This window comes from Rhinolophus sinicus, linkage group LG03 (assembly GCF_036562045.2).
Source record: "Rhinolophus sinicus isolate RSC01 linkage group LG03, ASM3656204v1, whole genome shotgun sequence".
NCBI lineage: Eukaryota > Metazoa > Chordata > Mammalia > Chiroptera > Rhinolophidae > Rhinolophus > Rhinolophus sinicus.
In genome coordinates this window covers 84,791,247-84,863,335 of record NC_133753.1, presented here as the reverse complement: position 1 = coordinate 84,863,335, position 72,089 = coordinate 84,791,247, and the positions used below count along the sequence as shown (strand labels likewise).

General features: G+C 37.3%; 1 pseudogene; it reads right to left on the bottom strand.

Annotated features, from left to right (window-relative positions):
• Positions 1–31,265: 31,265 nt before the first annotated feature.
• Positions 31,266–42,380, bottom strand: LOC141570456 (general transcription factor IIH subunit 3 pseudogene; annotated as a pseudogene).
• Positions 42,381–72,089: the final 29,709 nt, after the last annotated feature.

Genomic DNA, 72,089 nt, shown 5'->3' with positions numbered 1-72,089 from the left:
TAATTAAGTTACTATTTTTAAAAATCAAAATTAATGCAAAACCCCACAATGAGAAAAATATCTAAATTTTAAATAAAGACAGGATCAGACAGAGCTGGGATTAGGGCAATGTAATGTAAACTGAGTAATGTAAATTGAGCACCTGTTGTGTTGGATCTTGTGTTTATGATTCATATTTATAGCAGAGATTTCAGTAAATTTTATTTCTATAGGGTAAGAAACTTATCTATACAATTAACTCTCCAGGAATAATTCTTTGGCTTGACATGACTTTAAGATGTTTACTAGTGTACCAGAAGTAACATTCACTGAGTTTCCTATAGTTCTGCCCTTAGATGATTGAAGGTATTTCAGACTTAGCTAGTCATTTCTTAGCATATATAATGTACTTTTCCTCAAATTATTTTTTCAGTGAGAACTCACTGTATAATAGCTTTGTACAAAATAATTTCTTCTGAAAGGAAAGAACAAGAGGTATTAAAAAATTGAAAGGCATTTTGAAAGGGACACATGTGACTGAGCAGTATATGTTGAAATGGTCTTCAGGGAGTTGATGTTTTGTCTGTCTCTTTGGAGCTTTTAAATGGACAGGACAAAATAGGCTCCAATCCTGTGTCTCTGAGGTAAACATATATAATAGCTTTTGAATAGCAGAGGCTTCTAATCTATAAAGAGAAATCAATATGGTGCTCCTTTAGAGGCTTCCTTCCAATGCAAAGAAAAGAACCTTAAATTGCCAGCATTTTCATTTAGAAGGAAGATGGGTGGAGAAAAAAGTCATGACAGATGAAAATTCACATTTCAAGGGTAGTCTTTAGATGCATTTTTTTTTGGTCAGAACTGTATGAAAAATTTCCTCAGTCACATGGAGGTGTCTTCTTCCCCACTCCTTAGCAGAAAATTTGCAAGCTAATTTATTCAGGTTATTCTTTTCTGAACAGAACTCAAAAACACCATTTTTCATGGGCCATGTTTATAAGACAAGAGAATAAGTAAAAAGTGAAAATTACTGCAACTACCCCTTTGCAAATAACAACAAAGAATTTTTGATTAGAAAGTTGCTTAAATCCCTTTCCTACAATAAAATGAAACTCTAGATCTATTTTAATGGTATTTTTCACAACTCACTATTCCCGTGATAATCTAATCAGGAATTTCAGCCTGCCAGTTTAGTAACTGAAAGGTTGTTTCCATTAATTAGTTTTACAACTGGATGGCTTGACTCTCTTGCTGCCATATGAAAACTAGCAGAGATGAATATGTTGTGCTTAACAAAATAAATAACTGCTGAATTTGAAAAATGGAGTCAATTTGTCTTCTCTCTTTTCGGTGGCAGATGCAAGATGACAGCTAAATGAGTGATCAATTCATTTAAGAGGAAAATGTATATCAATATTGCCAACCACTGCCATTGAATGCCCACACATAATTTGATATGCTGACATATTCTTGTAGGCAAGTGATGTAAAAGCCACTGAAATTATGGTACTCTTGATCTATGGTGAGGAACTTTGAGCCCTTGATCATTCATTTATCTAGTACTGCAGGGATTTACAAATTATTTCTTGGGGAAAGTTTGGGCCTTGCTCTTAGGCACTTTCTCACCCACTTTCTATTCAGAATCACTTCCGCGGCAGGATCCCCAACTGTCCTCAGGCCAGTTAAAGCCCCAGGGAAGACTTCACTTCCAGGTCCTGTCAGTCACTGTGAATACAAATTCTCTCCTGCTCAACTTTCATTTACCTGTACACATTTATTGAAAGCCTTTGTTGTGCCAGGATCTATGCTGGGGACTAAGACTATGTGAGCGAACAAATGAATGTCAAAATTTCATTTGAGAGAAATAAAATTTATGAGAAGACATAAAGACTCTATATTCTTCAATAATAATGGTTCCAAGCCTCTTTTTGAGCCACAGATCCCTCTGAGAATCTGATAAATCTACATAGGCAATGTTCCCTGAAAAATTCAGATATGCATAAACTTAACTGAATTTTACATTCTTTTTTATTAAATTTATTGGGGTGACATTGGTTAATAACATTATATAAGTTTCAGGTATACATCTTTATAATACATCTGTATACTCCATTGTATGCTCACCACCTCAAATCTAGTCTCCTTCTATCACCATATATTTGAGCCCCTTTCCCCTCTTTGTCCTCTTCCCACCATCCCCTTTCTCTCTGGTAACCACCATTCTGTTGTCTGTACCTATGAGTTTGCATTTTTTACTTTGTTTGTTCATTCATTGCTTTTCGTTTTATATCATATGGTTTCAATTTCTATATGACTTATTTCACTTAGCATAATGCCCTAAAGATCAATCTATGTGGTCACAAATGACAACATTTCATCTTTTTATGGCTGAGTAGTATTCTATTTTATATATATGTACCAAAACTTTTTATCTAATAATCGGTCAAAGGACACTTAGGTTGTTTTTATGTCTTAGCTATTGTGAATAATGGGGCAATGAACACAGAGGCACATATATCTTTATGAATAAATGTTCTCAAATTTTTAGGGTAGATAACCAGAAGAGGGATTGCTGGGTCAAATGGTACCTCTATTCTTAATTTTTTTTGAGGAAGCACCATACTGTTTTCCTTAGAGGCTGCACCAAAATATATACCCTTCAGCAATGTGTGAGGGTTCCCTTTTCTCCACATCCTCTTCAACACTTGTTAATTCTTGGTTTATTGATAATAGCCATATTAACAGGTGTGAGGTGGTATCTCGTTGTGATCTTGATTTGCATTTCACTAGCATATAGCTAGTGAAGTTGAACATTTTTTTCATATATCTGTTGGCTATCTGCCTGTCTTCTTGGGACAAGTGTCTGTTCAATCCTCTGCCCGTTTTTTAATTAGATTGTTTTTGTTGTTGAGTAATATGAGTTCTTTCTGTATTCTGGATATTAACCCCTTATTGGAGGTGTTTTTGCAAATATTTTCTCCCATTCGTTTTTTGTTTTGTTGATGGTTTCTTTTATTGTGCAGAAGTCTTTTAGTTTGATATGGTCCCTTTCATTTATTTTTGCTTTTACTTCCCTTAGCTTTGCAGTCAAGTTCACAAAAACCCCTCTGAGACCAAGATTGGTAAGTTTAGTATCTATGCTTTCTTCTATTTATTTTATTATTTCAGTCTTATATTCAATTTTTTATCCATTTTGAGTTATTTTTTTGTCTATGGTGTCAAATAGCAGTCTAATTTTATTCTTTTGTATGTGACTTCTCAATTTTTCCAACACCATTTACCGAAGAGGCTTTTTTTCTTCATTGTATGTTTTTGGCTCCTTTGTTGAAAATTACTCGCCTATATATGTGCGGGTTTATTTCTGGGCTCTCAATTATAAAACAGAAAGCAACAAATGGACAAATGAAACACAAAAATGAACTCATGGACACAGACAATAGTATGGTGGTTACCAGAGGGGAAAGAGGGTGAGGGGAAGATGAAGATGGTAAAGGGGGGTCAGATATATGATGGAAGGGGACTCAACTTTGTGTGGTGAGCACACAGTGCAATATACAGATGATGTATTATAAAACTGTACACCTAAAACTTATATAATGTTATTTACTAGTGTTACTCCAATAAATTTAATTTAAAAAATAAAAAATATTTCAGTTTGTGTGTATGTAAGAGAAGAGAGGAGTAGATTGATATGGTAGGAATATCATAGGATTTGAACTTAGAAGACCTAAGTTTAAGACTCTATCTCCCACCTAGCTCAGTTAACCTTGGACTACTCTGAGCTCAGTTATTTCTTCTGTAAAATGAAAATATTAGCACCTCCATTACAGAGTATGACCATCAAATTGGGTGATGGTCATACTTGGAACTGCTTTGTCAACTGAAAAGCATTCTACTAATGCACAGAGAAGAAGGCCATGTAAAAACGGGGCAGAGATTAGAGTGATGCTGCCACAAGCTAAAGAACACCATGAGCCCTCCAAAGAAGCAAGTGTGGATTCTTCTCCAGAGCCTTTTCCTCTAGAGTGTGGCCCTGGAATACATTGATTTTGGGCTTCTGGTATCCGGAACTGTGAGAGAATAAATATCTGTTGTTTATTTATTTTATTTTTATCCTTTAAAAATTAGTTTTTATCCCTTTAAAAATGTGTAAAAAACAACATAATTATAAGACATTTACACCCCTCACAAAGTGATAGTCCCACCAAGTTGACTACCCATCTGACATCGCACATAGTTTTTATAATACCACTGTGTTTCCTATACTGTACTTTACATCCTGTAGCTATATACATTTAATTATAGTTGACATTCAGTATTATTTTATATTAGTTTCAGGTGTACAGTGCAGTGCTTAGGCATTTATATAATCTATGAAGTGATCCCCCCGATAAGTCCAGTGCCCATCTGATACCAAACATAGTCTTTACAACATTATTGACTATAGTTCCCATACTGTATTTCGCATCCCTGTGACTATTCTGTGACTACCAATTTGTTTTTCCTAATCCCTTCACTTTTCTCACTCATCCCTCAACCCTCCTCCCATCTTAAATGACTGTTGTTTAAAGTCTCCTGATTTGTGGCAATTTGTTACAGAAGTCCTGGGAAATGAACACAAAGTTTAGTCAGAGAGGCTTTGGGAGGTATAGCAGGCCATCCCTGAAGAGCAGGCTGCTTTGGGGTCTGACTCCTTATTTCTATCAGTTTATACTTTTCCTCTATTTTTGGATTCAGAATTTTCTACATGATTTCCATAGGAGCAGGAGCTGGTATTCTTGTGTTGCTTTTGTGCTTGGGGATAAGCACACAATAAGAAAGAGGCCACATGCACAGTTATGTGGGGTTCATCTGTGAGTCAGAAATCACTTGAATTGTGGAGGAATTGAAAGAAACACAGGTATGAGAACTAACCAGTTGTGGGGAAGGTTATTGCTTAACTGTAAATAAGGCTCATTTGTCATTGGGAGTCTCATTTGCACACAAAGAATTGATATGATAAAGCCCACCCACAATGTGTTATAATCATGTTTGCACTGCTGATTTGCTTAGTAAATTGTTTTGTAGAGATGCTACTAAATTCAGCCCCTGACTGGTTAATTTATGAGAGTCTAATTTAGTTGATTCTAAATTATTGACAATTTATTGTACATAAGTGCAAATCATATATTTATTTTATGCTTGCACTCAACTTTATTGGAGGTTATAGAAACAGAATAAATTAAGAGAAAAATAGCTTGGGACAAATAATTACATGCTTAGTAGATATACTGGTATATGGCTACCCTAAGTGAGTCGTTTTTGCTGACCTGAAATTTTTTTTAATCCTTCTCTATCTTTACTGGAAATACATACCTCTAGTTACTAATTGGAATGCTTCTATCTTAATGTTGAATGATCCTATTTTATATGTGTTCCACATTGCCAGTGATTACTTTCCTTTAAAAAGCAGACATAATCTTAAGTAAACAGAAGTAATCAGAACATCCCTGGAAGAATCCAGACTTCCTTCTTTCCATCTCACTGTGGTGTTCTATGAACAGCTATAAACGTTTAGGGGCTACCTCTCACATGCAAGTCTTCCCTTGGTTTCATTTGAGACACTAAGTCCTTTCAACTGTAGGAAGAGGAAATTCTGAAGCTTTTTCCATGTTTTGATGTCTCTTTACAAGGACAAAAGTCCAGTTGAGTTTGTAATGGCATTATTGTTATTATTATTATCATTATTATTATTGCTATTACCTTTAAAATATACTATGATGATTCTTCTTTGTTCCTTATAGTAAGGTAATTTTTGTCATCTTTCTTGTTAATTTTATTCTTATTTTATTTTTTTGCTCTTGGTATTCCATTTGCTTTTCTGACACGTGAAGACCTTTTTAGTTTGGTTCTCCTGGTACTGTTGCTGAATTTAAAACTGAGCTCTATGAATTAAGATTATTATTCATAGAGTGAATAACAGGTAGATGATACATAGAAGATAGATAGATAGATAAAAATGTGTAGAGGTACATCCTCTTTTTTTGATGGTGTATGGTCTTTTTTCCACTGCCAAATTAGGTAATATAGTCTCTATTATGAGAGTTATTCATCAGCCACACTGTTCACTTTATTGATTTAATATATTTATTTGGTAAGACAAAGAAGATAGAATGAAGTACTACCTCACTGAATGTGTTGTAGAAACCATGTGTTCAGCTATAGCATGTGGGTCAAGGTCTGTTAATCAACCTGGAAAATATTAATTAAGCCTCAGGCTTCTCACTTTTCTAAATCAACAATATAAGGTGAGGTTCAGATATGCAGAGAAGGTCTGTTGTTGGTGAGATATTGTGAGACAAATGCCTTATAGCATTTGAAATCAGGATCACCAGAGACCCAGGGAGGGACATAGTAGATTAAAGACTGGCATTAGCTGTGGGAGAATTAGAAAATTTGATTTCTATAGATTTTTGGAAACAAGTTTTTAAGTAGTTGTGAAAGAAATTTGTGCTCACTTTTACAGCTGCATTTCAAATGTAAGAGTTCTTTAAAGACCTTATAAAGCAATGAGACACTTGAGTACCTTAACGAGAATGTGTTTTTGCAGAGCAGCCTACGAGATTACTTACCCTTAATAAGCAATTCTACAGACTGTAGGAATATGGGAGGTAAGGGAGTGACTCTTGCTGGACGCTTGCTTAAGCCTTCTAACTTGGGTGGATGGTTGGCAGTTGTCTCAGGTTCTGCTGAGGTTGTGTGGGTGGCAGATTGATCAGAGCTGGGAGAATATCCCAGGTTGCACTGTAGATTCTCTTCAAAGGAGCAAGTCAGGGTAGCTTAATATCTATATTTATATCCAGACACGCCAGACGCCTTATGTGGATTCTATTAGCTTAGCTGTGGTATTGCTTGTTCTGCTTCCCCAGTCATCATTGGTTTACATGAGTGGTTCTCAAAGTATGGCTTCCAGATCAGGAGCATGAGCATATTATGGGAATTTGTTAAAAGTGCTCATTCTTGGGCCCTACCTCATATGTACTGAATCCAAAACTTGGGTTTGCCCAATCAGTATTTTAACAGGCCCTTTAGGTGATTTTGATTCATGCTAGGGTTTGAGAATCATGAATCTGTACTATTGTCTCTGCTTCATTTGCTTTGGAGGCCTACTTAAATCTTTCCCTTTTCTTAGACGCTTCCCACATTTATAATACAGTATTGAACAAAATAGCTAGTGCAGAAGAAGTGCTTGATAAATAATTGTCTAGGAATGCTCAAAAATCCTGTAGAGTTTTGAAGAAAAAGGAGAATGTCTTCTTTCTACTCTCTAGCATTCTCCCAGCCATGCTACTTCTGCTTGCATCTGCCCACTATTGTTCTAGTGTGTTGTGTCATAGAAAATTACAGGTGTTCCACAAATATCAGTAAAACATAGAACCTGCCCTCAGGGAGCCACAAGTGGAGTGTGGCAGCCCCATAAAAGCAATTATATCACTGTGCCGGTAATGTGTTTATGATGATCATTCTTCCAAAATTTCTTAAGACAGTTTCTCTTTACATCCTTTTCCTCAGAACTGCCCATGTTTCGCTCTGATCACATGTTCCCAATTTTAGTTGAGAAAATACAGTGACTCTGGCCATAAAGAAGCTAATGATAGAAGGGAAGTGGGTATATAGAGAAAGACACATGTTAATAGTATCAAATCCTTAAACTGAAGACGAGACACTCAAATCATTCAGATGTTTTGGCTTGGTTGGGGATGGGGGCAGTAGGTTTATAGATTGGAGGGCAGTGAGATCTTTCCAATTTAATAACAACTACTTAAAATAAAGTGAGGTGTGGTGGGGTAGTAAACAGTGTGGTTTTAAATCCCAACTCTACCATATATTTGCTGTATAAACTTCCAGTTATTTAATTTTCCTGAACTACCTATAAAATGAAACCATTAACGTTTAGGTCAGACTGTGAATTTTCCAGTTTTACCTTTTTGATCATCCACAAAACTGAGATTTCACATGATTCAAACTAATATTTACTTCACAGAATTGTCATGAGGACTTCGTGACGTCAATACATAGAGTGCCCGGTATATAGTGGGTGCTCAATAAATATTCGATGCAGTCTCCTTATGTGCAAGTGACTGATACACAGTGTTCAGTAGATGTTTGTGAATAAAACAATCACAGGAGGCAACCATTTTCACCATATGAGGACAGTCTTTAATATTCTCACCTATCAGCTATTTCCATGCCAAGTAACTTTCTGCATCCTGATTATTGAATTATTTTTCAGAATATTCATAGTTGAGAAGGGGGAGGGGTCTGTTTTCTTTTAAATGCTATATTTACTACTTTTGTGAGCATTAAAAAAGTAATACCTTCAATGCATAGTTTCATTATTTAAAGTATTCATAATTTAGTGTTGGTACTTATCTTGAAATGGATTTTGAATTGCATATAACACTTACTCCTATTGTGCTTTGGTTTAAGCATGGAGAAAAACAGCTTACAGCAGCCTTTAGTACATTAAAAAACATTATTCATGTTTTCGTTTAGGCTCTCCTGAACATCACATAGATTGCGAAATGACTGGAGAATGGCTCTAACCCCTCAGTAAGTTATTTTTCCACTCTGAGGCATCTCTGATATGCTGGGGACTGTCAAATCTATGTATGTGGCATACAGTCCACATTGAATTTTCATCCCTAAATACCAGCTAATAATGAAGAATAGTCAGTTTTCAAGGAGCAGGCAAGAAGCTGTGATAATGCTCTATAGAAAACAATGTTAAAATTTGTGGCTAGCTGCATATTTAAAAAACAACAACAAAAAGAGAACTGGACATATTACAGGTTTTTGTTCACTAAGAAAATATACATTGTGGCATGATTATCCTTGGGTGTCAGCATTGACCAGGGGTGCAGGAAAAGCTTGCTTCCATCTGGAATCTTTATCGCGGAGTCAGGGTTGTGTTAGATTTTCCACAGCTCAGAAACAACATCCAGTTCTAGGTTAAAAGATCACATAACTTCAGAGAGTTGCCAGCAAAAATCATTTAGAGTGTGTCATGCCTGCCATTTGCTTAGGCAGTGGTTCATTAATACTGGTTCTATTTTTTCATATCTTTATCAGATGGCATAAAAATGTTGTTGTAAAAGGAGGAAGATGTGTAGAGTCCTCACGCCTATCTCTCTTCTGATTCATCTTTATTCCCCAGATGGAAGTTGCAAAACAGTATCTGTGATTGAGAAGCATGGCATTTTGGAATTTTGCAGTATTTTTTTTTTTTCTTTTGAAAGTTTTGTTTTGCTTCCAACCAGAAGAAGATAGAAGGTTCAGGTATGGTAGAATGAGGGTAAAACCAGGTAGCCTCACTGATTCCAATTGATTTCCCTGGTAAAATAAGGAGGTTTGGATTATATTATGGGTATATAAATAAATATTTTATAAAGTTCTTGCTGGGTCCAACAGTTCATATTAAAATCTAACTCCATTTTATCATAAGGGAAAAAGAAACATTGCACTTTTCAGCTTTCTTGCTGTGACTCTGAAGACATCACAACTTCTTTTAGCAGCTGAGGATGCCCTCAGAATAAAAACAAACACTTAGAACTTGAATCTAACCAAAGAAAATAGAGTAGAAAGAGCACTAAATTTTATGTTCCCTTATTGTTCTCCATACCTGACACATAAAAACGTACCTGTTAAATTTTTGTTGAATAACTCAAATGGGAAGTCAGAAAGTCTGGGTTCTCCTGCTGGAACAAAGTAGTTGTGTGCTTTGCCAGGTCACTAGAGGTGCATGGGCTCTGTGGTAAGGAGGCTGGCCCAGGTGACCACTAAGATTTTCTTAGCTTTAAACTTCTTTGATGCTGGATTCCAAAACAGATTGCTTTCTGAAAGCACGATTTCCACTTTTCATAGACTCTCATGTCTTGAGTATTTATGAAATGGAAAATAGTTATGTTTTGGTATGAATGTTTACAGTGGTTGCAATAAAAGCAGGAAAGGGTTAATTAGATCAATCAGCTCTCACCCAGAATGTCACAGGATAGGAACACCAGTACTTCAGTTTGTTTCCTTGTTGAGGAGCAGAGCTGGTGCAGAGGAGTGAGACAGGAAGGTAGGAGGGAGAAGGGGTAGAATGCAGTACTGTTTAGCTTTGGGTAGTGCTGTTGAGAAGCTAAGCAGTACGAAGGCAGGCCCTGGGCCCTGGGTGGGAGGAGAGGTTGGAGAGATGCACTGGATGCCTCTGTTGGCTTTGGCAGGATTGCAATTAGTCAAAGGCGTAGTGCTGGGTGCCACATATACACGTGGCTGGTTGCTCTTTCCTGTGGGTCTGTGGCCGCTAATTCTTAGCAATCAAGGTTTCGCAGTCTCTACTTTCTGGATTTAATCCCAACTCTTTGGGTGCTTTTTTTAACCTTGTTGTGCTTGAATAGATTCATCTTTAAATTGGGGTTAATAATGGGGATTACATGACAATACATGCAAAATCCTTAGATGAGTGTGCAATAAATGTCAGCTATTAATATTAATAAACAACAAAATATTAACTGTTACAATTTTTATTACTAGTGCTACTACCACCCACTCAGAAGAGACAGGACAGCTAACTACTTAAATGGGAAACAAGCGGAGTGTTGAGAAGATAATTCCTGCTATGATTACCAAAAACTCCCAAAACAACTCTCCCCCTAAAAAACATCTTTCCTCTCACGTGACTTTAATATTCTCTTGGGAAAAGCACTGCCCTTTCTGTGGTTGCTGTGGTACCCTTTTAAGATGGAAATACTTACTGGAGGCAGCATATTAAGTCACTAAGATCTTATAATGAAATAATATCTAGATTATCTCTGTGATGAGAGAGAGAGAGGAGGGAGATTTTAATGGTAGAATCAACTGGATTGACTGATAGATTAGATGTGGGTATGAGAGTCAAGGATGTCTAAGATTTTTATCCTGAGGAAGTGAAATAATATAATTGTTGAGATAGAAAACTGTTGGAAACAGGTGCTTGGGGAAAAGGCCAAGAGTTTGCCTTTAGACAGGTTAAATTTTAGGTCCTGGGCAGACATCCAATGGAGATTTTGAGGTAGAGGGTAGAACATATGACTGTGGAGTTCAAGGGAGAGGTCTGTGCTGGAGACATAAATTTGGGAGTCATTGCTTCTTGTGGATGGTATTTGAAGCCATGACACTGGATGAGATCACCAACAGAGTGAGTGTTGATAGCAAAAAGAAGAAGCCTAAGAAGTCTACGGCATTCTATTGTTCAACAGTTGAGATTTAGAAGAAACAAGCCAGGAATGTGTGAGTCCTGGAGCCAAGTGGAGAAAATGTCTCTCAGAAGGAGTAATCAACTGTGTCTAACTCTGATAGTTCAGGAAAGATGAGAACTGAGAATGGCTGATTGGATTTAGCAAAATGGAGGTCATGGGGGAAATGGTGATGGGGATAAAAGTATGATTTGGAGTGAGTCTAAGAGAGAATTGGAGGAGATGAATTGGAAACAGCAAGTATACACAACTCTTTAGAGGTATTTTTGTGCAAAGGGTAGAAGAGCAATGGTAGCTAGAGGAGGAAGTGGTATAAGAGATGGGGGGAAAGTTTCTCTGTAAGATAAAGAAATAATGGTATGTTTGTGTAAAAATGGAAACAAAATAGTGGAGAAGAAAGAACTGGGGCGAGAAGAAAGAATTCCTAAAGAAATGTCCCTGAGTATGTAAGAGGGGATGGGACCTAGTGTACAAGTGGAAGATTGGCTTTGATACGAGGAAAGACAGTCCATTCATAAAGGTGACAGAAGGAAAGGTAGAGCTAGAAGCAATGGTTGGGTAGATGTGACAGAATTTTGTAGAAGTTTTCTTCTGGTTGCTTCTATTTTCTGAATAGGAACAAAGTTTATCTTATCTTAATCTGATGAGGCAGAGAAGAAGGGGTATATAATCATCTAGAAGAGTTGCAGAGTGACTATTCTGGAAAAATGCAATAGGGTTCCTGGGTGAAGCTATGTACTCATTTGAGGTTATTGATTTTGAGCTTAAAAAGAGACCATTCAGTAATTTGAACATTTTATGTAGTTTATACATATTTAGTTTTTAATACTCAGGTGCAGGTGAGCAGTGGATGGAAAGTTAGATACAAGCAGGGTTGGAGTTTGCCAGAAAGGTAAAACAAAGTGACAGAAGGCTGGGAAAGCTAAGAGTGTATACACCATAGTGATTATAATGCTGAACCTTGGAATATAAACGACATATTGGGAAGTGAGGATATGAAAAGAGCAAGGGACAGAGAAAGGTGGAAGAGCAATGGATTGTACATCCTGGTGGGACTCTCATCAACAAACTGCTATTGAATAGCTACTTGGGATAGATAGCTGCTCTGCTGGTACTACTGGCACAGAAATAAACATCACGGCACATAGAATTTTAAGATGACATGAGCAGTGAGATGATATAATACTGGAGGTGCCAAGAAAATGTTAAGAGATGTTATCTGTTTTACTTTTAGAAGCTTAATTGAATTATGGTAGCAATGTGTATGACATTCGCTCAAAAGATGGTGTTAAGCCAATGAATGCTAGCACCATGCAACAGGCAGGACAAAGAAAATGGCAGAAGCATGGTTGTTTGAGGAGCACAAGACCATTTTGAAGTGGTATTTGAAATTTGAGAATGTTGTGAAAGTACAGCGACAATGGAGGCATGAGTATGCAACAGAACCTCCAACATGCCTTACAATTGCATGAATTCATGGTACGTTTGAGACGCATGGTTCTGTGTGTGATGTGCACAAGGGAAAATCTGGGAGGCCTTGCACAGCAACAAGTTGAGCAGTAGTTCGCCATAATCAGAAGTGTTTGGACGCTGACGGTAACCACTTTGAGCACCTCTTGTAATTGCAGAAGTCACACGTGACTTGTATTCATCTTTTGTTATCGGTATGTATTATTACAATTTTAATACAATTTTTCCTTTCTTAAATGTGTATACTCTTTTTGGCACCCCTGTATGTATAAGGTAAGAGGATAGGACAGAGAAGGGAATAACCAAAGTCAGAAATAAGAACAAATTCCAAAAACATAAGACTGTATTTGATACCAACAACTTCAATGATATTAGAATTCTGTTTGCAGTATCATGGTAATCGGAATAAAAGATGTCCTTCATCTCAACCGAGCTAATAACTCAAACTCACAAATAACTGTGTAGTGTTACTGTACATCAGGTGTTGTGCTAGGCTCTGTGGTGAACTTTATAACCTGCCCTTTACATGGTGTTTTTTTGTTTGTTTGTTTGATTTTTTGTTTGTTTGTTTGTTTGACGTTATCCCGTCTGAGAACAAACTACTTTGGCAAGATATTATATTATCCTAGAGCTGTTACAGCTTTTGGACACCATTTGCATACGAGGAAATAGTTCTAGAGGAGTAAAGCCATTTACAGCCTTACTTCCTGACTTTTATAGGTAAATAAAAGTTTATGTCACACACTTTAGTTCTGAACTGTTCTGAAATCAGTCACTATCTGAAGTCATTTTTTTTTTTTTAATATAATAGTCCCCTGTATACTTTTAGGGCATGAAAAATCTGAACAAGAATATATTTCACAATGGGAGATTAGCTGTGACTAATGTTAGGTCTCTTAAATCTGCTTTTGATCCCACAGACATGAGTTCAGCCAGTCCTGGTGGGGGGAACATTTCTCTCAATCCTAACCCATTTAGCTGCTGTTACGGCACTTTCATTCTCCTCTAGGCATGGGTGGAAATGACACTAAAGTTTACTTTTTCTTTTTTTTTAAAAAAACAAATGTGAAATAGTTGTGGATAAGCTCTCAAGTCTAATATTCTTTGAAGTAGAAAATACATTTTCCCTTCTAGAAGATGTTATAAAGAGATTAAATAAATTCAAAAAGTGTGTGTCTTCTCATAAAAAAATTCTATTTAGTTTCTGAAAGAAATGTATGCATTTGTATTATGCACTATAGAAAAATAGTTGGTACACCTAGCTCTGGATGGATATTTGATCATTCTTTTCCCAGCTACATAAAACTGTAAATTAGTGTCAGGCAGATGGTGTCTCATTATCTTCAACAGAGAACATTGAATGCAGCCTGTGAGCCTCTGAATAGTCTGTTTTTGTATCTAAGTGAAAAACTTTTGAGCTCAACCTTTTTCTCCTTCTGTTTTGCACAGACACATTACTAGGCTATATTAACTCTGAAAATCAAATTGATTCCTATCTCTATACTTGAAAAATGCTCACTATGTGAATCTCTTTCACACTGTGGATTTGAAGTCACAATTAACATTATAGGTATGAGAATTTGAAATATGGAGTCAATAATGAATATATCTATAACAGACACAGGCAAATTAATTATTAGAAGCTTATTCAGGTGAGCATTATATGGGGGTTTTGATGTCAGGAGTTAGGTCCATTAAGACTGGGGCCCATGCCTTACTTTTTACCTGATTTCTTATTCCCCATCCACCTTTGCACAGACAGCACCTAGCACCACGTTCACCTAGAAAGAATTTCCTTAAATTTGTTGAATGATTGAAAATAATTTGTTTTAGTTAAATTGATATTACATTTGCACTTTTGATGCATTAGATTCTTATGGCTGATCTCCTAGTGCATCATGAAACATGCTTATGCTTAAATTTATGATGGCTGCACATCTTAAAATTTCTAAGAAAATTCCATTTTGATGTAGTCTTTTAATAAAAGTGTGAATTACAAGCATTTCTAAGTATAGTTTTGATTTCATAATTCAGTAAGCCTTTACTTATGAATACATGAGCAAAATAGAATAATTCCTGATATGCTCCAGTGCTAATGGAGGACCCAGAATATGGAAGATTTACAATATTCAGATCAATAGCTTTGGGTATGTTCTACACTCTAGTAGTTGCTCAAACTACCATAACAAAATACTATAGGCTGGGTGGCTTAATAACAGAAATTTATTTCTCATACTTCTGGAGGCTGGGAAGTACAAGATCAAGGTGCTGGTCAATTCAGTTCTTAGTAAGAACTCTCTTCCTGTCTTTCAGATGGCTGCCTTTTCTCCATGTCCTCACATTTTCTTGATGATAAGTGAACAGACACACACGCACACACACACACACAGAGAGAGAGAGAGAGAGAGAGAGAGAGAGAGAGAGAGAGAGAGAGAGAAAACTAAACCTATCATGAAGGCCCTACCCTCATGACTTTTTCCAAGCCTAATTATCTCCCAAAGGCTCCATCTTTAAATATCATCACACTGCGGGCTAGTACTTCATCATATGAATTTTTTTATGGGGTGGGGAGGGGGATGTGTGTGTATGTGTGTGTGTGTGTGTGTGTGTGTGTGTGCAAATATTCAGTCCATAACACATGCAGAGCTCATTTCTTGTTCATTACTGCTTATCTACAACCACTATCCCCACTCTGTTAAGTCTGCTTCTTTTGCCTCTGACATTCCCGCTGACCCAAAAGGTGAGCTAAAAGAAACAAACAAAAATTATTGGTGAGTAAGGAAAATGAAATAAAAGCATAATGGTGAAACAAATTAAGTTAGTCCACTATTGGGAGTAGAACCAATGAAGCGGTCAGAATATTATTATTGTAACCACTGGGAAAAAGTTAAAGAAAAATCCAAAAGCATATGAGCCTTAGTGAGACAAAGAATGACATTTGGTGCCCTGAAGTGGTATTTTGATGCTTGCCAAGGGACTCCTGGAGCGGCCTGGCTGATGACATCGAGCAGACACCAGCCCCGGGGGTGGATGGTCATGGATACCTACAGAGTTTCTCTGGGAATATATCAGAGATGTGTCGGTTCTGGGGGCTAAGAGGTGTCTGCCCCTGAAGGATTCCAAGTCCATGTCTCTTTCTGGTTATTCACTAGTTACAGTAGCCACGATACCCCAGTATCTGTTTTGTTTAAATGGTCCAGGCAAATGAACCCAGAGAAGCGTCTTCTGAAAGCCCTCTGGTCACGTCACTCTGTTGGGATGTGGAGACAGCTCATTACTTAAGAATTTTTGCCCTGGCTCTCTGGTGATGTCATGGACTTTGAGATCCTGGAGTGTGGGTGCAGGGAAGTACAGCCTCATTCAGTGGGAAAATAGTCAGTGTCACTTTATTATTATAATACAGTTAGTATAGCAATGTTTCCACTAGCTAAAACCTCTAGATCTTTGTCAGCCTTAATAGTCCCTCTAGACTAAAAAGGACACCAGAATACCATTTCTAATGTAATCTGTCAATCAAGATTTGAGTTTTCTTTCTGGAAAACATCATTTGTGCAAGTTGTGGTACCAGAGATGGGTCAACAATAGGAAAAGGATCAAAGAATTAAGTTAGTTGAGATTCTTCCTAGAGCTAGTCTTTTTCTACTTGAGCAGTCTGTTTCTGGACTTTAATGTCTGCGGTGGTGGTTAGAAAAAGCTACTGATGATTTAGCGACTGTGCTATTATCCACACTAATAATTACCTCCATTAATGGGAGAGTCTTTGGATCAGGAATCATGTATTATTCACCAACGTACCTTAAGCATCTAGCATTTTAATGATTGGAATAATTATGAGTGAACTAAACTTTTTTAAAAACAGAGGCAAGATGGGTATTAAGAAGAAAAGCTAACTGTATTCATAATATATTCCTCACTCAGAAGAATGAAAAACAAAACAAAACAGAAAAACAATCCTTTCATAACTGGGATCAGTGGCATGCAAGGTTCACACCAAAGGTTCAGTGAGAAGGTTCTTTCCCCCTCTCATTTCCTTTCAGTTTGCTGGAATGGAATGATTCTAATAATAGTTACAGATACCATATGTTGCATGCTTATTAGAGTTTAAGAACTGTGATATACACTTCATATTACACTAAAGATAATACTAGCAATAGCTAATATTTATTGAGCACCTCCTTTGTTCCTCGCACTAACTGCTGTATATGTAGTAATTACTTAAACTGTATCAGTCCATATTGCAGATGAGGAAACTAAGGCACAGAGGGGAGGGCATGTACCCAAGATCACTCAGCTTATAGCTGTGGGGACAGATATTAAACTTTGGCCCAAATACTGGCTCTTAACTTTTCTTCACTGCTATCTCCTGTTGCTATGCTACCTCCAAGGCTCTACTGCCCTTTTGGTGCTTTTGGACAAATTTGTTAGGTTGGTGCAAAAGTAATTGTGGTTTAAACAGTTAAAAATAATTGCAAAAACTGCAATTACTTTTGCACCAACCTAATAGAAAAAAGTGCATCTTCTTCAATAATGACCAAAAAAATCACAAACCTAAAGCCATTCTTTAGCAGTTATGCAAATTGAATTAATTAACATAAAGTAATCGATGTTTTGAATGCTTAATCAAACTTTGGAAAAATAGCCACTGGGATAGAAAAATCTGTTTCAAAACACACATCTTACTTCCATAGAAATTAAATTACTTATGGCAGCTTGAATGCTTACTTTCTCCAATATCTCCTCTTCTATAGAAATAGTTCCTAGACTTGTATGACATCTCTTTTGTGACATTTTAGGCCCTAAGGAGTTTATACATTTTAATTTTTAAGAAGACATTTTCTCCACTGGTGACTATTATTGGAAAAGTTAAATATGTCCTTAGAGCTATAAAAAGTATTTGCATGTGTCTGATAAATTATTGCTGAAAGTATATTGTCTTATATACATATATACCAGGGGTGCCAAAAAAATGTATACAAGTGGACACTTTGGTCAATGTTGTTCAAGCAGTAGTTTGCTGTACTCAGAAGTGTCTAGATTTTGATGGTAACCACTTTGAGCATCTCTTGTAATTGCAGAAGTCAAACGTGACTTGTGTTCATCTTTTGTTATCGGTATATATTGAGTATTACAATTTTAATACAGTTTTTTCCTTTCTTAAAATGTGTATACCTTTTTTGGCACCCTCTGCATTTGATTTTCGAATATATAATAGCTTTCAAAGAAAAATCTGACCATACTATCCATGCTGTTATACAACTTTTTAAAAATAATTGTGGTAAGAACACTTAACATAAGATCTACCTTCTTAACAAATTTATAGGTGTATAATACAGTATTGTTCACAATAGGCACAACATTGAGTAGCAGCTTTCTAGAATTTAATCATCTTGCATAATTGAAACTTTGTGCTTGTTTAATAGCAATTCCCTATTTCCCCTCCCCTCAGTCCCTGGCAACCACCATTCTACTCTCTGCTTCGATGTATGTGATCATTTTGGATGCCTCATATATGTGGGACCATGCACTATTTGTCCTTCTATGACTGGTTTAAAAGATGTATGACATTACTAATCACCAGGGACATGTAATATTTTAAGGAGAGCTATAACTGACTTTTCAAAATCAACTTAAAGTTATTGATATCACAACACTATCATATTTCTTACTATGGTCATCAGTCAATATAAACTGTAATTTTTTTTTTTACAAAGTTGTAGTTATTCACATTCATCATAATTTTCAAATTGTATATGTCATCTGGAGGAGTACTTCTCAAACTGTAGTGTGCATTTGCATTTCTTGGAGATTGCATTAAAATGCAGATTCTAATTCGATAAGCCTGGTGGGGCCTGCAGTTCTGCAATTCGAAGAATCTCCCAGGTGACTATTTTAGTTGTTGTTGCTAATCCATGGGCTACACTTTCAGTAGCATATACCTAGAGCAATGAAAAGGCCACAATAGTCTTCATAGCCTTTTAAACACGATATTGTTATAGTCAAAACAGGAAAAAATTGCTTTTGAAATTTAGTTTTGGATCATAGGTGGGCTGGTAGTGAGATTTATGGGTGAAATAAACCTTCCTCTTTTTTTCTGGGAATTCAGTGTTGGAGAAGTTGATATCAGAGTCCGGAAACTGCAGTCAGTTCAACATTAATTATATAATTTTAGTAAGCGGTATTGCTTCAGGTTTCTTCAAAGAATTTCTTAATTCTTTCAAGGGCAACACGTGATATAAGTGTTATGTTGACTAAATTTTGGTTCCTGCACATTTCGCATATAGCATTAAATAATATCTTTTGTAACAGGAGGCTACAGTATTTTAACAGGAGTTAATTTTTGCACTGCCACAGTTTCCATAACAAAAATGAATCAATTACCATATTAAATGAATGATTACATAGTAATCTCTAACTTATGTCTAAATAATACTACTTTGTGTATTATTAATGGGGAAATAAAGATTTGTTGTTCCATAGTGATTGACACCATCCTGAAAGTATTCATAGATTTAGGTTATCGGACTAATACTATTCTGATACAGTAAACAAATAGTACATTCATATTATAATCTCCATTACACAGCATCACATTTAAGCTGTGCACTAACACCAATAGTGGACTTCTGGGCTCACATTTTCAGATACTTACCTCTCAATACACTAGTCAAAAATGTAATTCCTTGTGTAAAAGCACAGGTTATTTTAGATATTTGATCGACAAGTTCTTTTGATTATCAAACTTGTGTGTCCCTTTTGTCAGGGAATGGTTGCAATATAGTGATTTTGTTAGAACAAGATACAGTGCTGCCATCTGCTAGAAAATTATCATAATAAATAGACAAATAATCTGTTTTTGGAATCAATAAATTATGATAAAAATCTGACAGTGGTTCAAAATGCTAAAGCTGTCTGTGATGTGAGTGTTGCCTCTTGAATATGGAGACTTGTGTAGTGCCGAAGTGCACAACCCTCCATGGCCTCCCTCAGCATGTGTCTTCCAGGACTGTGTCCTCAGGGTGTCCTATATTGAGACTGCAGCTACACTGGTGTCATTGTGTCTGAGATTTCCACTCTCCAAGTAACCCCAAGAAGTCAGTTTAGAGAACTAAGTAGGACACTTGAAGTAAAATGTCATCACCACAGGCAGCAGGGATAAGGTCCACTTGGTTTCTGTATGGAGGACTTTTAGAGAGAGAGTTGATGTTTGCAGGTCTTTCATAAGTGGAATTCGTAGGTCAGGTCTTCAGCAGAAAGAAGGGGAATATGTGAATGTCTTTGCAGTTAATAGCCAACTTGGAGGTAGCAGACAAGGAGCCCTGTGTTTCAAGTTCCATAGACTTACCAATCACAGGAGTGGATCTTACCTCCAACCAGTACTCCGTACAAAGGAGGTGAGATATCGGGTTCTTCCTTGACCAAGGATGACAACCGCTAAACAATTAGGTTACATTCTGTCTTAATTTCCATGGAACCTTAACTCGCAATTCAGGTACATAATACGAGTGTTATGTTTGGAAGGGACCTGTGGAATCACCTAACTCAACCTTCTCTCCAGTACAGGAATCTCCTTTCTAGCTTCCTTGATCACCTACCTTCCAGCTGAGAGTTTCCAGGGCTGCTCAGTGATGAAGCCCATTTCATTTCAGCCCGTTTCAAGAACCCCGGTATAATTACTAGAAATCTTCTCCATGTTAGATTCTCTTAATTATCAGTTAATTAATTACTAGTTTCCTTGTAACTTCATTTATTAAAATTATTTTTTTCTGGAACAGCACAGAATTTTATCTTCAAACATATTTGTCAAAATGAATTTAAAGTCTACATAGTGCTATAAAGAAATGTATAGAGGCAGAATGTAGTATTACAGAATTGGAAGAAATTACATAATAATTTATATTTGATTTTCTTCCTTTATACCTTCCCCCACAGATGTTTAAGTATAATATTCTCCTTGTGTATTTTAAATATCAAAAGAAAATGTCTTCTAGCATGTAAGATAAGAGCTGAATTGCTATCAAAATACCACTGAAAATAAATGCTCTATACAATGTACTGGTTGTATAGAAATGTTCAAGTCCATTTAGTTTAATTAGCAGTAAAGTCAATTAATATGCACTGAATGTATTGGATGCCCATGGAATAATTAAGCTCATTTTCTTTGGGGACTCCATGTTGCAGATTTCTTTTCCAATTTGCCATGCTCTGTCTGAGTTTGATATTCCCCTTCCTCTTTCTGTTTCGTTTTATGGTTTCACTTGAGATTGATAAAGCTTCAGTCAGAATTTAAATTGTAAGGAGTCTTGTGTGGGAACTCTAACTCTATCCTTTCTTCTTCCCTTTTAGCCAGGCACATTTTTTTTCTTCGTGAAGAATTTGGGCTTAGCTTGAATAAATCATGATCCTTGTAGTTCTATCAGCATGCTAACAAGAGCAGAATGAGGGTGCATCCCAGCTTCAGGGTCCATGACAAGCTGCATATGGGTGGCCATGCTGCTGAGGACCGCTGTGTGCTGGACAGGGGTCTGATAATTGAGGGCAACCATTCCCCTCAATTATCCTTGGTGGAGAGGATTATTGGCAGAGAGTGTAAAAAAGGAACAATACATCCTACTCAGGGCCAGTGTCAACATGGCCTTGTCAGGCCAGTGAATGTGCTTAGAGCACACTCTTTCCAGAGGGCACACAGAGATAGCAAGGCCTGAATGTTACTCAAAGCTTTCCTCAAAAAGTTTTAGCTATCTCTCAAGTACATAATCTCGAATAATTCTCATGAGATATTTAGTAGGAAAGTTGGGATCACAGTGAAAGTAGATACTCATGGTTCTACTTTTTCTTTGATACTTCCTCCTTTCAGTGCTCTGTGCCTGTATACAGAAGCAAAATCAACAAATATTAAGTGAATGTCTATGGAGGATTTTTGCAGGGAGATGATCAAACTAAGAGAAAATCCCTACCTTTTAGTGATTTATAATTGAATTGAAGGAGGAAGGATGTGAGAATCATGTGTAAAAAATTATTCAGTCTCAATATTTTTTATTTTATTTATTTATTTATTTATTTATATTTTTTTATTGGGGACTATTGGGGAACAGTGTGTTTTTCAGGGCCCATTAACTCCAATGTCTTGTCCTTCAATCTAGTTGTGGAGGGCGCAGCTCAGCTCCAAGTCCAGTTGCTCTTTTCTGTCTTAGCTGCAGGGGACACAGCCCACCATCCCATGCAGGAATTGAACCAGCAACCTTGTTGAGAGCTGGTACTCTAACCAACTGAGCCCTCCTGCTGCCACTGCCGAAGCTCAGTGGCAGCTTGTTGTCTTCAATCTAGTTGTGGAGGGCACAGCTCACTGGCCCATGTGGGAATCGAACCGATAAACCTGTTGTTCGAAGCTAGTGCTCTAACCAACTCAGCCATCCTGCCACCCCTCAGTATTTATTTATTTATTTATTTTTTGATAAAGCTTTTTGGGGGTGGGATTACACCAAAGAACATTTTATGTGCTTTGCAATACATTTCAAACAGTCCCAATTTTAAACACTACGTCCCATTAAAACTCTATAAAGTATCTAAATGTTCTGATGATGACAGTTGCTTTTTTTTTAACCTCTAAATTTTATTTTTCAGATGATCTTTTTCTCCTGAAACTGATGCCAAAATCTAGTCAGATCATGTGTTCTCATTTATAGTTCGAAAATTTTGGTCACCGTTAGTTCTAGTTTTAGCTTTAGTTCTACCAACTTTAGTGTGACCCTGGAAAATCCTCTTTAGTTCTGTATTTATTTCTATATTTTTTAATCTGTAAAATAAACTGCTTGATTTGGTTTATCCCTGAAGTACTTTGGGTTTAAAATGCAATGATTCTGATATTTAGGTGTCGGTTAAACCCTTTTGATCTTAGAGGTTTCTTCATGGTGCCTATCCCTGATGCTGCCAAATCTTGGACATGCATCTTTTTCTTTAAAATATGTTGTTGCTGTTGTTGTTGTTTTTAACTAGAAAAGTAATTTATGTTAGTCATAGAAAAATAAGAAAATACAAATGAGTGAAAAAGCCTCCAGTGCCTGAATAACCGAATAATCGTATATGCTTCCCCTTCCACCTATGCCCCATCCCAGTTCAGCCCAGGTAAGAGTCACTGTAATTGTGATATGACAGCACACCCAGGGGGTTATCACCACACTCTTATCTTCCTGGGGTCTGCCTATTGCCTGACCAGTGAGGGATCCCTTTCTAGAATCACATCCCTAAGGACCTACTTCCTAGGACCATTTCTTTTGGTTTCATTAATTTTCTCTATTGTTTTTCTGTTTTCTAATTCATTGATTTGTGCTTTCATCTTTCTTACATCTTTCCTTCTGCTTCTTTTGGGTTTAATTAGCTCTTCTTTTCATGTGAAAAGCTTTTAGACCTTTCTTCTTTTCTGATATAAGCACTGACTTTTCCCTCTAAAGAATTTGTTACATGCATCCCGCAAATTTTGATATGTTGTATTTTTAACATTTTCACAGTTCAAAATATATTCTAGTTTTTCTTGTGGTTTCTTCTCTGATCCATGACTTATTTATAAATATGTTGTTTAATATCCAAATATATGGAGATTTCAGCAATTTTTTGCTATTAGAATTTCTAATTTAATTCTGTTGTGGTAAGAAAAATCCTTTGTATGTTTCAACCTTTTTCTATTTATCAAGATATTATGGTAAAGAACATTGTTTATCTTTGTGAAAGATTTGTGTGCCCTTAAAGAGAATGTTAATCTACTGTGTTGGGGTGTAGTTTTATATAAATGTCAATAAAGCCAAGTTAGTTTATAGTGGAATTCAAGTCTTTTACATCCTTATTCATTTGCTGTCTACTTATTCTCCTGTAATTGAGAAATGAGTACTGAAAGCCCCAATTATAATTTTGGAATTATCTCTTTCTCCTTCCTATACTACCCATTTTTGCTTCATGCATTTTAAAGCTATGTTATTAGATACATAAGCATTTAGGACTGTTCTTTCCTGTTAAGGAATTGAGCTCCTTATCATCATGAAAGGCATCTCTTTATCCCTGGTAATATTTTATTTTCTGAAATCTGCTTTTACTGTGATATTAGTATAGACATGCCACTTTTCTTATGACTAATTGTTGTGTATTACATCTTTTCCATCATTTTAATTTTAACCTATCAGTTTTTAATATTTGAAATGGGTTTCTTGTACATATCATATAGTTGGGGCTTCATTTTCTTTCCAATCTGACAATTTTTACATTTTGATTGTGCTTAAACCTTTTATATTTAGTATAATTAGAGATATGGCTGTATCTACAACTACCACTTTGCTACTTGTTTTCTATTTGTCTCTTCTTCTCTTTGTTCCTGTTTTCTTTTTTATTATTTCCTTTGGATTACTTTGGTATTGAAAAATTCCATTTATTTTTCATACCAGTTTCTTAGCTATTTCTATTCCTCTCGGTATTACAATATATATTTTTCATATATCACAATCTACTTTCAATACTGTTATAACACTTCACCTGTACTGTAAAACCATTACAAAAATATACTTCAATTTGTTCCCTCCCATCTTTGGTACTATTATAGTTATACATCGTACTTTTACATTGGCTATAAACCACACAATCCACTGTTGTTATTTTTGCTTTAAAATGTCAGTGATCTTTTAAAGAGATTTAAATATGAGGTAAATTATGTTTTTGTTTATTTACATGTTTACCATTGGCGATCTTTATTCCTTTTGTGAGTGACACTTTCCTCTGGAATCATTTTCCTTCAGCTTAAAGAAATTTCTTTCACATTTTTTTTTTTTTTTTTTGCAGGGCAGATCCTAGGGATAAATTCTCTCCACTTTTATTTTTCTGAAAAAAATGCTTTATTTGCCTTTCGTTTTGTTTGATATTTTTTTTTCTAGCTGGAGAATTCTAGGTGACGCTTTTGTCTTTTTCTTTTAGTAGTATAATGTAAGACCATTATCTTTTTGTTTGAACAGTTTTTGATGAGGATGTTATCATTTCAATACTTGTTCCTTTACACATAATGTGTTTTTTTTTCCTCCTAGCTGTTTTTATGATTTTATCAATGGGTGTTTTGCCATTTGATTTTGTTGTGCCCTGGCTTTTTTTTTTTTTTGTACTTCTTTCGATTGGCATTTATTGAGCTTGGATCTGTGGATTTATATATTTTTTCATGAAATTTCAAAGAGGCGATTGTTTATTTAAATAATTTTTTTCTCTTCACTGTTCCTCTTCTTTTGTACACTATTACATATGTTAGAGTGCCTGATATTGTTCCACAGATCACTGATTTTTTTTCTTTTATGTTCATATTGTATAGTTTCTATGGTGATGTCCTCAAATCTGCTGATCTTTTCTTTTGCAGTACCTAATATGATGTTAATTTTATCTAGTGTATTTTAAGTTTGAAATACATTTTTTATCTATAAAAGTTTGGTTTGGTTCTTTTTTTATGTGTATCTTCCATTTCTCTCCCCAGCATGCTCATATTTTCTCTCCCTTCTTGATATATGAAGCAGTTTTAACCTCCTTGTCCACTAGTTCTGTCATCTCTGTGTCTGAGTCTGTTTGTATTGATTGATATTTCCTCTTTTTATTATGTTAAAGTTTCCTGCTTTTTGTAGTCCTGGCAATTTTTTTATTGGATTCTGAACATTGTAAATTGTACATTCCTAGCGTTGAACTTTGTTTTTCTTTTAATACTATTGGATTTTATTTAGGTGTTCAGTAAAGTTACTTTGTATCAATTGGGACGTTTTAGGTATACTCTTAATTTTGTTAGACCTTTAATCTATAGCTAATGTCACTCCACTACTTCGTCAATACACTTTTGAAGATTTTACTTGATGCTTGATTTATTATAAAATCTTTTTACTCTGGCTAATGGGAACACAAACTATTCCCAGCCCTGTGGGCTTAGGAAATTGTTCTGACTACTCCCTTCCACGGGCTTTTCTCTACTGTGTAGTTATCTCAGCCACAGAGTCAAAAGGACCCCTCTGCAGATTTCTAGAGCTCTCTTTTTGTGCAGCTCCCTCCTCTTCTGTATTCTACCCTACCAATTCTAGCTGTCTTGATCTTCCTGGGCTCTCATCTCTGTCTCCTCCGTTTAGCAAGACAGCCCAGCTCTGTTTTAACTCCCTACTCCTATCCCCCTCATTGTAGCCTGGTAACGGCCTCCCAGGACATACACTTTAGGAATAGTAGGGCTCATCTTGCTTGTTTCTCTTCTTTCATGGATCACAGTCCTGTCTTGCATTTTGTCTGCAAATTGTCATTTTATATATGTGGTTGGATTTCCTAAGTTGTTTAAGGTCAGAAAGTAAATCTGAGTAAATCTGATTCATGTTAGTGCATCTTGACTACTAGCAAAATCTGTATTTTTAAAGAAATATATAGTTTCTGTTTAAATTTTTTAAAAATTTAATTTAATAATTTTGTGTTATTTTTAAATTAAAATTTATTGGGGTGACAATAGTCAACAAAACTACATAGGTTTTAAGTGTACAATTCTGTAATACATCCTCTATATATTGCATTATGTGTTCACTGCCCAGAGTCAGTTCTATTTCCATCTCCATATATTTGATCCCTTTTACCCTCATCTACCACTCGCCTCCTGCCTTGTTCTCTGGTAACCACTAAACTGTTGTCTGTGTCTATGAGTTTTTGTTCCTTTATTTGTATTTTTCCTTTGTTACCTTCAGTTTTATATCCTACCTATGAGTGAAGTCATATGGTTCTCGACTTTTTCTGTCTGACTTATTTTACTTAGCATAATAATGTCAAGATCTATCTATGTTGTCCCAAATAACAGTATTTCATCTTTTCTTATGGCAGAGTAGTATTTCATTGTGTATATATGCCACATCTTTTTTTATCTAATCATCTATTGAAGGACACTTTGGTTGTTTCCATGTCTTGGTCACTATAAATAAAGCTGCAATGAACATTGGCGCACACATGTCTTTATGGATAAATGTTTTCAGATATTTTTTGGTAGATATCCCGGGGAGGGATTGCTGGGTCATATGGTGGATGAATATCTCTGATGAATACCGATGCAAAAATCCTAAAACAAAATTCTAGCAAATTGAATATAACAATGCGTTAAAAAGATTATACATCATGATCAAGTGGGGTTCATCCCAGGGTCACAAGGATGGTTCAACATACACAAATTGATCAATGTGATACATCACATAAACAAAATAAAAGATAAAAATCATATGATTATATCAATAGATACAGAAAAATAATTTGACAAGATACAACATCTATTTATGATAAAATGGATATACAAGGAAAATACCTTAACATAATAAAGGCCATATATGACAAACCTTCAGCTAACATAATAATTAACAGTGAAAAACTGAAGCCTTTACTCTACATTCAGGAACAAGATAGGGTTGTCCCCTATCACTACTGCTATTCAACATAGTGTTGGAAGTCCTAGCCAGAGAAATCAGGCAAGAGAAAAAAATAAAAGGCATCTGAATTGGGAATGAAGAAGTTCAATTGTCACTTTTTGCAGGTGGCATGATCCTTTATATAAAAAAACCCCCTAAAGACTCCACCAAAAAGTTATTAGAAACCATAAACGAATACAGTCAAGTTACAGGCTACAAAATCAATGTACAAAAATCCATTGCATTCTTATATACTAACAATGAAATTTCAAAAAAAGAAATGTAAAAAAGAACAATTCTTTTGCAACTGCTAGTAAAAGAAAAAATACCTAGGAATAAACTTAACAAAGGATGTGAAGGACATATACACTGAAAACTATAAGACATTTTAAAAAGAAGTTGAAGAAGACAAAAAGAAATGGAAAGACATTCCGTGTTCATAGATTAGAATAATCAACATAGTTAAAATGGCCATATTACCCAAAGCAATATACAGATTTAATGCAACCCCCATCAAAATCCCAGTGGCCTTTTTAAAAGAAGTTGAACAAAAAAACACACCAGATTTGTATGAAATCACAAAAGACCCTGAGCAGCCAAAGCACTCCTAAGAAAAAAGAATGATGCTGGAGGTATCACACTCCCTGACTTCAGCTTGTACTACAGGGCTACAATAATCAAAACAGCATGATATCGGCAAAAAAACAGACATAGAGACCAATGGAATATAATTGAAAACACAGAAATAAACCCACATAAATATGGAAAGATAATTTTTGACAGACAAGCCAAAAACATATATTGGAGAAAAGACAGTCTCTTCAATAAATGGTGCTGGGAGAATTGGAAAGCTACATGCAAAAGAATGAAACTAGACTGCTATCTGTCACCATATACCAAAATTAACTCAAAATGGATCAAAGACCTAAACATAAGACCTGAAACAACAAACTGCATAGAAAAAAGCATAGATGCTTAACTTATGGACCTTGGGTTAAAACAGGATTTTATGAATTTTATCTCAAAGGCAAGGAAAGCAAAAGCTAAAATAAATGAATGGGACTATATCAAACTAAAAAGCTTCTGTACAGCAGAAGAAACCATTAACAAAATAAAGAGGCAACCAATCTAATGGGAGAAGATATTTGCAAATGCCTCCGATAAGGTGCTAATATCTAAAATATATAAGGAACTCATGCAACTCAATAAGAAAAAGACAAACAATCCAATTAAAAAAATGGGCAGAGGACATGAACAGAAACTTCTCCCAACAAGACATACAAACAACCAACAAATATATGAAAAAATATTAAACTTCACTAGCAATTAGGGAAGTGCAAGTCAAAACCACAATGAGATATTACCTCACCCCAGTTAGAATGGCTATCATCAACAAGGCAAATAATAACAAGTGTTGGAGCAGCTGTGGAGAAAAAGGAACCCTCATACACTGTTGGTGGGAATGTAAATTGGCATGGCTGCTGTGGAAAACAGCATGGAGTTTCCTCAAAAAATTAATAGAATTACCATATGATCCAGTAATTTTATTTTTTAAATTAATTAATTTTTTAAGTTTTTTGAGGTGACATTTGTTAGTAAAATTATATAGGTTTCAAGTGTACAATATCATCTATATATTGCATTGTGTGTTCACCACTCAGAATCAGTTTTTTCCTTCCATCACCCTTTTCCCTCTTCTACCACTCCTCCTCCTCCCTTACCCTCTGGTAATCACTAAATTATTGTCTGTGTCTATTAGTTTTTGTTTGTTTGTTTGTTTGTCTTGTTTCTTTTGTTGCTTTCAATTTCATATCCCACATGTGCATGAAATCACATGGTTCTTGACTTTTTCTGTCTAACTTATTTCGCTTAGCATGATAATTTCAAGATCCATTCATGTTGTCACAAATAGCGGTATTTCATCTTTTCTTACGGCTGAGTGATATTTCATTGTATATATGTACCACATCTTCTTTATCCAATCATCTATCGAAGGACACTTTAGTTGTTTCCATGTCTTGTCCACTGTGAATAATGCTACAATGAACATTAAGGGTACAGAAATATGTAGTTTCTGATAAATTGTGTTGATTAGAGAATACAATGTATTATCTTAGTCTTTTGAAATCATTGAAGCTTGTTTTAGGGCCTTTATTGTTTTTGTCTCTATGCTCTATAAGTGTCGAAAATATGTGTTATGACTCACAGTATGATTATGAATTTGTCTGTTTCTCCTGAGCATTCTTTAACATTTTGCTTTTTATACTTAGAGTTTATATTATTAGAGTTATTTGAATTATGTTATTAGTTTATATTAAATTTACTGTTGTTCTATCTTCCTGGTGGATTGAACCTGCTGAACTATGAGTGACCATCTTTATGAGTAGTAATGCTTTTGCCTTAAAGCCTATTTTGTCTGGTATTAATATAACATTTTGTTTTCTTCCATAGCATATTTTTTTATTCTCTCACTATCAAATGTGTACTGTATATGCTAAATCATTATTTTATGTATCATATATATATATATATGTATATATATATATATATACGTATATCTGATCTCATACTTTTTACCTTTTAATTGGAGCAATTAGGCCATTTATAGTAAATGTAATTATTGATGTATTGATTTTAAATCTAGTTCTTATGTGCTTTCTGTTTGTTTTACTTGTTCTGCATTCCTTTTTTTATTTTGAAGTGTTTATTATTTTATTATAAAATTTTATGTAAAATATAAATGTTAAGTATATAAATTAAAGTTAATTTAAATAGAGCCAACCAAGATATTAATATTTTCAAAAGAAAAAGTAAAAAAGAAAAAACTTTTCATGTTATATGAATTTATTCGTATTTCAGATGTATGTTGTTTGAAGTATCAACTTTTTTTTAGAGTTAAAACAATCATTTTCATTAAACTTAAGTAGACTATGAAATACTAAATATTATTTTAAAAATCACAAATGCAAACAGATACTAAAACTTAAGAATTTTACACATAATCACAACTGATTAATGAAATATTTTTCCATATTTAACAAATCTAAAAATCTAGGATATGAAATCTATCTGGAAATAAATAGCCAAACACCAAGAATATTAAATAAAATTCATCTTTTAAGATGGTATATAAAACAAAAACAGAATTTAAAACAAATAATTTTCATGCACAAATGAGTTTTGTGAATTACTTTTAAAAACAAAGCAGGTACAATTCCTCAGATTCTTCTTATTCAATGCTAGAACTTAAAAAGACTTTTCAACACCCTTGAACCAAAAAATTTTTTTTCTTTTTTAATGTCAAAATTACAATGAATTTTCTTTTATGAATTTAAAGAAATTCATATTCCAAAACTTCTAGAGAAGAGTCTCTAATAATAATCCATTTTAAAATTCAAAGGTAAATAATTATATCTGGGGGTCACCAGTTAATAGTTTCTGGGAAACTCCCAAAAGAACTCAGGCTTTAGCTTTCACAAATAAGAGCTCTTAAAGTCATTGCTCTGAAGAAAAACTTATGCTGTTAGATTACTGTACTTACCTTGTTAATTTAAAGTGAGATTCTGTAGTCACTCAGCAATGAACCAGTTTTATTTGTGTCACATTTTCTAAACATATATAGATACTGGGCAAGGGAGTAAATACTTGTTTATATCTAAATAATTTCAAGCTAGTGAATTAGGATTTTATTTAACTTGTCAAAGTTAACGGTTGGCAATGTGTATGTTGTTTTTCTAAAATCATGTTCAAATTTCACGTTTGTCTCTTCATAAAAGGGACTTCAATTTGATCTTCCATGCACTAAAACTATAATCAAATCCCAAGCCTCACTTCGACAAATAATCATTCTATTAAAATAGTGACTTACAAATTGGCTAGTTCTTCCCCATTCCTAGTAAAAAAAAATTAGTAAGGAAACATAAAAAATACGTATAATATATAGAATAACTTTCTTTAAAAAATCACTCTCTTAGAAGAGCACAAAGAACTGTTTTGGAGCCATTTCTTCTAAGAAACTAGCTACATTAAAAATAATGGTGTATTTTTATTGTTTCTTATCAAAGACTTTCCTATGCAATTCGTCTACTACAATTTCAACTGATAATCTGGAAAATAGAGTAAGTAGTTCTTATTACTTGGTCACTTTTAGCTTCTTCTACTTTGCTTTCAGAACAAAAGGCAGTGAAAATTTAAAGGCCACCACACATATCCTGGAAATAGAGCTAAACTGCAGAGTGTTAACACACACAAAAACAGACATAACAAATTTCAAAGAGATTTTGATGACAGAAGCAAATAGTCCTGTAGTCAGGGTAAATAGGTGGTGAAAGATTAGTGGAGATCTTTGATTGTGATCACAAAGAAAAACTCAGAATAAATATTGTACTGTAGAAATTACAAGCCTGTTGGAAGAGGCTCCAATCAGAGTCTAATAAATCTTTGATTCATTTGCTGGTTATCTTTAACTTCCTTGGTTCTTTTTTTAAAAATGTTTATTGGGGTGACAGTTGTTAGTAAAATTACTAGATTCTTTTATGACGGTAACAAAGCACTTTGGTGAGGAATCCTGCTATTAGACTCTGTATGTTGCCTCTTCATGTCACGCTTTGTCATTATATCTTTAATCTCTTCAAGAATAACCTAATTTGCTGCAACTACCAGCTCATATTTTCCATCTTTACTTTCTGGGAAATTAAAATCCGGAGAAGTTTGGCCAGGGTCTCATAAGGCATCTCCATATCTGCTATTCTCTTCCAGGATACAAGAAATGACTGTCTTGAATGTCATGTGCTTATCATAGCATTTGTTGAAATGATTTGTGAATAATTGGGGCAGTCCCGATATCATCATAGCGCTTATGTGTTCAAAAAGAAAAAGATTCTTTGAATATGTGTTTCCCCAGCAAATTGATTTTGTATCAACTATGGTAGCTACAGACTATGGTGGCCCCAGATCCTTAATAGAGAAGCTGTGGTGAGGCAGCCATTGTCAAGTCCTGTGGACTCACAAGGGGGTCAGAAGCCATAGATAAGGAGGAAGGAGAAGATGGTAAAGTGAGGACTTGAATGAAGCAGGTGCCAGGGACAACAACTGGCTTCCTCACTACAGGATTCCTGTAGTGTAGGTCGAGGTGGGAAGTTTTAACTTTACACAACCTGCAGAGTTTGATTATTGCCCTGCACTACACATTTCAGTGACTGAATGAGACATTTCTTTTGGCTAAAAGTGACCTGAGGACTTTTTAGTTCTTGAAAGTAGTCAGAAAAAAGTTAAGGGACTTTCTTGATATTTCATCCTTGGACAGAGGAAGAACTATCCAAAAGAGCAAGTTAAATGGAGTGTGTATGTGTATGTGTGTGTGTGTTGTGTGTTGTGTGTGTGTGTGTGTGTGTGTGAGAGAGAGAGAGAGAGAGAGAGAGAGAGAGAGAGAGAGAAGGGAGGTGGCAAAGGATAACAGTGGTAGAAATCAGTTTTTACCCTATGAGGTGATGCTTAATCAAGTAAATTGTTATATTTCTGGAGTGCCCTGTATAAAATTTCCCCTAATACTTACCAAGTTATCTGGTTCTTCTAGATAAAATAACTACTCTGTCTAGAAAGTAAGCATCTTGAGTATCAATTCAGTGTCTTTCTCTAGCACATAATGTAATGTCTGTCATATAATAGGTGCTCAATAAACATTTGTTGGATGAGCAGCTACTTGTAGGTAATATCTCTTAGTGCTTCAGAGATTAGTGTTTGGATTTACAGAAACCTGGGTTCAAATCCCAGCTTTACCATTTGCTAACTCTGTCATTTTAGACAATTTTTAATGTTTCCCTGTGCCTCAGATTCCTGTATTTAATATAGATATGAGTAGTTTTACCTCACTAGCCTTTTTTTTCAAAATTACATGAGGTAATGTAATAGGATATAAGCACATGGCATAATTTATTAAGTGATCAACATGTAATAGACATAGCTTAATTTTTGTAAACTATTGACACCTCTCAAAACTCTCTCATAAAGAGCTTATTTTTTATTTGAGTTGAATTTTAGCAAAAAAAGTTACTTTTAAGTGGTGATTAAAGTCCCTCCTTCCCTCCTTCCCTCCCTCCCTCACTCCCTCCTTCCTTCCCTCCCTCCCTTCCTCCTCCTTCCTCCTCCCTCCTCCCTCCCTCCCTCCCTCCTCCCTCCCTCCCCCTCCCCTCCATCCCTCCCTCCCCTCCTGCCCCTCCCGCCCCTCCCCTCCCTCCCTCCCTTCCTTTTTTCCTTCCTCTCTTTCTTCCTTCCTTCCCTCCTTCCCTCCCTGCTTCCTGCTTTACCCATATTACCTTGGGTGAGGATGGTGAAGCCAGAACAGATCGAGAGAGAACGAATTTTATAGTTTGTTGGACTCCTAGTTCCCTGGAGAGAAAAGCACATTGGTCAAGGCCAGTCAGGGGAAGCACCAGTATCAGTAACGAGGCAGAGGGTGGGGGGGAGCTATGGGCAAGCACCTTTATTGTGGTTTCTGAGGGAAGGAAAGTAGGAGGCAGGGCCAGCAGGTTTGGCAATTTGGATAATTTCAGTGGGCTGTGGGGCATAGGTGAATAGCGGCTGGAGTGTGAGAGCCTGTATTGGAGGTGGTTGGGGTTGTGGACTTAAATTGGCAGCTGTGGGGACAGAGCCCCAGAGAGCAGTTTCCAGGCTCTCGGCCTCATGTGGAAAGGTGCTGGCTCGGGTAATAGATGGCTGTCAGCTGTGGCTAGTTGGCCGTCAGCTGTAACCCTTGAGCCATTGGCCACTAATATAACTGCCGCGGCTATGTTGGGGAGTTGAGGAGAGTCGAGGGAAGTCAGAGAGTCGGTTGGTTGGCAGAAAAGCGGACAGCAGGTCACACGTCGTGTGAATCCAGCCTCCAGTGAGACTATAGTGGTATGACTCCCCTACCTATGGTTCCGTGGGTCACATCCTGCATTATTATGTGGGGAGTGGAGAGCCAGTCTCCGCTTGGCTACTACATTTATGGGATGAAGGAGCAGACAACATTCTCTGCTCCCCAGACGAGATGGAAAAGCTAACCTTTGTGACAGTGCATCCATCCTTGCGACAAAGGTTACAGAACTGCCATAGGTTGGCCCACAACTAGGGCAACCATTCTCTAATGGAGTGGCTCACTGCTGCGGTACACACAGTATGGGAACAGGCTGGCGAGCTGCTAGACACTGTGAATAAATGGCAGTCATATATGGAACTTATGCAAATCATCCGTGACAAGGGTATGATACATGCTAGTTTTAACCTTAACATGCAGGGGCCAGATGACGAGCTTTTTACAGCCAGCATAAGAGATCTGGTTTTGGATACTGCACCTGTGAGTGTTTTTGGATCCTTGGTTGCTATTGTTACATCCTATGTAGGGTGACGGATCCATGAAGTTACAACTGCCATGACCACCCTAGGGGATGTTGAAAGCTGGAGGTGAAGGAAATTGACAGGAGGTCCGTGCAGTTGAGACCTGGAAGCCCAAACCAAAGGTAAAGGGGCGAGGTCGCGGGCCTCAGAGAGTAACACGTGCACAGATGTGGCATGATCTCGTGGCAGCAGGGGTCGATCGGAGGAAAATAGACCGAAAACCCAATGCACTCCTGCTGGAACTTTGGAAACAGCTGCGTCCAGAACAGCAATTCCAGAGAAGCCTAAAGGAGAAGTCTGGGAAAGCACGACCCGTGTCCCTCCAGGACTTCATGCAGCCGCTTGAGGCCGACTCATTCCAGCTTGATTAGGGGTGGGGCCAAGGTACCCGGTCAGAGGGGACAAGCAGGGACCAGAGGCCCCACGTGGAACTGTCCATACATTGGTCCCCTTCTAATGTGCAGAGGGTTTTGGCCCTAGTTGACACTGGCACAGACTGCAGTCTTGTTTGTGGGAACCCAGAACTGTTCCCTGGACCAGTAATCTGCATTGATGGCTACGGGGGAAAGACAGTGACTGTGAAAGCTGTTTCCTTACCACTGGGTATAGGAAGGCTTCCCCCTCGTACCTACAAGGTTTATGTCTCCCTCGTTCCGGAGTATATTCTAGGGGTGGACGTGCTACATGGCCTCAGCTTATAGACATCGGTAGAAGAGTTCCATCTCTGGATCCAGGTGGTGAAAGCGGTGACACATGGCTATGCTCACCACCCTCTTCAAGTGTTGCCACAGCCCTGGCGCATGGTTACAGTGTGACAGTACCTCCTGCCAGGAGGGCAGGAGGAGATTGGTCGTACAATATTGGAATTGGAGAAGGCACATATTGTGAGGCCAATGCACAGTCCCTTTAACTCCCCAGTATGGCCTGTCAAGAAGCCAGATGGGACCTGACGAATGACTGTGGACAATAGGGAGTTAAATAAGGTGACGCCACCTTTGCACGCAGTAGTACCTTCAATACACGATTTGATGGATCGTCTGACTGTCCGCCTGAGAACATATCACTATGTAGGGGACTTGGCCAATGCTTTTTTCTCCATTGACATTGCAGCCGAGTGTCAAGAGCAGTTTGCTTTTACTTGGGATGGGCGGCAGTGGACTTTTCAAGTCCTTCCGCAAGGATACTTGCACAGCCCCACTATCTGCCACGGGCTCGTGGCCCAGGATTTGGCACAGTGGGATCACCCATCCTCTGTGGCCTTGTTTCATTATGTCAATGTTATGCTACTAACATCAGATTCTCTTTCTGATTTAGAGCAAGCAGCTCCCTCTCTTCTCCGCCACTTGAAGTAACACGGCTGGGCAGTGAATGAGGAAAAGGTCCAAGGCCCTGGCTTATCCGTCAAGTTTTTGGGTGTTGTGTGGTCGGGTTAGACAAAGGTCATACCTGAGGCAATTATTGATAAGATACAAGCCTTTCCCCAGCCGACCAAGGTCTCCCAACTGCAGACGTATTGGATCTGCTAGGATATTGGTGGGCGTTTGTACTCCATTTGGCTCAAATGGCAAGGTCTTTGTACAATATGATAAAAAAAAGGGGGCCTCACGGGATTGGACAGAGGCTATAGAGCAAGACTTCGTTGCCACAAAACGGGCAGTGCAGCAGGCACAGGCTCTGCAAGTAGTAGACCCTGGTCGCCCATTTGAACTTGATGTTCACGTAACCCAAGAGGGGTACGGATGGGGCCTCTGGAAATGGCAGGAGTGTCTCTTGTTGCCAGTGGGATTTTGGTCCCAATTATGGAAAGGAGCGGAGGTCCGCTACTCTAATAGAGAAACAGCTGGCCGCTGTGTATGCAGCCTTAGTGGCCACAGAAGCTATCACAGGAATGACACAGGTGTTGGATCAAACAATCTATCCTGTCCAGGGGTGGGTCCATATGTGGACCCAGGGACCCAAAACGGGGGTGGCACAGACCACCACCTTCGCCAAGTGGGGTGCCTACTTGGAGCAACGTAGCACTCTTAGTTCAAGCCCTTTGAGCACAGAGCTACAACAGGTCCTGGGGCCTGTGGAGCTTGTAGCCCAGGCTGAGCCCAGCACTCTGCCGAGAGGGGAGGACTTGGAGCCCTCGCCCTACAAAGAAGGACAGGCCCCAGTACCTGAGGATGCCTGGTTTACCGATGGTTCTAGCCGAGGGGCTGCAGCTGTTTCGATGGCTATTGGTGTGCAGCCCAAAACAGACACCATTTGGTTTGATACTGGGACGGGCCAGAGTAGCCAGTGGGCTGAATTATGGGCTGTGTGGATGGTAATCAGCCATGAGCCCGGGCCCCTAGTTATTTGTACTGACAGCTGGGCGGTGTTTTGGGGCCTAACGTTGTGGCTCCCTACGTGGAAACACCAAAACTGGTCGGTAAGATACCGTCCACTGTGGGGTCAAGCCATGTGGCAGGACCTCTGGGACCTAGGGCAGAGAAAGGAGGTGACCCTAATGCATGTCACAGGTCACTCCCCCTTAGTGTCCCCAGGTAATGATGAAGCAGATGCCCTAGCACGGGTCCGACGGTTAGAACGGGCTCCTGCCACTGATGTGGCCCATTGACTGCATAGGAAATTGCAGCACGCTGGAAGCCGAACCATGTGGCAGGTGAGCAGATGCTGGGGTCTGCCTTTGAAATGGCAGGAGATAGCAGATGCTTGCTATGATTGTGTTGTCTGTGCCCAGGACAGCCCCCAAAGGTGGAGGCTCCCCTGGGAGACACAGCAGATTATGCGAGGGAGGGTGCCCCTCACTAGCTGGCAAGTGGATTACATTGGACCTTTGCCTAAGGCCCGCAATGCGATATACACATTTACAGCAGTGGACACTGCTACGGGGTTGATGTTTGCTTGGCCGTGTCTGGCTGCGGATCAGTGGCATACAGTGGTCGTTCTTACAGGGCTGTGCGCCCTCTTTGGTCGCCCCCAAGTCATTGAAAGTGACAGGGGTACCCATTTTATGGGGCAAGAAGTGCAGCGCTGGGCTGCCGGGATGGACGTGCAATGGTTGTTTCATGCCCCATATAACTCACAAACAGCTGGCATGATTAAATGCTATAATGGCCTTTTGAAGCAAGGTCTCCGGGTGTCAAAACACCCTCCCACGATGTGTGACTGGGCCTTGCGTCTATGGGACGTCCTGAGAGTCCTGAATGAGAGACCACGGAAGGGAGGGCCCGCATCAATAGAAGCTCTGCTACATCTAACGGCCGCTCCCATTAAATTACAAGTTACCACCAGTGAAACTCTGTTAAAGCCAGGCTACGGCAGAAATGAAAACATTTTGCTGCCAGCACCCACATGCTTGCAAGCAGGGGAACGACAGCAATGGACTTGGCCTTGGCCGGTCAAAAGCCCCCACTGTCAATGGTTGGGCCTGATAGCCCCATGGGGGGCCGGTTTGACTCATGATTTGCAAGTGACGCCAGGGGTGGGGGCTGAGTGGCCACCGCAAGTAACTGTAGTATACGGAGGTCCCGATACCGGGATGATTTTGCGGAGAACCTATGTGCTCTCACTATGGCTTATTATGGGGTCCCCTGTTCTGTTACATATTGAAACTGTGCAAGGGACCCCAAGCACTGCCATAAAGGTCTGGTACCACAAACCGGGAAAGGTGCCAGTGGCAGCGACCCTCCTTTCCCAGGACAAAAAGCTAGCGTGTATCCTCCCAGATGGAAGGGATTTGCCATTGTTGGTTCCTAAGACTACCGTTTCTTTTCGTCCGTAGGTGCCGATAGGTTAATATGGCATGGGGACCCTCGTGGAAGCCCTTGTCGTGTAGATTGTGAGGCGAGACCCTGTAGGGGTGGAGTGTGGGGACGAAGCCCCAGAGAGCAATTTCCAGGCTCTTAGCCTCACGTGGAGGGGTGCTGGCTCTGGTAGTAGATGGCCGTCAGCTGTAACCCTTGAGCCATTGGCTACTAATATAACTGCCGCGGCTACGTGGGGGAGTTGAGGAGAGTTGAGGGAAGTCAGAGAGTCGGTTGGTTGGCAGAAAAGCGGACAGCAGGTCACACGTCATGTGAATCCAGCCTCCAGTGAGACTATAGTGGCATGACTCCCCTACCTATGGCTCCACGGGTGTTCCTTTTTGGCCTCACCATATCCTGCGTTCTTGTGTCAGGAGCGGGAGCTGAGACCCCGCAGGCCACCTGCGTGACAGCAACTCAAGAAGGGGAAATGGCCAGCCTCTAGCCATTGCCACAAAACTGAGTCAAGACACGATTTAAAAACCTATGTTATACTATTAGGTTGGTGCAAAAGTAATTGCGGTTTAAAAGGTTAAAAATAATTGCAAAAATCCCAATTGCTTTTGCATCAACCAAATACACAAGTTAAATGTTAGGAGGAATGGAGGCTGAGGTTTTTACTAGGTAGGAGAATTGGTCATGTACCCATTGTAGATGCTAAATGCTGCCAATACAGTCTGCTAGGCCAAGGCTTGCACAGATGAATGCCATTAACCTTAGTTCTCTTTCAGTGTGTGAAAATTCCCACCTCAGGAGTGAGCAAAAAGATTATTGTTACTTAATGTTTGCTTAGCACAGCACATTTGGGAAATGTTTCAGACTGTCTTATGAACGAATGCTGAAGAAAGTAAAAGTTGTAACTATGTGTATTTATACATATTTATTATTTTTTCCTCTTAAAACCACTAGGTTTGGGTAAATCATAGATTGGCCCATAAATATTGAGCCCCTCAGATTTTCAATTCAGTCTTCTGTCTACTGCCCAGCTGGAATATATGTCACCAAGCAAAGGGGCATTGAGGAAACATGGAGAGACAATTATATGCCATTTTTCTTTTGTTTGTTTTTTTGGGGAAAGGGGGAGAACACAAGGAGGTAGAGATAGGAAGTAAAAAATTCAATACAGTGTGTAGATTTATAGTATTTACTGATTACAGTAGAAAACTTAAGTCCTCTTGCCTATTTAAAAAAAAATAGATCTCTGAGTGTGTCTCTCACATTCCTATAATGAATAACAACTGCATTAGTATTTCAAGGGAACTCCTGGTTATTAGATTTCTGTAGCAAAGAATAGTTTCAGAAGACCTGGTTTTGCTTTTTAAGACTGTTTACAATCTTGATATGTTTTCATGTTGCTGGCACCAAATTATTTTCAATTTAACTGGCCACAGCTGGGAATAAACCTAGATTCTGTTTTAAGTATGTATACTATATAAACATTTAATTATATAGCCAATGCAAAGACATGCGCTATGGGATTTTACACAAACTGTGGTAAGAAGGAAATTCAAATATTAAGAGACCTATTTTATAAGCTTCCTGTTACCAGACAGATACGTCAAGTTCATTCATATAAAAAAAATTCATTTCATTTGAAAACTTAAGGTTTTCAAATGAAATGCATTTTGAAAAGCGAGACCCTCTAGGGGTGGGGTATGGGGACAGAGTCCCAGAGAGCAGTTTCCAGGCTCTCGGCCTCACGTGGAGGGGTGCTGGCTTGGGTAGTAGATGGCCATCAGCTGTGGCTAGTTGGCTGTCAGATATAAACTTTGAGCCATTGACCACTAATATAACTGCTGCAGTTAGGTTGGGGAGTCGAGGAGAGTCGAGGCAGATGGAAGGGATTTCCCATTGTTGGTTCCTAAGACTACTGTTTCTAGGTGCCGTAAGCTAATATGGCACAGGGACCCTCGCAGAAGCCGCTTGTCGCGTAGATTGTGAGGTGACTAATTTAAGGTCACTAAGTAAATGCTGTTACAGTGTGCAAATAATTCAAATAAAATGTGTATATTTACAAATATACTTACCTAGCAAATGAAAAGAGAATGAGCTGCAGGACTGGTTGTAATAACACATTTAGTCTGCCATGTTCACAGAGAACATTTTATTTATAACGTGTGAAAAATTAAAAGAATTACGGAGATTAGAAGAGTACTCACAGGAGTCCGTTCCTAGTTGTTACCAACAATGTGATCTCGGGCAGATCGACCTCTCTGGGGTTCAGTTTTCTCACTTGAAAAAGAGGGGGCATATATTAAATAATTCTAAGATGTTTTTTATTATAAATTGCCATGATTTCTTTTTTATGTTATTTTTGTTATTTATGAAAAATTGGTAAAATATGTGGTGTAAAATACGAATTTCATTGTATCACAGAAAATCATGAACTTTGTCTTGGTATGATCTTTTTATTCATATAGCCATGTTGAAGTTCAATTGATACGCAATAAACTGTACCTATTTAAAGTGTATGACTGGAAAGGTTTTGATATTTGTATATGTCTATGAAATCATCATTACAAGTTTCCTCATGACTTTGTTATGATCCCTCTCTTCTGCCCTTCCTTGTCCTTTTCCTGCCCCATGTCCAGGTGACCACTGACCTACTTTCTGTTGCGATAGTTTCATTAGCATTTTATTGAATTTTATATAAATGAGACCATACTTTATGTGTACTTATTTTTGGTCTGGCTTCTGTCACTCAGCATAATTATTTTGAGATCCATTTGTGTTGTGTCATGTGTCAATAGTTTACTTCTTTATACTGCCAAATGTTATTCCATTGTGAGAATATCTCAATTTATCTACTCACCTGGTAATAGACATTTGCATTGTTTCCAGGTTTTATCTATAACAAACACAGCTGCTATGAACATTTCTATATGTCTTTGTATAAACATATGCTTTCTTTTGGGTAAATATCTAGAAGGGAATGGCTAGATTATATGGTAGATGTCTTTTAAGAAAGCATGAAACTGTTTTCCAAAATGATTATAGTATTTTACATTCCGATCAGTAGTTCATGAGAATTCCAGTTGTTTCACATCGTCACCCAAACTGGTATGATCGGTCATTTAAATTGTAGCCATCTGAATGGGTGTGAGGTGGTATCTCATTGTGTTTTTTCTTTTTTTTTTAAATTTATTGGGGTGACAATTGTTAGTGAAATTACATAGATTTCAGGTGTACAATTCTGTATTACATCATCTATAAATCCCACTGTGTGTTCACCACCCAGAGTCAGTTCTTCCATCACCATATATTTGATCCCCCTTACCCTCATCTCCCACCCCCCTCCACCTTTACCCTCTAGTAACCACTAAACTATTGTCTGTGTCTATGAGTTTTTGTTTCTCATTTGTTTGTCTTGTTCTTTTGTTGTTTCTGGTTTATATACCACACATCAGTGAAATCATAGGGTTCTGTGCTTTTTCTGTCTGACTTATTTCGCTTAGCATCATACTCTGAAGATCCATCCATGTTGTCACAAATGTTCCTATATCACATTGTGGTTTTAATTTGCATTTTTATAAAGACATATGATGTTGAACATCTTTTCATGTGCTTATTTGGCCTCTGTATATCTTTGAAGTGTCTGTTCAGATTTATTCTTCAATTTTTAAGTGGATTGTTTGTTCTCTTATTATTGAGTGTTGAGAATATACAGAGGGTGCCAAAAAATGTGCACATTTTAAGAAAGGAATAAACCGTATCAAATTTATACTGATGGTAACCACTTTGAGCACCTCTTGTAATTATAGAAGTCACATGTGATTTGCATTCATCTTTTCTTATCGGTATATATTGAGTATTACAATTTTAATACAGTTTTTTTTCCTTTCTTAAAATGTCTATACATTTTTTGACACCCTTTACATAATTATATATTGTGGATATTCTTACTTGTAAGACTTGTTAGGTACGACTGCAGCAGTACTTTTCTAAGGCCCGTTACTCCCCAACACTGAGGTAAGACCTTTCTGTGTTCTCTACCCAGTGCCCTGCAAATCATGAGATTTACCAGTCTGGTCAGTGGGAATAGGCACTACGTTCCCGGACACATGCAAACCAGGCATGGTGATCTCTAGTTCTTTGGAGTAGTTCTCTACCTGGCCTTGGGTAATTTCTTTAGGAACACGTGTTCATCAGTAATCAGCAGAACACTTGAGAGGAACTCTCTGCAGGTCACTAGAAATCTCTATGCAGTTTTCTCCTCTCTGGTACTCTGTCCTGAGAATTCTCATCACTTTGATCTTCTCAACTCAGGGAGTGTGCTGGGCACTTATTGGTCTCCCCTTCCCTGCAGCATTGTTAGTAACTCAGGACAGTAAACTGAGGAAATTTGGGAGCTCACCTTGCTTGTTTTCTGTCTCTTAGGGAATCACTGTCCTTTGTTATCTGATATGTAGTGCCTTGAAAATGGTTTTTACGTTTGTTTTTCTTTTCTTGTTGCTTCAGGCAAGAGGGTAAACTTGGTCCCTTTTACTATATTTTGGCCAGAATGGGAGTGTTTTTTAATTGTTTTTCCTTTGCATAAAGTCTTAATGTGAGCCACTGGCCATATTTGCTTACTTTAAATCTCACTATTGTGAACATTTTGGTGTGTATTCCTCCAATTCACTCGCTTTCTCTTTTTTCTTAAACAGGTTTATTGAAATATAATTTGCATACCATACAATTCACCCATTTAAATTGTACAATTCAATGGTTTTTATTACAGTCACAGATATGTGCAACCATCACCCGTCAATTTTAGAATATTTTTATCACTGCAACAAGAAACTCCATACCGTTTTCCTATAACCTTTTCACGCCCATTCTTCCCTCCCCCTACCCCAGCCCTAAACTACCACTAATTCACTTTCTGTCTGTATAGATTTGTCTACTCTAGACATTTCATATAAGTGGAATTATATAATATTTAATCTTTTGTGATCAACTTCTTTCACTTAGAATAATGTTTTCAAGTTTCATCCATGTTGTAGCATGTATGTATCAGTACTTCATTCCTTTTTATAGCCAAATAATATTCTATTATATGGATATATGAGGTGTGATCAAACAATACAGTAGATGTTTAAATCTTAAAAATTTATTACAGTAAAAGACACATTGCCATTAATCCCCTCAAAATACTACCCTTGCTTCGAACACACTTATCCATTGTTCTTGCCACTTTCCAAAGCAGTCTGGAAGTCCTCTTTAGTTGCACTGTCCTGCCTGCCTCAATGTCCTGAATCATTTTGACTTTGGGGAAGAGCCAGAAGTTGCACAGTGCTAGATTTGGTGAATAAGGTGGATGAGGACACACTGTAATGTTTTTATTTGACAGAAATTGCCATATACCAGAAGTGATATGTGACACAGAGTGTTGTGATGATGGAGGGGGATTTATGGTACACTCTAAAATACACCTTCTTTCAACCGTGGTTCACACCCGACTGACTGCACCGAACAAGTTGAAACTTGTCACACACTGTTACTAAGGTTCAAGGCACCACTTCCTGTATTGAAGATCCCTGCCTTTCCATTGAATAGCACTTGGCAGCAGCATTCACAGTATTTTGTGATCATAACAGAAAGGCTCCATGTCACACATTGCTTCTGGTACATTAATTTCTGTCAAATAAAAACATTATGGTGTGTCTGCATCCACCTTGTTCACCAGATCTGGCACCATGTGACTTCTGGCTCTTCCCCAAAGTCAAAATGACCATGAAAGGTAAATGTTTTGAATCAATTCTGGACATCGAGGCAGCCACGACAGGACAACCAAAGATACGAAAGAGGACTTCCAGAACTGCTTCAGAAAGTGGCAAGAATGATGGGGTAAGTGTTTTCAAATTGAGGAGGAGCATTTGAGGGGGATTAATGGCAATATGTCTTTTATTGTAATAAATTTTTAAAATTTAAACATTCACCATTGTGTTTGATCACTCCTTGTACATAAGACCACAACCTGTGTAACTAGCTTTGGCTAACTCCCAGAACTAACGGCATATACATGTAGACGGGAGACCTCTTTATGTGCTGCTGAGTTAAGCTTGCTGATAATTTGTTATGAATATTTGTATCTATGTTTTGAGGGATATTGGTCTGTAGTTTTTATTTTAGAAAATGTAAATGACAGATTACTACTAATGCAATCAAGTAAGTAATCAACAAGCTCCCAACAAGTAAAAGTCCTGGACCAAATGGCTTCACAGGTGAATTTTACCAAATATTCAAAGAAGAATTAACACTTATTTTTTTCAAACTATACAAAAAACTCAATAGAAGAGGAGACTCCTAAACTCATTCTATGAGGAAAGCATTACCCTGATTGCAAAACAAGATAAAGATATTACAAAAAAAGGAAATGATAGGCTGATATCCCTTATGAACATAGATGCAAAAATCTTCAACAAATATTAGCAAACTGAATTCAGCAATACACTGAAAAGATCATACACCACAGTTAAGTGGGATTTATTACTGGGATGCAAGGTTAGTTCAATATCTGCAAATCAATTAATGTGATACACCACATACACAAAATAAAAACTGAAAATCATACAATCATATCAATAGATGCAGAAAAGGTATTTGACAAAATCCAGCATCCACTTTTGATAAAAACTTTCAGCAAAGTGGGAATAGAAAGAACATATCTCAACATAATAAAGACCATATATGACAAAGCCACAGCTAACATCATACTCAATGGGGAAAAGCTAAAAGCATTTCCCTTAAGATCAGGAATAAAGCAAAGATGTCCATCACTTTTATTCAATATAGTACTGGAAATCCTAGCCAAGCTATCAGACAGGAAAAAGAAATAAAAGGCATCGAAATGGGAAAGGAAGAAGTAAAACTGTCATTATTTGCAGATGACACGATACTCTATATAGAGAACCCAAAGATTTCACCAAAAAACTCTTAGAACTGATAAGTGAATTTAGTAAAGTAGCAAGATACAAAATTAATATTCAGAAACTGGTTACATTTTTATACACCAATAACAAACTATCAGAAATAGAAGTTAAGAAGACAGTCCCATTTACAATTGTATTTAAAAAATTAATTACCTAGGAATAAATTTAACCAAGGAAGTAAAAGACCTATACTCAGAGAAATGTGAGACATTTATGAGAGATATTAAAGAAGATACAAATAAATAAAAGCACATACCATGCTCATGGATAGGAAGAATTAATATAGTTAAAATGTTCGTTCTACCCAAAACAATCTATAGATTTAATACAATTCCTATTGGATAACAATGGCATTTTTCTCAGAGTTTATATGGAACCATAAAAGACCCCAAATAGTCATGGCAATCTTGAGGAAGAACAAAGTTGCAGGTATCATGGTAGCTGATATCAAACTATATTACAAGGCCATAGTAATCAATACAGCATGGTATTGACATAAAAACAGACACATATATCAATGAAATAGAATAGAGAACCGAGAAATAAATCCATCTCTATATGGTCACTTAATCTATGACAAAGGAAGCAAGAATATGCCTTAAGGTAAAGACAGTCTATTCAATAAATGTTGATGGGAAAATTGGGGAGATAAATTTAAAAAAATGAAACTGAACCATCTTCTTACTCCATATACAAAAATAAACTCAAAATGGATTAAAGACTTAAATGTAAGACCAAAATTATAGAACTCCTAGAAGAAAATATAGACAGTAAATTCTCTCAGACATTACCCTCAGTAATATTTTTACTGATATATCTCCTCAAGCAAGGGAAAAAAAATAAAAAAAATAAATAAATGGGACTACATTAAACTAAAAAGCTTTTGCACAGCAAAGGAAACCATCAACCAAATAAATAGACATCCTACTGAATGGAAGATGATATTTGCCAATGATACATCTGATAAAGGGTTAAGATCCAAAATCTGTACAAAACTCATGCAACTCAACATAAAAAATAAATAAATAAATAAACAATCCAATTAAAAAAATGGGCAGAGGACCTGAATAGACATTTCTCCAAAAAGGACACGCTGATGGCCAATAGACAGGAAAAAAAATGCTCGTCACTAATCGTCAGAGAAATGCAAATTAAAACTATAGGAGGTATCACCCGACACCTGTCAGAACGGCTATCATCAATAAATCAACAAACAACAAGTGTTGGCAAGGATGTGGAGAAAAGGGAAGCCTTATGCACTGTTGGTGAGGTTGCAAATTGTGCAGACGATATGGAAAACAGTAGGGAGGTTCCTCAAAAAATTAAAAATAGAGCTACCTTATTACCCAGCAATTCCACTTCTGGGTATTAATCTAAAGAATTCCAAAACACTAATTGAAAAGATAGATACACCTCAATGTTCACTGCAGTGCTGTTTACAATAGCCAAGGTATAGATAAAACCAAACTGCCCATCAATAGATTATTTGATAAAGAAGAAGTAGTACATATATAATGAAATATTACTCTGCCATGAAAAAGAATGAAATGTTACCATTTGCAACAACGTGGATGGACATGGAGGGATTATGTTTAGTGGAATTAGTAAGAATGAGAAAAACAAATACCATATGATCTTACTTATATATGGAATCTGAAGAGCAAAATAAATGAACAAACAAAATAGAAACAGATTCCCAGATACAGAGAACAAACTGATGGTTATTAGATGGGAGGGTGGTTGCAGGTTTGGGTGAGAATGGTGAAGGTATTAAGAAGTACAAATTGATAGTTACAGAAGTGTCATGGGGATGTAAAATACAGTATGACAAATATAGTCAATAGTATTGTAAAAAACTATATGTAGTGTCTGATGGGTCGTAGACTTATTGGGGGATCACTTCATAAATTATATAAATGTCTAACCACTATGCTGTATGCCTGAAACTAATATAAAATAATATTGAATGTCAACTATAATTTTTAAAAAAGTAGTCAGAGGGATGTGTAGTGCAGCATGGAGAATATAGTCAATAATATTCTAATAACAACTATGTACAGTGTTGGGTGGGTAGTAGAGTTCTTGTAGTTATCACTTTGTGAGTTATATAAATGTCTGATCTCTATGTTGTTCTCTATGCCAGAAACTAATAAAAATAATTCTAAAAATTATAGCCGTACTAGTGGGTGTGAAATGGTATTGTATTGTGGTTTTGATTAGCATTACTAATGATGTTGAGCATCTTTTCATGTGCTTGTTGGTCATTTGCATATATTCTTTGTAAAAATGTCTATTCAAGTGCTTTATTCATTTTTAAATCAGGTTTTTTTTTTGTTGAGTTATAAGAGTTCTTTATATATTCTGGATCCTAAACCCTTATCAGGTACATGATTAGCAAAATTTTTCTCCCATTCTCTATGGGTTGTCTTTTCACTTTCTTGATAGTGTCCTTTGATACACAAAATAGATGTTTTTTTTTTAATTTTGATGAAATCCAATTTACCTATTTGTTCTTTTATTGCTTGTGCTTTTGGTCATATACAAGAGACCACTGCCAATTTCAAGGGGATGGTCATGGATTTATCAACATTTACCCTTATGTTTTTTTTTCTAACAGTTTTGTGGTTTTAGTGCTTACACTTAGGTCTTTGATCCATCTTGAGTTAATTTTTGGAAGTAGTCAGCCTATTCCTTTGCATGTGGCTATCCAGTTGTTTCAGAGCCATTCCTTGAAAAGACTATTCTTTCTCCACTGAATGATCTTGGGACCCTTGTTGACCATGGATTTATTTCTGGACTCTAAATTATATTTTATTGGCCTATATGTCTATTCTATGCCAGTACCACACACTTTTGAATACTGCAGCTGTGTACCAAGTTTTCAAATTGAGAAGTATGAGTCTCCCTACTTTGTTCTTCTTTTTCAAGCTTGATTTGGCTATTTTGATTCTCTTGCAATTCCATAGGAATATTAGAATCAAATTGTCAACTTCTACAAAGCAGTCAGCTAAAATTTTAATAGGGATTACACAGAATCTGTAGGTCAATTTTAGGAATATTGCCAATTAACAATATTACATATTCTAATTCATGAACATCGGATGATTTTTATTAATTTAACTCTTCTTTAGTTTCTTTTAATAGAGTTTGCAGTTTTCAGAGTATAAGTTTTACACTTCTTTTGCTAAATTTATTCCTAAGTATTTCATTTTTTTTTGAAGCTGTTATAATGATTCTTTAAGTTTCATTTTAAGATTGTTCATTTCGAGTATATAGAAATATAGTCGATTTTTGTATATTGATCTTGTATCTTGCAACCTTGCTGAGCTCATTAGTTACTTCTAAAGGTTTTTGGTGGATTCCTTAGGATTTTCTATATACAAGATCATGTCTTCTGAGAATAGAGATAGTTTTACTTATTCCCTTTCTAATCTGGACAACTTTAAATTTCTTTTTCTTTTCTAATTGCCTTCTCTAGAACTTCTAATTTAATGTTGAATAGAAGTGGTGAGAGCAAACACCCCTAGCTTGTTCCTGATCTTAGAGGGAAAGTATACAATTTTTCACCATTAACTATTGTTAGCTGTGGGTTTTTTATAGATGACTTTTGTCAGTTGTGGAAGTTCTTTTCTATTCCTAGTTTGTTGAATATTTCTATTATGAAAGGGTGTTGAATTTAATAAAATTATTTTTCTACTTCCACTGAGATGTCCTTGTTGTTTTTGTTTCATAGTCTATCCATAGAGTTTATTACATTAATTTTCAGATGTTAAACTAACTTTGCATACCTGGAATGAGTGCCACTTGGTCATGGTATATAATTCTTTTTTGGTGTTTCTAGTTTTAGTTTGTCAGTATTTTGTAATCCATTTTACATCCATATTCGTGAAAGATAATTGGTCTGTAGTTTTCTTTCCTTGTGTGAAGACTTTGTCTCGTTTTGGTACCAGGCTAATATTGGTGTCATAGAATGAGTTGGGGAGTGTTTCCTCCTCTTCTAATTCTTGTAAGACTTTGTAAAGAATTGTTATTAAGTTATGAATGAATTGTTATTCATTCATTGTTATTTAAGTGTTTAGTAGAATTCAACAGTAAAGCCATCCGGGCCTGAGTTTTTCTTTGTGGGTAACTTTTTGACTACTAATTCAGTCTCTTTGTTATAGGTCTATTCAGATGTCTATTTTTTTGAGTCAGTTTCAGTAGTTTATTTTTTTTTTAGGAATTTGTCAATTTTATCTAAATTATCTAATTTATTGGCACACAACTGTCCACAATATTCCTTTATAAACCTATTGATTTTATTTTTTTAAGGTTGGTAGTAATGTCCCCTCTTTCATTTCTGATTTTAGTAATTTGAGTCTTCTCTCTTTTGGTCAATCTAGCTAAAAGTTTGTCAATTTGGTTGTCTCTCTTTTTTAAACAAAAATAATTTCACCTATATTTACTTTGTGTGTGTGTGTGTGTGTGTGTGTGTGTGTGTGTGAGAGAGAGAGAGAGAGAGAGAGAGAGAGAGAGAGAGAGATTTAACTTTTAAAATCTAACTGGAATTTATTTCAGTATCTGATATGAGGGAAGAATTAAAATAATTAATCAGTTATTCCAGCACCACTTACTGAATATCTCTCTCCTTTGACTTGAAATGTCACTTAATTATACACTACATTTTTACATATACTATGGATTATTTCTAGACTCTCTATTGTTTCATGTAATGGTATCTACATGTTCTCTTACCAGATATCACACTGTTTTTATTTCTTAATGTTTTAGCATTAAAAGAAAATCCTCTAGTACCTAGAAAAAAAACTCCCCTCTCATTATTCTTTAAACTTTTTTGTTGACTATTTCTGTCAATTTATACTCCATATGGTTATAATTCCTTTTTCACATCACCTCTGTTTCCCCTGTAACCTCTTCTCCAAATTTTCTTTGGAGATATTTCTGATTTGAAATAATTTCATATAATGTACTGAAGAGGATGACATTTTTCAATATTGAATCTGCATGTCATGGGTGCTCTTCTATCTTTTCACATGTTTTTAGTGTTGCTGGCCACTAGACTCCTGAGCTTCTTGAAATATAACTATGAAATTATCCTTGACTTTTTCCTTATGGTACTATTTCTTAGCTCTTCTCTTTCATCTTCCTTTCCTCCCCCATTAGGGTTTTATCTCTAAATAATCTCTTGCCAATCTGTCTCCTTCCTCTTCAAGCTTCTCATAGTTAGAACAACTGTCTGTTTCCTTGTTAGAAGCCACGTGACTACCAATTGCTTTTTTCAGTCAAATAAGTCATTAGTGTGATTTTTAAAATGTCTTCAGTTGTCACTTAGGATCTTTGTTTCACTCCCATTTCCCACCTTGAGCCCACATACTATTTTTACCCACCCCCACCCCAACTCAAAGTTTGTATTTTTTTTCTACTACCTACTGGTTTATGATTTCTACTTTAGTGAAATAAAACTATTCATATTTCTTTACTTTAACAAAGCAAAATTCACTGTCATATATAACTAACCAATGTTTACCTACAGATCATACAGACACTGTCTTGCAGTATGTATTACTTTCTTTCTTCCATAAAAAGGTATATCCTCTCCATCTTCCAATCCCTGCTCAAAACACACTTCAGACAGGAAGAATGTCCATTTTAATGCTACTCCAGTAATTATCTAGTTGTAATAGTTTTTACAGAAATGGCTTATTTAAGAAAGTACAATATTAGGGTTAAGGTTAGAGTTAGAAAAAAATAAAGTACAAATATATATACATACATATATATACACACACACACACACACACACACACACACACATATATATATATATATATATATATATATATATATGATTATGATTGCTTTTATAAATTTGGATTTATTTAAATGTTAGCTTGTATTTCCTAGGAGCTCTAACAATTTATACTGGGAACTATTGTTTCCAAGAGTGTGAAATCTCTATGTACTTATAAATCAATAAGTACAAATAAATAAAATGAATTGTTTCAAAGACATGGAAGAATATACACCTTAGTAGAATTTAAAATGTACAAACATTTGTCATTTAATGCTTTTGGTATTAGATCTTCTTTAAAGCTATTCTTGGCTACTCATATTTGCCAAACACCTACTGTGGGTACAGTTTAAAAATAATCTCTGTGTAAATTCAGCATGAGGGATAATGGGTTAAAATCATTGTGCCATTAGGGGACTTTCTGACCTAAACTCACCCAGTGTGTGCATTAACATAGAGTGTATAGTGGACAAGGAGAACAGAGAGGGGCCTGCTTCATCAGAGGGATCTTCTGTGGGAATCCTAGAGGACTTGCAGTAGATGACACTTACCCCGAGTCTTCGAAGAAAAATAGAAGTTAACTAGACAATGGGATGGGAGAAGGGAACATTCCCAAAATAACAAGCTATTTCTGTGCAGAGGCCTGAGAGAATGTAGCAAATGTGAGAACTTGTTAATACTCAGTATTGCTGGAGCAAAGGATGAATACAAACTTATGGGGTAGATATGGCCAGCAAGTCAAGCTGAGGCCAGATCATGAAGAGCTTTGTAAGCTATATCAAGGACTTTGGCCTTTATTCTATGGGCAATGGGAACTGGCTTACAATGGAGCTCTTACAGGTAAAGTTCTGAAGGAAAACACTCAAATTCTGCTTATTATAAATGGGCAAGACAACCTTAAAAGCAACAACCACTGCCACAAATCTCTTATGAGGAGTGTCAACAAATCAGTTTCATAACTGACTTAAATTTTTCTGAGTTCCTTAGCTTGTGTTCTTTTGTAAAGTACTTTCACCTTGTTTTCAAAGATCCAAAATATAGAATTGTTTACTTGTTTCTAGCATCTATTTTGTCCTTTTACAGATTGTCCCTGTCTTTGAATGTACCTTTCAAAATGGTGTTTTCTAGTCTAATTCTCAGGAGTAAGGCCCTAAGCATGAAAAACATGAATCCTTTTCTTAGAAGCCAGTGAGCTCTCCTCCTTTCCTGATGTACACAGGCAGTTTCAGGATGTATCAGCGCTGAGAGCTATTTACAGTCAAAAGTGTTTTTTGATCTTTGGAAAATCCTAGAGGGAAGAGGAGATTAATGTCGCATGTCATTCCCAGCATCAGATTGGAGGAAGGATTTGTAACTATGATGAATGTTTTAGTCACAAATTTAAGAGAAACTTACACCTTTGGCGACGTCTGTGCAGTGTGACAGTGATGACTGAGAAAGCATTTCAGGGCCTCAAGAAGGACCTGGGAGGCCACTGCTTGCCCTGTGATGCAGTGGGGAAGGAGTGGTGAATGTCCCTGAATTTCTAAAACTCATGAAAGTTTTAAAAGTTATTTTGTATAACGGTTATAATAATGGAGTTATTTCCTTAGGAGTTCTTTTGTTTTTGTTTTTTCTTTGTTTTTGGTGCAAAGTCGAGAAGACTGGTAATGAAGTTATGAGGAAGTGGCTCCACCCATCGGGGAAGGAGGGGTAGGGTCTCCAGCTCCTGTGTCGTCACTGTTGAGCAAGCGCTCTTAGCAGAGAGTGGAAGTGGCATTTGCGCGTCAAACCGCTCTCAGACCTACTACTCATTTCCTCGGAAGGTCTGGGTTGCTAACTTCTACCCCACCCTGCAAGTTGGAGGAAATGTGACAAAGAAGGGGCTAGAAAGAAGAGGTGAGTTTTAAGTGTGATGTCTGTGCTTCAGGCAGGCATAGAATGGAGAAGGCAGGCACAGGTGGTAAATGAATAAATTAGCTCGTTCAGGAGAGGAAATGTACACTTTGTAAAGGAGGCTGTGCCTTTTTATTTTTTCTTTCTGATTGTTTCTTTTAATTTTTACATAAAGCCTTTTTCAGAATAGCAGCTTACCATGTCCTAAAGAAGGTAAAGAAAAGAGTTTGTTTGAACTGCAACCTGGGCCAGAATTTAAACTGGAAAGCACAGTGAGAAAGTTCTGAGGCGGTGGTGAGCTTTCAGAAGTGAGTAAAGATTACTTGTACAAGTAAAGATCACTTGTACATCCTTTCCACCCAGAGGTTCTCCCCCAGAGCTCTTCTGTGCTCAAAATGGGAAGGGATTTGTATTAATAAAGCAAGCCATTTCCTTGGAAAAGCCTCTAAGACCTTACATAATTTGCAAGAGACTGTTTTGACAAGGTTCATGAAAATGGTGTCAGGAAAAGGAAATTACTTGCTTTAATAACTCTGACATTATTGGTGTTAAGTGTTTTGCATTCTGCTTGGTGATTTGCATACAGATGGGGCCATGTGGACTCAGAACTATGCTCCTTTGCATTTCTTCCCATTTCTGCCACTACAAGAAAATGAGTCAGATATGCAGATAAAGTTGCCCTAAAAGAGCCAGTGATTTTAATTAGTTTTGAGAAAGAAGTTAACTTAAATACAGCATTGGGATGAAGTTGGAAGGATATTGTTTTGCCTTCACTGTTTTTATCCTGGCCTAGCAAAGCTTTTACATTTGCCATAGGATTTTAGAATTGATGGAAATTAGTAATTATATAGTCCAGGTAGATCAGGCCTTTCTGTCTTCTTTTTGTCAGCTTTCCCCACTATATTGAGCTTTCTCTCTTGACAAAATATAAAACAATGGATTTCACTTATATTTAGGAAACTTACAAGGTAGACGACCATGGCAAAAGAAACTCATCCCTGCCAATTTAGAAGATTTAAGGTCTTCTAAAGATGTTGCAGTCAATTGATGTGTTATTTCCTGAATGTAGAAATTGTTGCCTTGGGGCTGGCCTGGTGGTTCAGGCGGTTAGAGCTCCATGCTCCTAACTCCAAAGGCTGCAGGTTCGATTCCCACATGGGCCAGTGGGCTCTCAACCACAAGGTTGCCGGTTCTATTCCTCGAGTTCCGCAAGGGATGGTGAGCTCCGCCCCCTGCAACTAACAACAGAAACTGGACCTGGAGCTGAGCTGCGCCCTCCACAACTAAGATTGAAGGATAACAACTTGACTTGGAAAAGAGTCCTGGAAGTACTCACTGTTCCCCAATAAAGTCCTGTTCCCCTTCCCCAATAAAATCTTTAAAAAAAAAAAAAAAGAAAAAAGAAATTGTTGCCTTGAATAACTCTGAACCTTTCATAGTAGACTTGAGGACTCTTGAATGTTTGAAGAGTTTCAGGAACACATCTTGGCAGTTCAAACATATAGACATAGAATCACACCAATGTTAGCCTTTCTGAGCCTCAAACTCCTCTCTATAAAATGTAGTATTAAAAATTGTCCTTTTCTCTTTTAAGAGTTTGTGCTTTATTGTTCACCATGTCGCCTGTCGAGAACACTCTCTGCTTCTTCCTTGAAATCTCAAGTCCTCTAAGTGTATTGATCTCCTCAGCTTTGTTTTGGTTACTATTTAATTCTTTTGGCAAATAATGTTACTACATGGTATTGTTTTTTACACTGTGGTTATTTACTCTTACATAACTTTTAACATTTTGATACCTTATTTAAGCTCCAGATTGCAAGCTTTCAGAGTGGAAAGCATGACCCCTCCAACTTTGTGTTCAATATATTGCATCTCAGAGTGCATAGTTCATATTGTATGTTTAGTAAATAATTGTAGTTTTGATTATTGCCACAGGATTTTTTTTTTTTTTACAAAAAACTTACAAAAGCTTAGCACATGGAGGTGTACATTAAGAGATTTATGTTTAAAGTACAACACATTATTTTCTTAACTGGATTGCTTTCATTTCTTAGTTTGAAAAATATATCTATAATGCATCTATAAAATTAATATTTACAATATTAATTTATATTTTTTAAAAATTCTAGCATTATAAAGATACAATTTATTATTTTTGATGACAGTTTCTGAACTCAAAATTTTAAAACATCTTGATTCTCTGTTCAAATATGGTAATTTTAATACTAAAATTAAAAGTCTGCTGACAATAAACAGTCAACTACATAAGCAGGAAACAAAGTAAACATATTTTTTTTTTCTATTAGTTGTGTTTTATTATTTTTTTTTTTCAGAATATAAAATGCTTTTAAAATTAAGGAGAACAATTTTTTTCTTTGAAGAAAGACTTATGAAGTAGTTAGATGCCCACCCTTCCTGTATATCTGTATGCTTGTTGATAGTACTTTTTGAAAAGTGTACAGGCCTAAATTTCTCTAATATCAAAGTAAATGTATTTTTGTTGAAGAACATCTAGAAACAAGCCACTTCAAAAGCGATCAAAGTATGAGATTACTCTATTTTATACCAACTAGATAAAATAATAAATACTACAATGAATACAAAAGTAGCTAGTAAACTTGATGAAACTTTATGAGGTGATGGGCCCTGAATTTTTATGGGATTTATCTCCCAACCTCTGGTTCACATATGTTTTATTAAGCATCTAAAGTACCTGTTATTTGCTCATCAGATTCACTCAGCATAATGTCATCAATATAATGGACCAGTATATTTCTATCGCTACTGTAAAAAATAACCCTAAACTTATGGTTACAAATGTGCAGTGTGATAATGATGACTGAGCAGTGTGACACCACTGTCTATTTGTCTTAAACAATACAGGTTCACTCTCTTACAGTTTTAGTGCTCAGAAATCCTCCAGGTATTGGCAGGGCTATGTTCCCTCTGGAAGTTTTAGGGAGAAATCCAATTCCTCCTTTTTTCCAGCTTGTCTTGGACACCTGCATTCCTTAGCTGATTGGCCCCCTCTTCCCTCTCCCTCTCTCTAAATCTCTCTCTGACTTCCCGTTCCATCATCATAGCTCCTTCATTCTCCCTCTGACTCTGACCCTCCTGCCTACTTCTTATAATGACCTTGTAATGACATTGAGTCCCCCTGGTTAATTTTGGATAATCTTTCATCTCAATATCATGCAAAGTCTCTTTTGTCATGTCAGTAATGTATTCACAGATTTTGGGGATTAGTATGTAGGTATGTTTGTGGGACCATTATTCTGCTACAACGACCAGTATGACATTGCATGGAATGTCAAGATAACCATCTTGATTCCTGTGAACTATATTATGGCAGTAAACAGAGTTGATATAGTTCTGAGGTATACTGATGGCCCTTCCAAGTAAAACAAACTTTTTTTCCCCCCATAGTTCTTAATTTGAATATAGTAAAAAAGCATTTCCTAGGTCAATAGCTGCATGCCAGGTACGAGAGTTAGTGTAATTTGCTCCAGCATAAATACTATGTTTGGAACAACTACAATGGGGTTATTACCTGATAATGTTTATGATAATCTATGCTGATTATCCGTAATTCATCTATCTTCTGCCTCAGCCAAGTAGACTGGATTAAATGAGGATGCCCACTTTTCATGCAGAGGTCTGACTCTAGTCATTGAGGGAATTAGCCTTGAAGATAATGGGCATCCTACCATGGCAACTGTTCTAGGTAAAGTTATTACAATGTTTTTAAGCAAGGGAAGGATATTCTCCCCAGACATAGGAGAGCAAGCTTCTTCTACTGGCAGAGAGAGTCAGAGTGATTTGAGTTTTCAAATTTCTCAGTCTCATTCAAGTCCAAACAGATGTCACTATTCCTCCCCTGAGTTCCAGCTTTGTAACTTTCAAGAGAGATTTTGAGTTGCTGTGAATCCTTCAAATCACAAAATTAAAATGTGTGTTTGCTTTTCAGCAATATTGGTCTTGTGGTGCAAAAAAAAAAAAACACCAAAAAACTTTTTAAGGCTTCTATGGAAGCTTTTTAGTTTTCTGATAGGACTTGAAATGAGAGTTAAAAGGCCCAAGGTTCTCATTCTCTTTCTTTAACAAGTCAGTACACTCAGAAGAATCCAGCTCACACCACTGTCCTTGTGGTTATCTCTATTGACATAATGGTCAGGTGCAGCAGCCACTTAGGACCCCAGGAAACTCCATCGCAATCGTCCAGAGGTGATAATTTGATTAACTGTAATTCCACTGCATGTCTTGGATTGTCTGCTTCCCATTTCGCTTTGGCTACGAACTCAATACTACATTCAAGTCTAAAGACATGATCCAAACTGAATCTAAGACTAGAAGCCTCCACATCACTTGGAAACTTGTCAGAAAGGCATATTCTCAGGCCAGGCCCCAAACATCCTGAGTTAGAATCTCTGGAAGTGGGGCCCAAAGACCTGTGAATTGCAAGCCCTCCAGGTGATTCTGAGGCTTACTAAAGTTTGAGGAGAAGGAACCATCCCTAGATTTGCTGAGTGAGCAAAGGGAAGGGGTTGTGATTATTAAAACCTAGAAACTTAGAGAAGACCTAACAGACCTAAAATTCAGATTCTGAAGGGGAGGTGGTGCTTGGTGGTATTGGAATCTCAGTTCAGAGGAGGTCTTCCACGGCCTTGTATCCAGACCTTCGAAAATGAGGCACTCTCAGGGTGGTTCAGTTATCTCTGGAGACAGAGGAGATAATGGGGCTGGTTCTACAAGCATTGGGAAAAAACGCAAACTGATTCAGCCGCTGCTACAGGAAGGGATTTTCACTGTTAAGGTGAGAAGCATGGCCCACAGGAGCTGCAAACCAACAAGTCTCTTCCTTTTCTTCTGGACTTGCATTCTCTCTCCTGCCTCATGTTAGAATTGCCTAATGTGGATGCAACCTGCAGTGCAGAAATATGATTTGCGGCGTCCAAACCCAGCATCACAAAACAGAGTATAGAAGTGTGGCTTTGAAACTGAGAGACAATAACTTAATAATTGATACAGTTCATTGTTGGTGCTTCCCGTCTAATTTATTTAGAAGAAATATAAGACGTTTTTAGATATTCAATTTTGAATACTCTATTTGATACTCAAATAGAAAATCAATTTTGAAAACATAATTTTCCATTAATATTCTTTCAGCCAATGGATTAATGTAGTCAATTTAAAATATTGTTTTTAAGACTTAGGTGTTAGGCCCTATGCTGTGGATTCAGCACCCCATAAGACAGAAAAGGCTCCTGCCCTCAAGAGAATACACTTGACTGGGAAGGCGTTTTAGTTTATGTGTATCAAGGTATTGCAACTCAAACTCTTATCACCTGTACTGTTCATATGTGTGAACTGCAATTTGAAAAATGAGAAGAGCTAAATAAAATGCCAAAATAAATAACTTCGAAACAGAAGCTTATAAAATACTTTATCTGATGTCTTGATATCAACTGTTTGTGATTATCAAAAGGGTTTTGTTGTTCTTATTGATTTTAATAAGCAAATGGCATAAATTTATACATATGAATAAACCGAATAGTAAAATATTGAGAATATAGCAGATGGATGCTCTAGAGATCACACCTAGCTACATGAATTCCCAAGTAATTGCCTGGTACACATACCACTTAAGTTCTGTAGTGAAGGATCAAAAACCAGACTTGGAAATAAAGAACTCTGTGCTCACAGTCCCTTCATAAGGAAGCTGGGTAATTAATAGGTAGTTTTATTCCTGTGGCCAATTCCCCAGTGAAACCAGGCTGTCAGGTCAGTGGGTACAGGAGGTGGTTTCTTCAGATTTGTTTGTAAGTGGTTTCCAAAAGTTTGGCTTGAATTTACAACATATGTTTATTGGAAGTTCCCAAGGGCAGATGTATATGACCATTAATCTATCATCTTGCAATCAAGGCAGAAATGAGCTACAGATTTTCTGATTTCTCTGCCAGAACCAGTAACTTTACTCTAGCAACATAAACACAGATGCAAGGGACCATTCCATTAACCTCTTACAAAGTTTATGGACATTTTCCCTTGAGGAAACTAATTCTGGTGCTCAGTTTGGATTTGAAATAAGTTATTTTTTATATCTATTTTGATACTTGGTCTTGATTTAAGAGTAAAGCCATCATGGGTAATAAAAAATGGACTTTAACCTTTAGCTACAATAAACTATAATGCTATTACCTTAAAATGATAAAGCACTGTAATATTCAAAGCACATTTTCATGCATTGTCTTTCTTTGATTATTAAGACAATACTATAAAGAGAAAGGGCAGCCATTATCACCAACATTTTATAGATTAAGAAACGGGTTAAGTGATTGCCTAAGGACATAAGCTGATAAATGGTGGATTTAAAACTGGGACACCGAGCTAACACTTTGAATACAATTTTTGATTTGTAAGCATTTTGCTATATACTTCTAATAAAAAAAATAAGAAAAGCTGAGTGTGTTCTTTCCTCAAAATAGAATAGAACCAAGGAAAGAACACTGAACCAGAGACTGAGGTCCAATCCTAGTTTTGCCATCAACTGACTGATTTTAGACAAGCTGCTCTTCTTTGAGGTCTTAGTTTTGTTACCTATACAAAGAGAGTGTTGAACTAAAGTAGCTCTGGTGTGTCTTTCAGACCTAACATTGTATGAAATAATTGCTATCTAACTAAGTTCCAGATTTTTTTCTAAGTGATTAATTCCCCTCCACCATCCCCTTTCTACTTATTCCTCCTGCCCCCATACAGACCTCACTGACAAAAGAGATGATTTCATACATGTGAATTGTGCAGAACTCTGAGCTCCAATTACCAAACATATCTCCCCCATGAGCTTGCCACGGTGCTCCTGCCTTACCTAACATTGCCTGAATTTCCTCCGAACAGCCTCTTTGTGAGGGTTCGAGAGAAAGCTGATAGTGTGTATTAGTTTGCGAGGGCTGCTATAGCAAAATACAACAGAGTAGGAGGCTTAAATAACAGATTTTTTTTCCCCACCGGTCTGGAGGCTAAGAGCTGAAGATCAAGGTGTCAGTGGGTTTAGTTTCTTTCATTGCCTCTCTCCTTGCTTTGCAGATGGTTGCGTTCTCACTATGCCATCCCTCAGTCTGTGTGTTATGTGTCCTCGTCTCCTCTTTTTCTAAGGATGTCAGTCATGTTAAGTCCCATCACCATCACACCATCTAACCTTTATTACCTCTCTAAAGACATTATCTCCAAATGCAGTCACATATGAGGTACCAAAGGTTAGGTCTTCAACATATGAATTTGTGGTGATGGTGGTGGGGGAACAGTTCAGTTCAGAACATACTTCTCTAGGAGTAAGGGAATAAAGCCATAGGATACACCACAAAAGTGGGGGGTGGATATAATGGGAGAAAAAAGTATGAAATCTGGAATGGAGATTTGCTGATGAAGTAGATTGGGGTACCCAGAAGACACCCTTTGCTGAAAGGAGGTTGTGCCCACGTCTGACCTTATAGAGATAATAACTTGGATGAAAAGAAATACATTTAAGACTAATTACTACCTTGTGTCAATGTTTTAAACAGAACCTGTCAGAAAAATCGAGCAGTGTTCTGTGTTTTCAGCCCTAGAAATCGCTGTTTTTCCTCATCTAAAAGATATACACTCTACCATGTTTTAGTTCAGGACCACGAGCAACCTTTTAGCTGAAGATTTCTCTCTGGCAATAGACATATTCTAAAAACTACTGAAATATTTGGCTATGCTTTGTAATTATTGGATTATTCCTCCATAGTTTTTCTATGTTCAGGCTGAAGAAAAGATAATCGGTTGCCTCAAGTAGTTTTGCGCAAGTTTTCAGTTTCTCATCCTAAACACAGACATCCATATATATCATGAATCACAAAATGTCTAGATTGTGCTATAGCAATGTGGTAGCCACTAACCACTTAAATTTAAAGTTGAATCAATTAAAATTTAATAAAGTATAAACTTATTTCCTTAGTTGCACTAGCCACATTTCAAGTCTTTGACGGTCATGAGTGGCTACCATACGGAACAGTGCCAATATAAGACATTTCCATGGTTACAGATGCCTATCGGACAGCTTTGATCTAGATTGTCTTTCAGATAGGCACCTATTAATGAAATGCCATCTCATTTAAAGGAACCAAACTTGTACTACAAAATATTTTGTTTCTGTATCAGTCAGCAATGCCTTCAGATATAAATAACAAAAACCCCACCTAAGGTGGCTTAACCAAAGAAGGGTTTATTATTCCTATTGTAGATTCAGCTGCCAGGGCCCATGTTGCCATGATTTTCTTGGCCTTTCCATAATGGTGGGAAGGTGGCTCCCTTGGCTCCAGTCATTACATTTATATTTAAGGTAAGACAAAGGATGGAGGAAATACGTGGCATCTGTATCAGGAAAGAAAACATTTGCCCAGAAGTCCCTTAGCCAACATTGGCATGTATCTTAGCCATAAGGGTTTTCTAAATCCACTCATGGAAGATGGTTAGGAGTAATGGATTGAAATCATGGTTGGGGCAGCCAACCAACAAACTGTGTCTCACACAGCTTCCTAATAGGATTTATAAAAAATATTTCCTGACATCACAGGGATGTTAGCAGGAAGCAAGAGATTATATCCCATCATTCCTCTAAAGAGGACAAGTATTTAAAGTTTGGGCTTTCAGTCTATTCAGCAATCCATATTCCTAATATTGACAAAGTCAGGAGTGGCTACCTTTATCTGAGTTACGTACAGGGTCAGACAATTAAGTTTGCAAACTCATCCTAGAAAAAGTGCTACATACCTCACTGCTGAATATCACTACGGTCACCTTTGAAGTACTCCCCTTGGGAAGCTATACACTGATGCCAGCTCCTAGTTCACCTGTCAAAGCAATTTTGGAACTCTTTCTGGAATGGCCGTCAGAGCTATTGTCATGTTACCCTTGATGTCTTGAATGTCATCCAGATGTCTTCCTTTCAATATTTCCTTTATCTTCAGGTAAAGAAAGAAGTCATTGGAGGCCAGATCAGGTGAGTAGGGAGGGTGTTCCAATAGAGTTATTTGTCTACTGGATAAAAACTCCCTCACAGACAGTGCTGTGTGAGCTGGTGCATTGTCCTGATGCAAGAGCCATGAATTGTTGGCGAAAAGTTCAGGTCTAATTTTTTCATGCAGCCTTTTCAGCACTTCCAAATAGTAAACTTGGTTAACTGTCCAGTTGGTACAAATTCATAATGAATAATCCCTCTGATATTAAAAAAAGGTTAACAACATCATTGTAACAAGTTCACGAACTTAATTGTCAGATCTTGTATGTTGACTGTGATAATGATTGTGGGCATGTAGAACAGTTGTGAATGTGTGTCTGTTACTGGGAAGCAGTGCAGTGAAGAAGAATGTGGATAGATTTTCTTTCACCTGTGGTTGTAAGTTGAGCAGGTTACTTATACTAAATTTGATCATCGGTAGGGAAGAGATTGCTGTGAAAATCAAATAAGCCAATGTCATGCGGGGGACCCTGCTCGCTGCGCCATTTGTCGTGCAAGGCATCCGGCGGGGTCTCTGCTCCCGCTCCCCACACAAGAACACAGGACATGGTGAGGCCAAAAAGGAACACCCACGGAGCCATAGGTAGGGGAGTCATACCACTATATTCTCTCTGGCGGCACTATACTCTCACTGGAGGCTGGATCCACACTGTCCGCAAACTGCCATCCACGCTTGCCAGCCCAGCCGCCATCTCCTTGCTAGCCCCCGTTCTTCTCTCTCTTTCTCTCTTCTCTCTGCTAGCGTAGCCGCAGCAGTTATATTAGCGGCTAATTGGCTAACTGGCTACAGCTGATGGCCAATCAGCCACAGCTGACAGCCATCTACTACCCGAGCCAGCACTCCTCCACGTGAGGCCGAGAGCCTGGAAACTACTTTCTGGGGCTCTGCCCCCACACCAACATGCGTGAAATGTGTCTGATGTGGAATAGCCACTTCACAAATGTTTCTACTGATTCCCAGTTCTTTGCATATGTTGTACAGCATGGTACCAAACTGAGCTTTCAGGAATTATTACAGTGAGTGTCTGTGGGGGCAGAGCCCCAGAAAGCAGTTTCCAGGCTCTCGGCCTCACATAGACAGGTGCTGGCTCAGGTAGTAAATGGCCAACTGTGATTGCATGGCCATCAGCTGTGGCTAGTTGGCCGTCAGCTGTAACCAGTGAGCCATTGGCCACTAATATAATTGCTGTGGCTACGCTAGCAGAGAGAAGGAGAGAGAAGGAAGAATGGGGGCTAGCAAGAAGATGGTGACTGGGCTGTGTTCCCTTTTGGCCTCACCATATCCTGCGTTCTTGTGTGGGGAGCGGGAGCAGAGACCTTGCAGGCCGCCCCGCACGACAAATGGCGCAGCGAGCAGGGTCTCCCGCACGACAGTGTCATAAAATTTCCAAATGTAGGTTGACATATTAACATGAAGTCTTAGCCTGATCATAGATACTCAGAAAAAATATATCGTAAGTCGTTTGTTTATGTCTACAATGTCAAACTTATCACAATGTGTTCTTTTATTTCCTTGAAGTTAAAAATTACTAAGAAGGATTAAAGATTACTTTTTTTCCCCTTAAATTTCTTTTGCTTAGTTAACTTGCAGATCTGGACATAATTTACAATAAAGTTGACCACTGCTCAGTGAGCTACAGAAACTAAATTTCCTTGGAGAAGAAGCGCATGGGGAAGGGGAGGTAATCACAGGAACAAATGCGTGACAGTCAGGCTTTTCTGTAACCTCAACAACTTTAGGAAGGAAAGATCGTTGTCAACAGAGACCAGTGGGGCCCCAGCTGAAGCCATTCTGGAGAAAGAGGAAGGTGCTGATAAAGACTTACAAAATAATAAAATCTTTCCTGATATTAACAACAAGAGCCTTGGAACCATACAACCATCTTCAGGGTGAACAAAGCAGAGAGAAAAGTACACAGAGTAATCGTTTTGAACTGCTACTGTTTCTTTTCCTTGGATATGGTGGCCAACTGAGGCTACAATCAGCTTAATTATGCCTGCATCCAAAGGAGAAGCACAAAGGGAACAGGTGTATCTGAGGAAAATCTATTGTAAGTAGCTGCCCGATGGAGAGGAATCTGAGAATGTGAGGTTTCCCCTGTGAAATAAATTGGTTTACAAATTCTACTAGTTCTAGCAAGAATTTTGAAGGTACACAAAGGAGCTATTTTTTTCTTTGTTGCTATTATTCAAATTGAAGTCTTCCAGAAGTCTGTTTTAGGCTTCCTTCTTCTGAAACGAGACTCTTTAGTTGGAACCCTCCATACTTACATACAGACAGCAAGAAGGAATGTAGAGAAGGATAATTGAAATGACAATGAGATGAGGTTAGGAGGAGTGATATGTAAATTTGGCAAGACAGCAAGGAAGAAGAGAATGGTTAGCATTTTGTTCCACATTGGGAAAGCAATAAATAGCAAGGACCAAAGGGAATTATTTGCTGTGTTACTTGGGGCATAAAGAGGCATAAAAAGGTAAAATGAAAGTGAGGAGAATGTAGTGAGTATTTGAAATATCTCCTGCCAGTGAGGTAGGATCTGCCGGCAATTTCTGGGTGTCGGCTGGGATCCTGTCTTGTGAAGCGGAAGAATGGACACACGGACCAGGAAGAGGCAAGGAGTTGTAAAGGAAGATAGTTTATTAGAGGCAGGAGGAGAGGTTACAGCTCCTGAGCAGGAGGGGTACTCGAAACTGGGAAGCCCATTAGCTAAAGCAAAAGGCTTTTACTTTTATACTTTCCCTTGTCTGCTTGGGGAAGGGGGCTGGAGCCTTCCAATGGAATTCATCTATTAGGTTTGTCCTGTTTGCCCATGCTGAAGGGATTAACGAAGTAACCTATTCCTGTCTACTAGATCTGCTCCTTTGTGCAGCCAAAAGGGATTTGAGATAATTTATTAACCTCAAGGCATATTCTCTCTCCTGGAGTGAAGGAGACATTCCAGAACCTGGAGTTTCAGAATATGGCTGCTTTTTTTTTTGTTTATGCCACCAGGGACCTCCCTGTCTACCTAGTAACACGCTAACTAACCTGTCTCACCAGGAGCAACTACAGGTTAGCCCTCTTAGAACAGGCCTCATTTAGCACAACGGGCTTTCTTTGGGATTGGATGTTACCCCCTACACTGCAGAATCCTTTTTCCAGAAAGGCATCATGAGCACTTTTGGGAGATTTAAGATTATTTTAAATCTCCCACTAGAATAATGTTGCAAGAAGCAATTCTCTATTGCTCTGCATATTCAACAGTTTAGAACTACATGTTTTTTGTTTTCATTTTTTTCTTCTTTAATAAACATTGTCTTGGTTTGGGTAGCCACAAAACCAGAGCTTGAAACAAGGATTTAGGTGCATGTAATTTATTTGGGAAGTGACTTCAGAAAGTACGAGGAAGGGAGGGAGGAGTGAGATGGGAGAAGGGAAAGCCGATAAAGACTGCCTTATAAATGTTCTCTTGTAGGCAATGGGGACTCAACTCTCAGAATGCCTCCCAAAATTCTCTCCCTTAGGCTTGGGAGGCAGAGGCATTTATCCACCGGCTCCCATTGCTGTTAGTTAAGGATTACTTTCAGAGATGTTAATTTCCCAGCACTTCCAGGGGCTGGCTTCCCACAGATTTGGCAAAAACTCCTAAGCAGAAAAGCAAAGGTTTCATGAGGTAGGACACAGTCAAGTTACATGGAACTGTCCAGCACAGATGTGGCTAAAATCAGAGGTGGGCCAAGCAGATGGAACTCAGGGCACCAGCAACCTCTGCTCCAAACCCAGCTTACCTCCCTGCATACCTGACTCATCAGATTCAGGCTTGCCTAGGTGGATGACAAAGCACTTCATACAGCAGCTCTGACTCTGCAATGTCAGAGGTGGTACCCTTCTTCATCCTACGACTTCCCACACTTGTAGTATCTGCATTCTCTTTCTGGTTACACTCTCTAGGGACTTCGTGAACTGCCAGACAACTTTTCCAGTTTTATGCAGAAATTATAATTCTCTGTGTTGCCATCAACTTGTTCAAACTTGTCTCATCCAATGCATTGCCAACTAAGAAGCTACTGCATGATCTTGTGTACAACTGTGTACCTAATAAAGTGATTTGCATTTAGTATATATTCAATAAGTGTAGGTTGATTAGTTTAGTTTTCATTTCTGTTTCTTTAAAAAATTGAAAAAAGCTATACGTGCACATGATAAAAATCCAGGCAGTACAAAAGTTTATACAATGAAAAATCATTCTTACTCTGACCTTGGACTTCCAATCTTCCTTTCCTGACATAGTCATTGTTAATAGTTCTTTAATTATTGTTCCAGAAGTTATCTATGGATATACAATCATTCTTATATAACCATTAAAATGCAACGGGATTATGTTGTATATGCTCGTATTATCTGTACCTTAGTTTTTACTGAACAAATATATCAAAGATTGTTCAGTAACAACACATACAGACCTACCTCATTCATTTTCATGGCTATCTGGTATTCCATTGTACAGATGTTATTCATCAATCTGATGTTTTTGCTTTCCGTAATATTCCTAGCACTATAGTAATCATAACATAGCAATTAAATCTCCCCTTGTATTAGCCAGGGTAGACTTGATTATACTGTGGTGTATTAGTTTTCTATTGCAGTGACTAGTTGCCACAAATTTAGCAACTTAAAAAAACACAAAATTATTATCTTTCAGTTTGTGTAGGTCAGAATTCTGGGTATCGCCTTGTTCAGAGTTTCACCAAGCTGAAAATATGCATGTCAGCTGGGACTGTAATCTCCTCAGAGGCTTGAAGTGCTCTTCCAAGCTCACTGGCTATTGGCAGAGATCATTTCTTTGTAGGTGAATGACTGAAGATACCCATTTTCTTGCCAGTTGTTGGCTGGTCTCTGCTCTCAGCAGCTAGAAGCATCCCTTGTCCATAGGCAGCTAATAACATGGCTGTTTGCTTCTTCTAGGCCAATAGTACTATCTGTTCTACTTCTTGTTTCTTTAGGGACTCACCTGATTAAGTCAAGCTCATCTAGAATAATCTGCTATTTGATTAACTCAAAGTCAACTGGTTAAGGATCTCAATCATACATATCTACAAAATTTTTTTTGTCATGTCATAGGAGTGATATCCCATCATATTCAAAGGTCTTGCCTACGCTCAAGGGGGTGGGTACCACGGGAAGACATGATGAAGAGGCAGCAAAATCTGTCAATAATAAAAGAGGCTGGTTGGGGGTTATTTCCTTCTCTAACAAAATTTTGGTAACTTCCTTTCCAGAATTAGAATTTTGGAAAGATCCTAGAAGTCTAACATTCTATATACTGTGCAATATCCTTTTCAAGTGGACATCCAGTCTCTGAGACCATATCCCAAAACAGGAACCTCACTACCTCAAGGCAATATATTTCTCCTAAAATTACAATTTCAATTACATACAAATGTAAAAAAAAGTAATTGTATAAGTAATCTATGAGTACTCGTTATCTCACTTAAACAATGATCAATGTTTTGCTGTTCTTGTTCCAGCTGTCTCCCATACACATTTCCTTTGTTATACTATTTTAAAGCTAATACTACATATTAACCTACTTAACTCATATATACTCCAGTGAGTGTATCTAATACATAAAGACTTCTTTTACCTATTGCTCATCAACCATTTAATTTTAGATAATTCTACTTATGAGAAACTTCTTCCTTGAATATTATGCTGAAAGTTGGCTTCCTATAAATTTGGCCTATTGATCCTGGTCTGTCTTTTTGGAATAAAAGCAGAATAACCTCTCTATAGTTCATAAGACTATCTTGCATTCAGCAAATATTTAAATTCTGTTTGTGTGGATTATAATATCTACCTTTCCTCCTTGCCCATCCCAAAACTTTTTGTTGTAAAATATATTTTATTTAACCATCAGGCCTATGATGAGATTTTTTTTGCTATCTAGCCTTGCTTTCTGAACACATTGCAAATGACCAAGGTCTTTCTTAAAATGAGATATCAGAACAGAACTCAATCCTCAAGAGGTGTCTCACCACTGAAAAATACAGTGCTGTTTCCCTTGGTCTGTATAGACATGTGGGGTGAATTTCTTCATAGGAACACTGTTGACCTATACTGAACTTTTTGTCAACCGAAACAACTCAGATTTCTTACATAAATTGTTACAGAAGGACTTCTTTTTTTTATGTATGGAATTTATTTTGCTGAGTCTAAATGCAAACTAAGCATTTTTATACCATTTATCTTGTTTCCACTTGTCTCAGTTCCTTCGTTCAACAAATTAGCCAGTTCTCATGGTTTTATGCCATATACAAATTTAGCAAGCCTGACTACTCATAGCTGATCTACAGCTATGAAAGGCAGGGGAGCCAAGTGGAAATAAGACTGGGCTCGGAAGTCAGATGGCCTAGGAAAAATCCTGGCCCTACACACTAGCCATGTATCATGCGTGGGTGGCCTTACCTTTCTCACCCTCAATTCCTCATCTTTACGATGGAAGATATAATAGTACCTACTGCATAGGGTTTTTGTGAGGAATAAATCAATTAATATGCAAAATGCTTAAAATTCCCAGTCCTAGCTCAAGGTAAAGATTTGATCTATGTTACCTATTATTATTAAACACGTAAGCAGAGCTGGGTCAAGGGAAGAACTAGTCATGGACCAACATGATTTAGGCAGAATCATTCAAGCAGCCAATATCCATGTAAATGTTTTATTACCCAAATGTTTCTGTGTTTCATGTAAGGCTATCATTAAAGACTTTGTAAAAATGCCTGGCTGATGGTGTCAAGATACACTACTTTTATCAGGCTTCTGATTAATTTTCACATTAGTTAATTAATTATTCCTTAAACAATATAGTAGCCATAACAAAAATAATCAAAAGTCTGTTTACTCCCTTTCTTTTGAAAATAATATTGTAACCATTATATTGGGCCCAGAATAAACACAAATAACTCTTCAACCACTATCGTAGGCCTGTGCAGCAGCCCTGGAGAATGGGGTAGGGCAGAGGATGGTTGCTTTGGGAGTTTATGCAGAAATGTCCTGAAATCACTTGATAGAAATTGGTTGGTAAAACATTAGTTATGAAGTAGATGAGTTCATAAGCTGCTGTTGGTAAGTTTCCCTGAAAAGGAATGCTTACCCTAAACTAAGAAAGTGACAGCCTAAGACAAATGGCTTGAAAAAGAGCAGCATGGGACACATAGAAGAAAAATCTGTGGAACATGTTCCATAAAACAAAGAATCCAAACAAGCCCAGAAAAGTGACTGCTAAAGGTGATCACTACTTGATTTGGGAGGAAGAACTGTACATTTCTACTACCAGAACTCCAACCATATGCTTTGCAGTTTGAAATAAAATTAGGTGTCTGTTGTCTGTTTCCTCAGAATACTAACAGATCTGGATGGCATTTTATCAAGTATGGGGCACAGCCATGCAATAACTGTTTTAAGTACGGCAATGGTTTGACTTAAAAGAGAGGCCAAAGTTACTTTTGGGAGAAAATGGGGGCTGAGGGGAGGCCAGCAACTGACAATTAAGAAAGGTATGATTTTTTTTCTTTTTCACAGGCAGGGATGATAACGTTCTGTTAGAAGGATGTTTGGCCTGCCAGTTGGTAAAGACACACTATATCTACTAAAAGCTATTGTCCAAGAAAACAAATGGTGAGTTCTACACGGATTATGCTATTCTGTTTTGGGGCTTGGTCCCCCACTGGTGGAGTTTGAAATATAAAGCTGAACCTAAATGGACATACTATTCCATTGGTAAAATCGAGCTGGAATACAATAATACACTGGAATACAATACATTGGAAACAATAACAGATTTTTAAAAACCATTATTAATAATGTAACATCTACAATCCAGACAATTAACAAATAACAAAAATAAGGGGATAGCCCTCTGCATTTCAATGAGTTTTGGTAACGGCTGGCTTTGGAGCCTATCAATTCCTTTGAATCTCTTTGTTTATTTATTTATTTATTTATTTGCAAATATCTGCAGATTCTAGAGAGAATCTGCTTTATTATGATGATCAGGATATCAAAAAGGCAGAGGCTTATGCTGAATAACCTCTTACAGGGGCTGCTCTCTGCAGTGTGGCCAGGATGAGGCAGCAGCTTGAGTATATTCATTGGTACCCTGGGCAAAGAATGAAAAATGTGGTGACCAAATAATTTGTTATGAAATTGAAAATTATTTCAACCCTGCAGTAGTTATTATAATTATAGAAAATTACTGAAATGTCAACATTAATTTTTAATTATTTCTATTAAACTTTATTTAAAAGTGGCTAATGATTCTTTTAATCCCGGCAGGTAATATAGCTAATATATATCTAATAAGATGCATACAATTCTTCTTTTTTAGTAAAGGAGTACCACTTTTCAATTAATTTTGATAGTATCTTAAATTTAAGCAACTCCCTAGGTATTGATATTTAGCTAATTGAATTGTGAACTCCCCTTGCTGTGTAAGACAGCATTCTGGTGTCCAGTAAGCAAACCAGGTAAGCAGTTCCTTTTATTGAATTAACAGTGTTTCTTCTAGTTGCTATGCAGTTTAAAGACAACTCCTATCCTCTGATGCATTTCTCATTTCCCATGATTTCAAAAATTACCATAAGACATTCTGTAAATCTGTTTTGTAGTACCTTGTGTGATTTGATTCATTAGAACCCAGTGACTTACTCTGTGTTTTCTCCCTCAAATGCAATAGTAGTAGAAGCAGTGTTGAACTAGGAGTCAGGCCACCAGTTCTACCCAAACATTGCTGTGGCCTTACTTGTGACTTTGAGCAAAACATTTAATCCCATTGATTTTTTTTTAAATTTATAAACCAAAAACATTAAAATGTATATTTTGAGGCTCCTCAAAATTCTATTTTATATTTTTGGTTTTTCCTTAGTAGTATTATTCTACCCTTTTAGTTCTCTTGATGATGTAAAAAGAAGAAAAATAGTTGATTTCTATTTTTTTTCTGCTAATGTTATACCATCTACTTGAAGATTTAGGGCAAGCTCTGCTTATTTTTTCCTCTTTGCCCTAAGTCTAGCTTTAAAAAAGAAAAGAAAAGAAATGAAAAAGGTCTTTTTGGTAGCTTTTGCTAAGCCTCACTCATAGGGTTTATTGAATTAGACAGAATCAGGGCTTGGATCTCAGTTCTGTTTTATGCTAGTTGTGTGAAGTTGGCAAAGCTATCAAATTCTCTAGAATTCAGTGTACTCCTTTATTAAACTAGGATAACTTTAGTGTTTACCTCACCTGATGGTTGTGGGAACTACATGAATAAAAAAACAAAACAAACAAACAAAAAACACGAAAAGTGCTTAATATAATACCTGGCACAAAAAGCCCTAGAGAAATGCTATTTATTTTCTTATTTTCACTTTTTGTTGCCATCATCATCACCATCACCATCACCATCATTATCATCATCATTGTTATTATTGCTCTGCAGGTATTTTTTGAAATGTTATTACTAGTTTTTCATCACTTCTTTTTATTAAAAAGCAATATCAATAATACCTCATACATATACATACTTTGAATTTGTAAGGTATTTTTACGTGTCTTACCTGATCTTTACAATAATGCTGAGTTGAGAAGGATTACGTTACACATTTCAGAGAGTCTCAGAGAGGTTTATTAACTTTTCCAAAGGACTAGTACAGGAGGGTTGTGACATTTACTTCCCTAACCCCATCATGCCTAGCACAGCAAATGACTGAGATAATCCACGTGATAGTAGCAGGATGGTGGTAAACAACATCAGACAGCTTTGTGACAGTGTTGTTTGTGATGACCATTAATGCTGGAAAGGCCAAAGCTTCACTAACAAATACGTTACGTTGACTTGAGAGAACACTGATATTCATTAGAGGTTGAATTTCTTGAAATAGCAACAGTATAAGGGTTTTTTTCTGTCTTGGATACACTGGCTTGTCAATAGCGTTTTTCTCTCAAAATTTGTCTTCAGTTTTGAATATCATAAATTGCTACTTACTAATGAGACAATGTGGAATATGGGGTCCTTGGGGGCATTCAGAAGTGGTCCTGAGGTCCGGGTTGGGAGGTAGTGAGTGTTGATAGGACAGAAAAGGTCTCCGAGTATGTTTGCTGGGGAAGGACACAGACAGACTGGGATAAAAAGTCTAACACGCCCTGATT